This window comes from Lactuca sativa, chromosome 9 (genome assembly GCF_002870075.4).
Source record: "Lactuca sativa cultivar Salinas chromosome 9, Lsat_Salinas_v11, whole genome shotgun sequence".
In the NCBI taxonomy this organism is placed as follows: Eukaryota; Viridiplantae; Streptophyta; class Magnoliopsida; order Asterales; family Asteraceae; genus Lactuca; species Lactuca sativa.
The window spans coordinates 224599777-224671865 of NC_056631.2; the positions used below are offsets into that span (position 1 = coordinate 224599777).

The window sequence follows — 72089 nt, forward strand, 5'->3', positions numbered from 1 at the left end:
GGGTGACAGTTTCAGGAGGACCATATCGCCCACCTGAAACTCCAAGTCCGAACGCCGCTTGTCGGCGTAACTCTTCTGCTGACTCTGAGCAGTCTGGAGCCTGCTCCGGACTTGCTGAATTCGCTCTATGGTCTTGAGTACCACCTCTGTACACCCCATGACTCACTGACCGACCTCACCCCAGCAGACTGGGGTCCTATACTTCCTCCCGTAGAGTATCTCGAAGGGAGGCCGGTCTATACTAGAGTGGTAGTTGTTGTTATACGAAAACTCCGCTAACTGAAGATACGTATCCCAACTGCCACCGAAGTCTAGCACACATGCTCGAAGCGGTTGGTACCTCCTCGAATAATCCATTAATTAAGATTATTCAGAAACCGTTATTGTCTAAAATTGGTCTCACAAACAACACGAATAACGACACAGATAAAGATTGTTCAGGCGGCGAAGAGGAAACAACCAGTAGGAGACGGATGAAAAGTCGTCGGGATCCTCTGCCAAGCGAAGAAATTGGTGCCGTCAGCGATAGACGTGTTCTACCACACACGAGTAGGTCAAATATATTTACTTTATTTCCTTAATTGCAGGATTTCAATTAAATGATTTCCTTAATTAAAAGTACAAAAGGTCCAAAATACCCTTAAATGATTTATTTAATTATTTGTTATTTCTTGAATTCTTATTGGTGCATTTAGACTCACAATAGTTGCTAAAAACATTTGAACCCCTCTCTCTCTCTCTCTCTCTCTCTCTCTCTCTATATATATATATATATATATATATATATATATATATATATATATATATATATATATATATAGGTAAAAGATCAAATGAGAACCCAAGAACCAATTTAAGAACCATTTTTATGCTTAGATCTAGGGGTGTTCGTTTGGATGGATCAGTTTGATCTGATACAATCAAGTGAATCCAAATTGATTTCGGTTTTTAAATGATGGATCCGAATAGTCCAATTTAAATTCAAATCCGATCTGATCCAATTACAATTCGGTTGGATCGGTTTTTATAATTCGGTTTTCAAAAACCGAAACATTTTAAAATAACATATAATTATAATATTACCAACTTTACACAATAAGCAAAAACAAATTATTTGGTTGTGTTTTGAAATTTATAAATAACTACTAAGAACATATATTATAGTTAAATATTTTATAGATAAAAAACTTTTAAGAGAAAATACATATCAATGGTTTTTTATTGGTTGAAATATTTTGAGACTATTTAAAAAAATAAATTACAAAATTAATAAATAACTATAGATATATATTATAAATAGATAAATAATAATTGTTTATTCGTTTTTTTTTTTTACTATTCGGTTCGTATTTTATAAACCAAAACCAATCCGAAATCTAAAAAAATAATTCGGTTTTTTTGAAAACCAATAAAAAAATCTGAATACTAAATCAAATTGTCCAATTGAATAATTTGGTTTTTTCTTAATACTGAACACGAACACGGCCATATAAAATTAACGTCTTGAAACTCACGGTGGCAATATTTGTAATATTAGTTCAATATTTTATACCTTAAATTAAATAAATTGACAACAATGGCAATTTTTGTAATATTGTTCAAACTTAAAGGCATTATTTTCAAATTAAAGGCATTATTTTTTTCCCAAATCAGATTCGATGAAATATCTTGTGATTTGAATACGTAAACCTAATTCTTCTCTCTAGCTAAACCACAACGCCTCCATCTGTTCATGCTCACCGTCAACATAAACGGAAAACCTCTTTGTTGTAATCGTATCGATCTCCTACTTCAGATCTATTAAAAATACCGTTGAGGAATCTGATTACCTCTCTGTCGATTGTTGTGTTGCGTCGATTGTGTTGCAATGTCGCCGGTGGACGTGTTGCACAGGTGTTCGTCGAGGATTCTGAGCTACATCAATTTCTTCAATAAATCTCCAACAATGAATAAATCTATGAAGAAGATGAAGCCTCAAATGATATCAAGGTTGGCTACGAAATAATCAATTATGTTATATGTTTTTATGATGCTTTTAATGTTTATCTTGTTTATAATCATTATAATGATCATGATTGGATGAAATAAATTTATTTATACATTTGGTTATATAATTCATACATTCACAGTTGAATGATGCTTCAGCAAATCATCTTCACAATAGAATAAGTTGCATTTGAAGAAAATCGATAGTATAAATGAATTTTTGAATTGTGAATGATTTTTTTGAAACTATAATTTTAGGAATTGTCCTCATGATTACCGTTGAATTAGTTGAATTTGTAAGATATATAGTAATATAGTAATATAATATAAAATTAAATTATAAATGATGTTCATGAATACAAATTTTTATGATATTCATAGTTGAATTAGATGAAATTTCATAATAGTCGGTTAATTGACAATCTATTCAACTGTGAATGATCTTTCATCAACTCATATCCATAACAATTTATAATCATTATGATGAACACGATAGGATGAAATGAATTTAGTTATATATTTGGTTCTATGATTCATACATTCATAGTTGAATTGAATGATGTTTCAACAACTCATATTCATAGTTGAATAAGTTGCATTTGAAGAAAATTGATAGTATAAATGAAGTTTTAAACTGTGAATGGTTTTCATGAAACTATAATTTTTGAAATTATCCTCCTGAATACAGTTGAATTAGTTGAATTTGTAAGATATTTAGTAAATATAATATAAAATTAAATTATGAATTGTGTTCATGAATAACAAAACTTATGATGTTCACAATTGAATGAATAGTTGTCAATAGCGACCATAGCGGTCGCTATAGCGAATAGCATAGCATAGCGTATAGGTATATGGTCGCTATTGAGTGCTTAGCGACAAATAGCGTGGTAAATAGCGACATTAGGGGTTTTTTTTTTCGTTTTTTTTCTCTCTTTTTTAAGGGATAAATGAGAATAAAAGAGATAAGGGTTGAAGTTTTGAACGTTTTTATCTAGTTTAATGGTTTGTTTCCTTATTTATTGATTATAAATTTATAATAACTATAGTATTTGAACATAATAAATATTTTTAATATTTTTATGCCTATCGCTAAATACGAAATAGCGTTCGCTATTCCATCACTATCGCTACATAGCTTATAGGTAGCTCATCGTTATTTACCGCTATTCGCTATCGATAATTGTGATTGAATGAGAGATGAAATTTCATAATAGTTGGTAAATTAACAAACTATTCAACTGTAAATGATGTTTCGTCAAATCATATTCACACTTGAATAAGTTGCATTGGAAGAAAGTTGATAGTATAAATGAATTTTTAAACTGTGAATAGTTTTCATGAAGCTATAATTTTAGGAATGCTCCTCATGCTCATAGTTAAATTAGTTGAATTTGTAAAATATTTAATAATATAATGTAAAATTAAATTGTAAATTGTGTTTATGAATAAAAAAAACTTATGATTTTCACAGTTGAATCAAATGAAATTTCATAATATTGTTTAATTTATTCAACTATGAATTATGGACGTTTCTTGTTTTGTAAAGTTAATAATGTTATTAATTTGACATTCTCGTCTACTTCTACTATAATAAATGAAAATCATTTTGTCCACATGTTACACTTTCATTAATTTGACCACATGTCATTTTGTGGTTTTTTTCATTTTATCAAATTCCATATAATATTTAAATATAATAATTATAATAAATGTAATAATAAATACTTATCAATTTCATTAATTGACTTTCCTTTTAATTTAAAAAATTTTAAATTAAAATATCATTAGTTTCCTTTTTTATTTATCTAAATTATTTGTTTAAATTTAGAAAAAAAAAACACATTAATTTTAATAATTCAACATTTTTTTAATTTTTTTTATAAATTCAAACTTTTAAATGTTTGGAATTTCATATTTAAATTTTCTTTTAAATTAACCCATGAAATACATGGGTTTTACACCTAGTTAGTCATTATACTAAATATCGTCTTTTTTGAAATTCAATGTTTTTATAAGAACAATAATGGTATTAATTTGACATTCACAATATAATGAATGTCATATTTTTTTCTTGTGAATTTTCATATGCATAGTCTAATTAAAACCGAAGTTGGGGGGATCATCACGGGAGAGATTAATATCTAAGTTATTCAATTAGAATTTATAAGGACAAAATTATCTTTAATGAACCAAATTCATAAAAAAGGCGTGAAAATAATAGGCCTTTCATTTAAAATTGATTTATGGTCCAAGTTTGTTCCTACAACTCCTAACCTTTTATGTTGTGAATGAGGGTCTAAACTATTTTTAAGCTGTAAATACTATGAATGAATGTTTGAAATGTCGTATTAAATTGTGAATTATGATTTTTTGGAATTGCTAGAGTGTAAGAGAACTATTGGTGCTCATATTGGTGCTCATGGATCTGAAGCAAGGAACACTCTCAAATCTAGAAACAAGTTGCATGAAAATGTTTGGTGAAATGCCTTGAAAAGTGTAAATATTATGAATGAGTGGCTAACTAGTCTATTAAGTTGTGAATGGATGTCTAAACTAGTCTTTTAAGCTTTGAATGAGTGTTTGAACTAGAAGTGAGCCTTATTCTTTTGAAATTGTGAAACCACCCGAACCAAACCTTATTTGGTTTTTCAGTTTCAGAATAATTGGTTAGTGGTTCGGTTTGCGGGTTAACAAGAGACTTTAATCTGGTTGGCGGTTTAGCAAATGTTATTCGGCATGCACCCGAAAACCGAATAAGATTTCAAAATTATTTTAATTAATAAAAATATGTATATGTATGCTATATTAGATAAATATTTATTGATTAGCTCATATAACTGCTCTCTTATGAGTTCTCGCTCCCCGTTCCCTGTTGCTTTTTTCCTCCTTTTTTGCAATAGAAGTATCAAGTATGGAACCAAAAATGGTATAAAACCGTTATTTGGATATGGACTCAAATTCAAATAGCTTAGTGGCAGGTTCAAACTGAATTGGATTTGATAGTTTGGATTATTCAATGTATAAACAAAAGTAATTACTGCCCTGTGATACAATATAAAGATCAACCAAAACTAATACTTTTCTCAATAATTTTTGTATTTATAGAAACAACGTACCCCTGACTTTTAATTAATAGAAAATTCACAAGTCTTTTGTTTTTTCAAAAATAAAAATAGTATTATTTGTTTAACCGCCTGATGCTCACCCTAGTCTACCTGAATATTGTGAACGTGTGTCTGATATGTTTTATTACACTGTGAATTATGATTCTTTTTTATTCAGATATGATTTTTGGAGCTTGCTAGAGTATAAGATATCCAATATCTGATGGTGGTGGGAGGAAGGAAGAACGGCGACGGTATTAGGTAAAAATGGTAGATTTGATGGTGGTAGGAAGGAATGATGTCAGTAGTGATGGCGGTGGTTAGTTGTTGGTGGCTTCGTGTGGTAGTTAACGGTGGTGGTAGAATTTGGGTTTATTCAATTACTCTACCAATTAGAGTATAATAAATGTATAAACCTACGAATTAGAGTATAATGAAAATATTAAACTATAAATGAATAAATATATATACTAACAAATATATATACTAGACTTGAAAATCTCATTTATGCCTTTTTTTTCCCAACAAAACATGATTTTAATAAACGAGCGAGATGCATCTATTTTTTTCAAATTGAATGGGAAAGATTAATGGGTTGTAACCTTAGAAGGTTAAAATGATAAAAAAATGTTATTAATTATAAAGTTAAAAATAATGGTTCTTAGAGTTCTTAACTTGGTCCTTATTTGTGTGTGTGTGTGTATATATATATATATATATATATATATATATATATATATATATATATATATATTCAAATAGGGTTGAGATTGGTTAAGAACCCAAAGTTTCCCGAGAATCCGAAAATTAGAAGTGGAGCGTTGGATCAAAAGTAATTCGTTAAGGACATGCTCGTCATCTTACCAATCTCATTTAATGTTTAATTTTTTTGTGTTATTTAACATATTAATATAAATATCTAAAAATTTACATCATAAATCAAATTTTCAGATTTTTTAAAAAATAGTATTTTTGTTTCATTTTTTTTAAATGCAGATTTTTTAATTTTTTTTATAGAAAACATATATTTTTGAAAAAAAATGATTTTTTTTATAAAAAAACTGCAATTTTTTTAAAAGAAAACTGCATTTAAAAAAAACTACAATTTTTTTCAAAAAAAGCTGCAATTTTGTTTTAAAAAAAAACTGTATTTAACAAAAAAATAAAAATTAGGTGCATATATACATATTTTTTCAAATATATATATTCATATTTTTTATACTATAATATTCGTAAGTATATCATAAAAAAACTCATTTTATTTGCCAATCTATAAACACAATATAATAAGTATTTTATTCGATACAAAAAAATATTAAAAACAAAAAAAATGTACAAAATTTCAAAACGTTTTTATGTCTTCGTGTCAATATTTCCATATTTTTCTTCAATTTATCATTTTCACCTCTTCAATATTCACCACAATTTCTTCCAGATCTACAAGAGAAATAAAAACAAAAATTGATTGATGCAAAAACACTCACAAAAATACATATGTGATTAATATATGAATCACAGACGATTCACGTATGAATTACATATGATGTATATGTGAATTACATGTGAATCTCATGTAATTCATATGTGAATTACATGTGAATCTCATGTAAGTCATATGTGAATTACATGTGATTTACATTTGAATCACATGTAATTCATATGTGAATCACATGTAACTCATATGTGATTCATATGTGAATTACATATGAATCACATGTAATTCATATGTGATTTACATGTGAATTATATGTGATTTACATGTGAACTACATGTGATTTACATGTAATTTATATGTGGATCACATGTGATTTACATGTGAATCACATGTAATTCATATGTGAATTACATGTGAATCACATGTAATTCATATGTGAATTACATATGAATCACATGTAATTCATATGTGATTTACATGTGAATTACATGTAATTTATATGTGAATTACATGTGAATCACATGTAATTCATATATGATTTACATGTAATTCATATGTGATTTACATGTAATTCATATGTGAATGACATGCGATTTACATGTGAATTAGATGTAATTCATATGTGAATTACATATAATTCATATGTGAATTACATGTAATTTATATGTGAATCGCATGATTAAAACTAGGTAATTTTGTGAATTTATATTGAAACTAGGGAAAAGCTTACTTTACAAGCCTGATTTGGTGTATCAAATTTTTAGGTTCATGATTTGCAATGTATCCAGTTTGTGGTAATACACTCATTCCAGGTGAATCTTCCGACATTGCCCTTGAAAACACATCAGATAAAAACACTAATTATTTCGAGTTATTCAGATTCAATCTAAAAAGAGTTAGTACTTTAACAAATCTAAGTTCTTCACAGTATCTCATAGAATTAAAAATGGCTACAAAACATACCCGACAAATACAAATAATAATGAACAACAGTTTGCTTCAAGGTTGACATAAAATCCACCATTCAACCTTGCCTCATGTTTTAGTGTGTAAACTTGTTGTACCACAACAACAAACATCTATACATGTGAATTACAAATAAGATGAATAAATAAATATGTTGATAATAATATTAGTAAACCAAGTTAAAATGAAAACTTCATTGAGCAGGCTTATCAATTCAAGCATACACTTTTTTAAGAATAAATCTCATTAAATTAGACCGAGGCATTGGAATCGAACCTATGAGTGGAATTGTCGGAAGTGGAATCGAACCTGTGAGTGGAGTCGCCTGGAGTAGATTCGCTGGCTGGAGTAGCTGCGGGATTCGCAGCTGAAGATAACAGATTTGACTTTTGAAGCTCTATTCACCATCAGCCAAGGAAATCGGCCTTCTAAGGTCGATTAAAGTCGCTAGTTTTGTTTCAGATCGACCTGCTGATCTGCGAGAATACAAGTGGAATCGACGTTCAACAAATTATTAACCATTGAGGTAGATTTTTGCCATAGAAAACATAAATTCAAAGATCACCAAATCAAATATTCATAGATACAAAAAAAACATAATCTGATTAATCAATCATCAAAACTGATGTATTAGCAACGCACCTCTTTCGACGCTCAACTCATACATGAACAATTGCCAGTGTTCCATTTCTTCGATTTCAAATTAGGATCACAAATCTTTTCACTGCAAATGATTAACAGAGAATGAAACATCGGTTGCAAAATCCGTTGTGGCCGATCGTCAATCTCCACTATGTGAGTTATGGATTTGAGCATATTGTGGGATCGATCGAGATTGAGATCGAGCGATCGGTATTTTCTGCCTTCATCATTATTAGAAAACTTATATAAGAAAAAAAGCGTTGATTCCGAATCAATTGTAGATTGTTCAAGATTGCTACGAAAATCAATATCAAAAAGCTAAAGAAGTTATACCTTTGATGTTCATATATCTGGCCCGGGTGATAAAATACAATTCTAGATCTGAACATTGTACAAAAATCGAACTAGAGAAAAGGTGGAAATACAAATCGATCGACGAAGATAAGGCATAGAACAATCATCGGTGACATTGAGAGAATGTGAGAGAGATCAGATATAGATCGACTGTCAGTGACGGTGAGAAGAGGCAGAGTTGGATGTTGATTTCTTTTCCGATTGGGACCGATGGAAGAAAGGGAGAAATCGAGTCAGTAAACGGAGTGGGGAAGGTAAGCCAGTTTCCTTCTCTATCAGTTCTTCGTTGATTTTTTTTCTCGGCCGACGGAGACACCACTTGAGATTTTGGGCAACGATGATGACGAAGGAAGGTGAGAGAGAGCATTAATGGGTTTCGTTGATTGAGAGAGAAAACATAGAGGGCTTTTACTTTTTTACATATCATTTATCAGATCATTAATTTAAGAAATTATAATTATAATTTTGATTCCTAAAATACCCTTTTACTAATATGATTAAGATATCCCCGCATCCTTAATTTTCTATTTATTTACAAACATACCACTAATTGGCCATTTATTTTTTCAATCTAACGGTCCACTTTTAGTTCTCGGGTTCTCGGGAACTTTGAGTTCTCAAATGATCCTCTCTCTCTCTCTCTCTCTCTCTATATATATATATATATATATATATATATATATATATACACACACACACACACACACACATACACACCTTGTGTGCACATTTCATTAAACACCTTGTGTGCACATTGTTTTCAAATTTGGGGTGCTTTACATGTCTAAGATTGTGGAATAGATATGATGCGGTAGTGGAACCACAGCTGGCCACCATGAAATGCTCTGTAAACACTAGATTTATGTCTGAAAATACACCAGACATAACAGATCTCGCCAAATCTGAGAAATCGGTATGTATTTGGCTTTAGATCTGAGATGATGATAACGGTTAGTGACTCTCCCAACGATCTAAGGCGAAGAAGCTCACCGAAAAACAAAAGGCTTAACGAAATCGCATCTAAATGTTAGATCTGACCAGACCTATGTAGATCTCGAATGATTGCAGGTGGTGGCGATTGTCGTTAGTGGTACCGGAAGATTGTGGTTATGGTGCGATAAAGGCGTCAATCCTCGTTGACGACGGATCTGGATGATCCCGGTGAAAATCCAACCAGATCTAGATCTAATCTAAATAAATCATACGATCTGGTAGTTCACGACATGTCGGAGGTTCGAATACATTATGAGGCTTGAAATTCGGCAACCTGGTAGCGGCGGTAGTAGGTCAGATGATAGTGCTAGCTGACAGTGGTTTTCTCAAGAGGAAATCCGCCGTCGGTGGTGGGGTCACCAGAAAAGAAAAAAAAAAAAAGATAGTTCTTAAAAATCTGATGAATGTTTGTTAAGGTTGTGCATTTTTGGAAGTATAACTAATAATTTTGAAAGAAATTGTAGAAGAAATCATAAAGAAATAACAAAAAAATGATTTCAAGAAATTAAGGTTGCGTTTAGTTACGGAAAAACAATTTTCATTTTCCGTTTTTTGTTTTCCCTTTTCGATTTTCGTTTTCCGTTTTCATTTTTCATTGAAAAATTTAGAAAACGCGTTTACTTAAACTTATTCATTTTTCATTTTCAGTTTTGGAAAATTAGAAAACGTGTTTAGATGTGTATTTTTCTATCGGTTTTTATTTTTAGAAAACAGTAGCGGTGGTAGGGTGTGGGTGGGGGCGGTGACGGTAGTGGGTTGGCGGCAGTGGTGGTGATGACAGGCGATGGTGGTGGCGGCGGCAATTGTGTCAGTGGCGGTGAAGGCGGCGACAGCGCTGGTGGTGGTGCTAGTGACAGGTTAGTGGTGGTGGTGGTGATGGTAGGTCGGTGATTGTCGTGGTGGTGTTGGGTTGGTGGGGGTACGAGTGTGTGTTTGTGTGTGTTTGTGGGGGTAGATGTAGGTTTGTGTGTGTGGGTGTGTGTGTCTGTGAGGGTGGGGGTAGGTGTGGGTTTGTGTGTGTATGGGTGGGTATGTGTGTGAGTGTGTTTGTGTGTATGTGGGTGTGTTGGTGGGTATGTATGTGTGGGTGGGTGGGTATGTATGTGTATGTGTATATGTGTGTGTGGGTGGGTATGTATGTATGTGAGTTGGTGTGTGTGTGTGTGGGTGTGTATGTAGGTGTGTGTGTGTGTGTGGGTGGGTGAGTGTGTGTGGGGGTGGGTATGTATGTGTGTGTGTCAGTGGGGAGTGGAATGGGTGTGTGTTTATATTTTAGAAAAATTTTGGAATTAGAAAAATATGGAAAACAATGATTATCATTTCCAAAAAATTTCAACTTCTTTGTAATTTTAGAAAACGGAAAATTTTCATTTTCCATGAAAAATTTAGAAAAATAGACGAACTAAACGTGTTTTCAAAATTCTCATTTTTTTTGAAATTTTTTTCTGAAAAACGACCAATTTTTCCGCAACTAAACACACCCTAAGTTTTTGGATATTAGTTTGTTATGAGAACGAATGTAAAAGAACTACAAAAGAAAAGCTCAAAAATACATACCGTACGATCTCTTTTTCTTTCTGAAAGTGATGATATGCCTATTCACACTAATGGTCCCTATATTATAGTCATATTCACATAGTATACCCTAGACTTAGTTCAAATGTCATATTTTACTACAATTAATTATTAGGTGTGTAATGTTTATATTTTGACATAAATACCATTAATGAAAAGGGTTCTTAGTGTTTTTAAGGTTCTCATTTAAACTTTTATATATATATATATATATATATATATATATATATATATATATATATATATATAGGGTTAGGTTAGTTTGTTTTTACTAACTATTGTGTGCCAGAATGCATAAATCTGGACCAACAGATAGAATTCATCAATGGACATGATTTGAGAGTGTATGATATTACAATGGGGTAGCATTTACCATATAATCATAAATTTTTTAGCAAAAGGGTATTTTGGACAATTAACTACAATTATAAAAGGAAATTTTCGGATATTTATGGATAATTAATTCTCCTAATTTTAAAAATATAAATTTTTTTAATTAATTCAATTTTAATTCTAACATAATTTGTAAACATAACCGATTTTATTCTGTCAGAATATTTTTTTTAGTTAGAATGATGCTCTTTCAGAATTTTATTCTATTAGAATATTATTGAAAAATAACAAAGTTCTTGAATCTGAGGTTGGAAAATAACAACATTCTAATATATTCTTATACATCCAAACTTAAATACAAATTCATACATATTCTTACAGACAAGCTAGTTTATACATTTTAATATAATTATACATATTCTAAAAGAATATTAACAAAAATGAATAAAATTCTTAAAAAATAACAACATTATTAAAATCTGAGTATGTTCGAACTTTATTCGTTCTTCAAGTTATTCCTATTAGGTCTTCAACACATTCTTCCAGCCATTCCTATCACAAATACAACAAAAACTAATAATGGTTAAAAACATGTTGCTTGCAATTAACTATCACTTTATATATTCTGGCAGAATACATAGAATATATTCTGGCAGAATACATAGATTTTATTCTGGCAGAGTATATTCTGACAGAATACCTAGAATACATTCAAAAGTATCGTATTTACTGCTAATATAATTTTAGATTCCAAATACACAATAACAAGGGAGAATAGAAGTTGGAATTCAAAATCACAAAATGAACCAAAATAATACACAAACAAATTACTTACCTTTTTAAACAATTTTCTAGAACAAGATGAGTAGCTTTCACCAATCTATATTGGCATATGATATTAAGCCTTTACTATGTTGATATATGAAATCAAACAAAATTAATTCACTGTGTTGGCATATGAAATCAACCCCATCAGTATATACATAGCATATGGAAGACTACATAGTATACATTCTGGCAGTATATTGCCCATACTTTCTTTGTTTGTGCTCCTTCAATGGTTTAGCTGTAAGTTACAAATCAACAACACAATTACTTACTCAATTTTCATGAGATGAGATAATATAAATTAATTTCATGATCATTCTTTTAATTAGGTCTATTGAAATTATATATCCATATGATGTGAGAATTGAACCAAACAAGATTAGTGCACTTTACACAAACATAAATTGATAATTGAACCAAACATAATTGAAAGGTAAACAACTATTTGAAAAAGTAAAAACAAAACCATTACTCAAAATATAAGAACTATCTAAACTCAATAACAATTCACTTAGGACAATAGAAAAGAGTTTTTAATGGACAAGTGACAAATTACAAAATAAATCTTCATTTAGGCATTTAGTCGAACACTTGGTGTTCAGAAAAAAAAGGACTTGGATAACTAAAATCACTTCCTGAGAAACTTATATTATTATCAACAAATAAATGGTCTAACTGAAATCTATTAGAAGAGTTAAAATATATAATTTAAATTCAACAAAAAAACCGATTAGAACCCAAAAATCGCAAAAACAGAGGCTTTAAACTGGAGAGAAATTGTAAAAGAAAGATGATGTTTTTTTCAACCCATTGAATCGACTTACCAGATGGCCGAAATAGAGGCTACATACGAGATTGAGGGATGGCAGGTGAGCTTGTGTTTCAGCGATTGAAACTTTTTTGGGTTCGATGTCGACTTCTGTGGGAATAGTAATGAAGGGACGATGGTTGTTGAAGAACAAACACCCACGATGAACAATTTTGTATCCTACAAAATCATATTCCAAATCAATTAGAAAGTATTACTTAAAAAAATTGATTTCAAATAATCAATGGATTTCACAGATGAGAAGAGAAGCAATAAAATTGATTTCAACAAATCGATTTTTGCCAAGAAAGAAATCGATTTCAACAACTGATAGAATCTAAAAAAAGAAAATTTTGAGAAAAAAGAAAATCGTTTCATTGGTGTTGGTGGAGAACTCACGACATTGATGGAGGCGGGAGGTGGAAGTATTGGTGGACAGTGATCGGCTGGTTGCGACTTCACCGATGAATGGTGGACGAATCCGATGCAGTGGATGAAGTCGGAGGCGGCTACAACTGTTGAGCAAGTCAGAGACGTGTTCTACCACACACAAGTAAGTCAAATATATTTACCTTATTTCCTTAATTATAGGATTTCAAATAAATGATTTCCATAATTAAAAGTACAAAATGTCCAAAATACCCTTAAATGATTTATTTAATTATTTATTATTTCTTGAATTCTCATTGGTGCATTTAGGCACACAATAGTTGTTAAAAACATTTGAACCTAGCTCTCTCTCTCTCTCTCTATATATATATATATATATATATATATATATATATATATATATATATATATATATATATATATATATATATATATATCATTACCTATATGTCCACGTCGATGAGCTGCTTTCCCTCCTCCAATAAGAAGACTAATGGGCGGCTAATTTTAACGTATGCTATGTTCTTCCGTTGTGCCCTGCATCATCCTTCCGCTAGCTACTTGGCTGACTGCATCACCAATCTCCCTGCTTGTTTACGGTCATCCTTGCATCAGGCTTACACAACAGACTTCAAAGGTAGGTTTACTTAATTGTTTCTATGTCGGTGTTTCCCCCAAAGCTGTTTGCCGCCTGAAGTAACCTTCTTAAGATTAATCGCTCTTTCTTTCTCACGTTTTTCTTTTTGCCACTCTTTCTTCTCCTCCTTTTTCTTTCTTCTTGAGAAGGAACAACCTTAGATTTCCCCACCGCCTCCTCACATTTCCCCCGTAATAACTGATGTTGTTGGTGGACGTCCTGATTCAGCCACTGACGTCTCCTGGTTCAGGTAATCGGTTCTATTTTTTAGTTCTTATTTGTGGCGGAACCGATCAATTGATATTAACTCAATACACCGCTATAACCATTTATTTTTTGTTTTTGGTTTCCTCGGTTTTAAATTTAGGGTTCGAGCTCTAATTTTTACTCATGAAATTGATTTTGGAAATTTGTTTTTCTTTGTATAGGTTTCAAATTAATGGTGAATGATCAATAGAAGATCTCTCTTGGTTTGTTTTTGCTCCTCTTTGTCGCTCCTTGTCTCATACATATCACGTCTTCCCTGTTCTTTCTCTCCTACATATCGCAAGTATGTTTTTGGTTTCTCTACTGGTACTTCTGATTTAACTCTCACTCAGCTACATAAAAATAAATGACAATGATGTAAAGAGGGTTTAATAGAAGGGTAATGATGTAAAAAAAATAGAGGACAATAATTTTGTCTTCACTTTTTGTGGGCTTCGTTGGTTATGAAGGAATTAAAGGGGGTTTTGAATAATAGGAGTATTAAACAACAATTATTCATCATGAAAGCATTTGCACTTCTACTATAAAAACCTCTTAATTTATTAGGTTACAGCATCTACCACAGTACCACACTAAACCTAAATATGTAAGTTATTTATCTCAATAATTATTTATCTTACACCAAGTTCCATGCTTACTCGCTTCTCCAAATTTTATTTCTATAATCCTTAGTAATAAAAATTAGTTTCTGCCATACCCTACCAATAATCAGTTTAAACAAACATCCAAAAACCGCTTAGTTGTTGGTTGTACTTGAATAAAATGAAACTGAATGTGGTTTAAAAATATTGAATGCCATTATATTAACATCCTAAAATAGAAGATAAACCCATTTAGGTTGTTATACCTATAACTTATTTGAATGATACTAACTTGGCTTAATCTCTACAAATTTGATTTGATCAACAATTAGATTTGAGTGATTTCACAATAGTCATAGTACAAAATTTGACATCCGGGTGCATTATTTTTTCTTTTGGATACAGGGGGCTCTTGGGGACAAGATGGTTTTCTAATGTTGCTGAAAAAGCCGTGAATGCTTGAGTTTTTGGTGGCTATAGCATCACCTGGCAATTTCAAGGTGTAGGGTGATCCCTTATAGTCTCATATATGACAAAACTGGTTTGGCAGGCTTGCATAAGTTATCTTCTTAATTAAATATGGCTCTGTTAATCTTACTATTCCATATAGGTACTCTCTTTTTTATATTCTTTGTTATTGTTACTATGTGATTATTAATTATACTTAAAAGAAATTGAAATATAAATCAATTATTGTTTTAATCATTTTACCCTTTTTCAGTAATGCAAATAGGGTCTTGGCTCTCAATGCACATTATTTCCTTGCATATATGTCTACAATTAAAACTTTTATAGGGTAAATTATATTTCTTCTGGGGTTCTGAATCGAACATAGACAAAAATTAGGGATACTATTACCAGGTCCATTCACAATTTTTTAAGGGTTTTGTTGTTATCTACAACATGAGATTTTTGGGTTTTGGTATTGGTCCGACAGCAATGAATAATTACTAAATGTTCAATACACCAAATCCTTTTATGTCATATAGTTGTTTACATATGTAAATTTAAATATGAGAATCGACCTATAGCAAGAACTTAATTTGCAGATTATTTTTTCCATATTTTTGCTCAAGCATGTATCTCCACTATGCTACTTTATCACATCCAAATATGTCCAAGTTTAATTCATTAATTTTCTTTTTCATTGAATATTAACAAAAAAAATAAAGTAAATTTCAAATATTTTGAAAATTTTGTGCATATATAGCTTAGCTATAAAAGAGCTTCCAGAACAGGATCACACGCTAGCTCTATCTAAGGCAAATGTAATTATGATTATTTTATATTAACCTTTTAAAAAATTTGTTTGCGAACGATTTTTATGTAGCACCTGGTTCCTGGTACGTAAATCTTATTTGAGTGTTTTCCATTTTTTAGCCTTGGACTCGACGAGTCATAGGTCCGACTCGTCGAGTAGAGACGGGACCCCGGGACACGTTTAAGTTGGTGACTCGGCGAGTCACCGCTGTTGGATGAAACCCTAAGTTTCAAGGGTTTGCACCCTATTTAAACAACATATCCGCCCCAAGCCAGCCCCTATTCACCCCTCAGAGCTTCCAACCCTCGTTCTAAGCTATTCATAGAGAGTTTGAAGCAATTGTTGTGTGTTCTTGAAGGTTTTGAGGCAAAAGGGAAGTAGATCAAGAGGAAGGGAAGGAATCCAAGCATCTTTGTGCTCTCTAAGTAGTTCCTTTGAGGTATAACCCATTTTCCCTCTGTTTCTATGCTTATTACTTCATTTAAGTCATTCTTGAGCCAATCCCCAAGCTTGTATGTGCAAATTATTTCGTAATAAGTTGATTGACCCTTAGATCTAGGCATGGTTGAGCTCCAGGAGCTCAGATCTGTTGCCTTTATGGACCCTCATTGCATGAAGACCCTAGATCTACCCTTTTGGGTGCATTTTGAACCCTAAAACCCTTGTTGGTGAATATCTACACGTAAAGTTGAAACTTTACGTGTGATTCATGCTCTAGGAACCCAGATCTGTGAATCGCATGGACTGGAATCGAGCAAATCCGTGTAGTTAATGGTTGCATGGCAACGACTCGGCGAGTCGTTCATCTGACTCGGCGAGTCGGTTCGCGAGTCTCCGAGTTTGTCCCCTTTTCGTAGTGTCGAGTGAGCAGTGAGTCACGGGGTGTGACTCAGTGAGTTAGAAGTTGAACTCATCTATGGAGGAACTCGGCGAGTCAATGCCCTGACTCGGCGAGTTCAAGGCAATCTCCTTAGATCAAGAACAGACTCGGCGAGCTGTTCATACAACTCGGAGAGTCGCAGCATAAGTGTTCTTTGGATGAAGATGAACTCGGCGAGCTATTCATACAACTCGGCGAGTCTTAGCATAAGTGTTCATCGGATGAAGATGAACTCGACGAGTTGTTCATACAACTCGGCGAGTAGGATGAAAGACTTAAATAACAGTTTAGAAGGAGAACTCGACGAGTAGAAACGGGATTCAGGACAATTGTTTGGGTAGGGACTCGGCGAGTTGGAAAGCTAACTCGGCGAGTCGGGTCAACTGAAAGTTGACTCTGACTTTGACTTAGGGCATGATCAGGGGTAAAATGGTCATTTTACCCAAAGGACAGTTAGCAGTGTTTGATTGAGTATGTTGTGGGAATTGCAGCCGGAGGATTTCCGGAGCAGCAGCAGCAGCAGTAGACAGTCAGTTCCCGATCAGATCAGCAGCTACTTCGAGGTGAGTTACCTTCTAGTAGCGGTGGGTCTACGGCCACAATGCCGGCCCACCAGTAGGAGTTGTATGTAGATGATTGTCTCTGTGATATTCATCTAGTGATTACTATTATCTGTGTTATGTTTATGTGCTAGTATGATATGATGCTATGTGCTAGTGACAGTAGGGGAGATAGTCCCCGAGGTATCCGGTCGGTAGGGCCGAAGGGGTAGTCATACCCAGCCATGTTAGATAGATTCTGATATTGTGATACATGTTATGTGGTAGTAGTAGAGGGGAAGAATAGTTCCCCAGTATCCGGTCGAGAGGACCGTAGGGGAGGCCAACACCCATATATGCTAGGCAGTATCCGGTCGAGAGGACCGAAGGGGAGGCCAGCACCCAGATATGCTAGGCAATATCTGGTCGAGAGGGCCGAAGGGGTAGGTCGGGCACCCAGATATGCCTGACAATATATGTATGCTATGAGATTATATGGTATGTGGTACAGTGGGGGGAACTCATTAAGCTTTGTGCTTACGTTTCTCAGTTGTTGTTTCAGGTACCTCTTCAGCCAAGGGGAAGGAGCAAGCGCGGTAGCGGCTCGTCACACACACTCCTTGATTCCGCATTTATGAGTTTACCCTGGGATTGATACTCTGATATTTGATTGATCGAATGTTGTGGTTTTCAATTTGGTTTTCGATGTAATATGGTTTAATCAAACAATGTTTTAACTATTAATGCTTTCATGTAATGTTTTATAACGAAATTTTTGGACGTGAAAATTGGGTCGTTACAAGTTGGTATCAGAGCCCTGGTTTGAGGGATTCGGACACACCTTCGGGGGTGTCTGAACTCAAATCGAGGGATTAAAAGATTTTCTAAAAGAAAATGTTTTCTAAAATTTGAGAAAAGAGTTTCGAGAAAGAACGAAGTGTGTGATGTGCGCGACCGGCCGAGCTCAAGTAAGTATTCCCCAAAGTACCCATACAAGTTTATGTTATGTTTATCAGCTTTTGTAGAACAGCATGCTAGAATAGGACTAAGGATCTAGGAGTGATGCCTTATGTGCCTGCTTTATATTTTTCAGTTGTATGAGAATTGCATGCTAGTTATTGAGTAGACAACAAGTAGGATAGCCTGATTAGGTTATGTCTGATAGTATGAGCTTAGCACCTTATGCTAGTACAGTTCCTGTAAGCAGATAGAGTTGATTGAGATTGTTACCCTTGTCTGAATGTTGCTTGCTTCGTGCTATGTGGGATTCTGAATAATGGGAGTTAGCCATTAGGCGAATACGTCACGTCACATGTGATCAGGGTTGAATAATCTTAGAGTGCCAGATTTGATCCTACTGCGCAACTCTTGTTTGAGTCCAACCGTTGTAGGGACGAGTCGGGTACTCGAAGGATTATTTGAGCCTCGTCACATGTAATGGTATTCGGGTAATGGCTAATTGGCATTACAAGGAGGCCTGCAGCAGCTGAGGACTGGATAGAGTAGAACCAGAGATTTCCCTAGGGCAAGCCTAGGATGAGTATAACAGTGATCAACGGTAGTAAAGGGGATCTGGTGGAGTCGAGGCATTCCTTGAAGAAGGTACGGATAGATGTGGAAGGTAGTATGGGCCCGTACTACTGAAAGCAGAGGATCCGTACCCGAACCAAGGAAGGCCAAGATAAGACCAGGGAACTTGTAAGTAGTTGTGATCCCTTAGGAAGTATCAGTATCACTAATGATTGTTGTGATGTATTGCAGTATGGTGGTACTTCGATCGAGGCCGATAGATGGCGGTTCAGGAGAGGGGTCAGGTTCGGGATCAGGTTCCGAGCAGGTAGATGAGGGACTACGCGAGTTCATCGCGTCAGAGATCACCAGGGGTATCCTTGAGTCGACTCCCATTATCTTTGGGTCGATCAAGGAAGGGATCATCAAGTTGATGGAGGACCGCCTCAGGGCGTTCAGGAGCGACATGGCATCTGGCCAGTCGGGATCTCGCACACTGTCCTTTAAGGACTTCAGGGGCAGTGGTGCGCCGGATTTCCACGGGGTGAAAGACCCCATTGCCGCCAGACGATGGATTGCAGACATCGAGTCTGCACAGTTGACTAGCTTCTGCCCCGAGGGGTCGAAGGTGAGGTATGCAGCAGGGTGTTTGCGAGACCGAACTCGGGACTGGTGGGAGTCAGTGGGTGACTCGTTGGGAGCCTCAGCGATCGAGGCCATGACTTGGTCAGATTTTGTGACCAGATTCAGGGTAGAGTTTGCGCCGGCTGTCGAGCTTCAGCAGCTGGCCCGTGAGTTTTTAGACATGAGGCAGACGACTAAGACTGTGGCGGAGATCACCGCCAAGTTCCGGGAGAGGGCTTTGTTGGTGCCCCAGTATGCTGGTGACGAGGATATGAGGAGGACCCATTATCATGATATGCTACGAGCTGACATCCGGGAGCATGTTAGCTTTTCAGCTTGCCCTACCTTGGACTCCATGATTGCCAGGGCAAGGGAGAGGGAGATAGATTTGGAGCACATCCGGAAACGGAAGGCAGAAGAGGGTCAGTCAGGAGGGGCTTCGGGGAAGAATCCCAAGGGATCAGATGTGGGGCCGAAAGGCCAACAGGGGCGGGGACGCTGCAGGAAATGCGGCAAGACGCACGAGGGGACATGCAGGTTGGGATCATCAGGATGCTACAAGTGCGGAAAGTCTGGGCACTTTAGCAGGGATTGCACTGCTCCGGCAGCAGTTATTCAGACATCGGAGTTGCTGTGTTTCCACTACAACCAGAGGGGCCACAAGAAGGCCAATTGCCCCCAGTTGACAGTTTCAGCGCCGGTGAAGGCGCCAACTCCAGAGACCCTGCGGATCACGGATGGCCGACAGGGCAAGGCAGAGGCTCCGGTGGTGAGGAGCCGAGCATTTCAGTTGACTACCGAGGAGGCACGCGTTGCACCCGATGTGGTGACGGGTATGATTCTTTCCCTCTATTTTTATTTTATAATGTTATGATATTGATATGTGCTCGGTGTATATATATATATATATATATATATATATATATATATATATATATATATATACATATATATATATATATATATGTTTTAGGATCGTTCCATGTGAACAGTATCCCAGTTCAGGTGTTATTCGACTCGGGTGTATCCCAATCGTTTGTGTCCCTTGCGCTTAGCAAGAAGTTTCCTGAGTCTTCGGGCATGTTGGATTGCCCTTTGGAGGTAGAGATTGCTGATGATCGATCGGTGCGAGCATCGATGGTGTTTCGGGATTGCGTATTGCGTCTGTTTGAGGAGCGCTACTTAGTAGACCTGGTTCCCATTCCGCTGCGTGGGAACAAGGTGATTATAGGCATGGATTGGTTGAGCCCTAATGGGGCGGTGATAGATTGCGCGCAGCAGCTAGCGCGGGTCTGGACCCTAAGCGGGGGAGAGCTAGTGATTTATGGCGAGAGGCCGCAGTGTGGACCTGCAGTATGTTCAGCAGCGAGGGCGAGACGCTACCTTCAGCAGGGATGCGCAGGATATGTCTCGTACGTGGTGGATACCCTGGAGGCGGGTAAGGCGACAGTGAGCAAGGTTCCGGTGGTGCAAGATTTCGCAGATGTTTTCCCAGAGGAGCTTCCTGGGATACCTCCGGAGCGACAGGTGGAGTTCAGGATTGACCTCGTTCCTGGTGCGGCACCGTATCGGTTGGCTCCTCCCGAGATGCAGGAGTTGTCTACGCAGCTGCAGGAGTTGCTAGACAAGGGATTTATTCGTCCGAGTAGTTCACCCTAAGGAGCCCCGATCCTGTTTGTGAAGAAGAAGGATGGGTCGTACCGGATGTGCATAGACTATCGGGAGCTTAATAAGGTAACGGTGAAGAACCGTTACCCACTCTCGAGGATTGATGATCTCTTTGACCAGCTTCAGGGAGAGTCTTGGTTTTCCAAGATCGATTTGCGTTCGGGATACCATCAGATGAGGGTCAGGGAGGAGGATACGCAGAAGACTGCGTTTCGGACGTGCTATGGCCACTATGAGTTTGTGGTGATGCCGTTTGGGCTCACCAATGCTCCTGGCGCGTTCATGGACCTCATGAACCGCGTATGCAGACCGATGTTGGATCGGTCTGTGATAGTCTTTATTGATGACATCTTGGTTTATTCCAAAACTCAGGAGGAGCATGAGGAGCATCTGAGAGAGGTGTTGGAGACCCTGAGGAGGGAGAGCTTGTATGCCAAGTTCTCCAAGTGTGAGTTTTGGTTGCGCGAGGTGCAATTTCTTGGACACCTTGTCAACCAGAACGGGATTCTGGTCGATCTGGCCAAGGTCGAGGCCATGATGAGATGGGAGGTTTCGAAATCTCCATCTGAGATTCGGAGTTTCCTGGGATTAGCAGGATACTATCGGAGATTTATTCAGGATTTCTCCAAGATAGTCGTACCCCTGACGCGACTGACTAAGAAAGTCGTGGTCTTTCGATGGGGACCCGAGCAGCAGGCTGCATTTGAGACATTGAGATAGAGACTGTGCGAGGCGCCGATCTTATCCCTGCCAAAGGGCGTAGAGGATTTTGTGGTATATTGCGACACGTCCATTTCAGGGATGGGCGCGGTACTGATGCAGAGGGGGCATGTCATTGCCTACGCTTCGAGGCAGCTCAAGCCTCACGAGGTGAACTACCCGACGCATGATTTGGAGTTGGGGGCAGTGGTTTTTGCCCTCAAGATTTGGCGGCATTACCTCTACGAGGTTCGATGTACCATCTACACGGACCACAAGAGTTTGAGGTACCTCATGGATCAGCCAAATCTGAACATGAGGCAACGTCGGTGGTTGGACGTGGTGAAGGATTATGATTGTGAGATCCTTTACCACCCGGGGAAGGCCAACGTGGTGGCCGATGCGCTTAGCCGCAAGGCGGCGCCGATCAGGGATATGTGCATGAGGATGACCGTAGTGACTGCCTTGTTAGAGCAGATTCGGGAGGCCCAACAGGAGGCTATCAAGGAGGAACATTGGAAGAGTGAGCGTGTGGTGGGTCAGGTTTCCTCCTTTGATTATGATAGCCGAGGACTATTGACACTACACCGTAGGGTGTGGGTGCCGTATCACGGAGGCGTGCGCCAGATTTTGATGGAGGAGGCGCACAAGTCCCGATTCTCTATTCATCCTGGGGCGACGAAGATGTATAGGGATCTTCGTCTAGATTATTGGTGACCCTGCATGAAGCGGGATGTGGCATGGTACGTTGAGCGGTGCTTGACCTGCAGGAAGGTCAAGGCCGAACATTAGAGGCCGCATGGCAAGATACAGCCATTGGATATTCCACTGTGGAAATGGGAAGATATCACGATGGATTTTATCATGAAGCTTCCCAAGACCGCGCGTGGAGTGGATTCGATTTGGGTCATCGTGGATCGATTGACCAAGAGTGCTCACTTTATCCCGATTCAGGAGAGTATATCGGCCGAGAAATTGGCCGACATCTATATCAGGGAGATCGTGGCGTGGCACGGGATGCCAGTATCGGTTATCTCGGACAGGGATGTGCGTTTTACTTCCAGATTTTAGAAGAGATTTCATGACGAGTTGGGCACTCATTTGCATTTTAGCACCGCCTTTCACCCGCAGATGGATGGTCAAAGCGAGCGGACCATCCAGACTCTGGAGGATATGTTGCGGGCGTGCGTGCTAGACTTCGGTGGTAGTTGGGATACCTATCTTCCCTTGGCTGAGTTCTCCTACGACAACAGCTACCATGCGAGTATTGACCGTCCCCCATTCGAGATGTTGTACGGTCGGAGGTGCAGGACCCCGATATGCTGGGGTGAAGTTGGCCAGAGAGTCATGGGGAGCACCGAGGTGGTGCTCAAGACGACCGAGAGGATCCAGCAGGTTCGGAGCAGGCTTCAGACTGCTTAGAGTCGACAGAAGAGTTACGCCGACAAGCGTCGATCCGACTTGGAGTTCCAGGTTGGGGATATGGTTCTCCTGAAGGTGTCGCCTTGGAAGGGCGTCATTCGATTTAGGAAGCGGGGCAAGTTGGGCCCGAGGTTTATTGGGTCGTTCAGGGTTGTAGCCCGGGTGGGCAAGGTGGCGTATAGACTGGATCTGCCAGTCGAGCTCAGCCAGATCCACAACACTTTCCATGTTTCTCAGCTACGGAAGTGCCTAGTGGACGACTCAGCAGTAGTGTCGTTAGAGGATATTCAGGTTGATGATAGCCTGAATTACATTGAGCGCCCAGTCGCAATCCTCGACAGGAAGTCGAAGGATTTGAGGAACAAGAGGGTGGAGCTAGTGAAGGTGCAATGGCAGCACCGCAAGGGTTCGGAATGGACTTGGGAGCCGGTGGACGAGATGATGGAGCATTACCCCGAGCTGTTTCAGGATCGAGCAGCAGACTTCGAGGACGAAGTCTAAAATAAGTAGGGGAGATTTGTAGCACCTAGTTCCTGGTACGTAAATCTTATTTGAGTGTTTTCCATTTTTTAGCCTTGGACTCGACGAGTCATAGGTCCAAGTCGTTGAGTAGAGATGGGACCCCGGGACACGTTTAAGTTGGTGACTCGGCGATTCCATATTCCGGACTCGGCGAGTCACCGTTGTTGGATGAAACCCTAAGTTTCAGGGGTTTGCACCCTATTTAAACAACATATCCGCCCCAAGCCAACCCCTATTCACCCCTCAGAGCTTCCAACCCTCGTTCTAAGCTATTCATAGAGAGTTTGAAGCAATTGTTGTGTGTTCTTGAAGGTTTTGAGGCAAAAGGGAAGTAGATCAAGAGTAAGGGAAGGAATCCAAGCATCTTTGTGCTCTCTCAGTAGTTCCTTTGAGGTATAACCCGTTTTCCCTCTGTTTCTATGCTTATTACTTCATTTAAGTCATTCTTGAGCCAATCCCCAAGCTTGTATGTGCAAATTATTTCGTAATAAGCTGATTGACCCTTAGATCTAGGCATGGTTGAGCTCCAGGAGCTCAGATCTGTTGCCTTTATGGACCCTCATTGCATGAAGACCCTAGATCTACCCTTTTGGGTGCATTTTGAACCCTAAAACCCTTATTGGTGAATATCTACACGTAAAGTTGGAAACTTTACGTGTGATTCATGCTCTAGGAACCCAGATCTGTGAATGGAATGGACTGGAATCGAGCAAATTCGTGTAGTTAATGGTTGCATGGCAATGACTCGGCGAGTCGGTTCGCGAGTCTCCAAGTTTGTCCCCTTTTCGTAGTGTCGAGTGAGCAGTGAGTCACGGGGTGTGACTCAGTGAGTTGGAAGTTGAACTCATCTATGGAGGAACTCGGCGATTCAATGCCCTGACTTGGCGAGTTCAAGGCAATCTCCTTAGATCAAGAACAGACTCGGCGAGCTGTTCATACAACTCGGCGAGTCGCAGCATAAGTGTTCTTCGGATGAAGATGAACTCAGCGAGCTGTTCATACAACTCGGCGAGTCTTAGCATAAGTGTTCATCGGATGAAGATGAACTCGACGAGTTGTTCATACAACTCGGCGAGTAGGATGAAAGACTTAAATAACAGTTTAGAAGGAGAACTCGTCGAGTCATCGCCTAACTCGACGAGTAGAAACGGGATTCAGGACAATTGTTTGGGTAGGGACTCGGCGAGTTGGAAAGCTAACTCGGCGAGTCGGGTCAACTGAAAGTTGACTCTGACTTTGACTTAGGGCATGATCAGGGGTAAAATGGTCATTTTACCCAAAGGACAGTTAGCAGTGTTTGATTGAGTATGTTGTGGGAATTGCAGCCGGAGGATTTCCGGAGCAGCAGCAGCAGCAGTAGACAGTCAGTTCCCGATCAGATCAGCAGCTACTTCGAGGTGAGTTACCTTCTAGTAGCGGTGGGTCTACGGCCACAATGCCGGCCCACCAGTAGGAGTTGTATGTAGATGATTGTCTCTGTGATATTCATCTAGTGATTACTATTATCTGTGTTATGTTTATGTGCTAGTATGATATGATGCTATGTGCTAGTGACAGTAGGGGAGATAGTCCCCGAGGTATCCGGTCGGTAGGGCCGAAGGGGTAGTCATACCCAGCCATGTTAGATAGATTCTGATATTGTGATACATGTTATGTGGTAGTAGTAGAGGGGAAGAATAGTTCCCCAGTATCCGGTCGAGAGGACCGTAGGGGAGGCCAACACCCATATATGCTAGGCAGTATCCGGTCGAGAGGACCGAAGGGGAGGCCAGCACCCAGATATGCTAGGCAATATCCGGTCGAGAGGGCCGAAGGGGTAGGTCGGGCACCCAATATGCCTGACAATATATGTATGCTATGAGATTATATGGTATGTGGTACAGTGGGGGGGAACTCATTAAGCTTTGTGCTTACGTTTCTCAGTTGTTGTTTCAGGTACCTCTTTAGCCAAGGGGAAGGAGCAGGCGCGGTAGCGGCTCGTCACACACACTCCTTGATTTCGCATTTATGAGTTTACCCTGGGATTGATACTCTGATATTTGATTGATCGAATGTTGTCGTTTTCAATTTGGTTTTCGATGTGAAATGGTTTAATCAAACAATGTTTTAACTATTAATGCTTTCATGTAATGTTTTATAATGAAATTTTTGGACGTGAAAATTGGGTCGTTACATTTTAAGTTTTAAAAATATTTTATTTACTTGTGTTCTTGAATAATAGAATCTATGGTCTGTGACTCTGTTCTCAAATAATCATGTGCAATAATTTGTGTATTGTTTTTTGGTTCATATTTTAGTTCTTTAGATCTTGTTACTTGTCTTTTGTGCTGAAGGAATGTTGTTTTTTCCTTATCTTTTTATTTCCTTTTATATCTTTTAAGACGAAGCAAATTCATGAAATCACGTATTTCCTTTTAACTGCAAGAAGAAAGGATGCACGCCCCGTGAAAATCAAAAGGAACAAGGATGTGGTCAAGTTTAAAGTCTGTTGGTCAAAGTATCTTTACACTTTATCTAGCTCAACTCTCTTGGATATTCAATTATTTATTAGTTTTATTAATATATTTTAAAAAATAATTTATACAGGTGACGTCAACACTTGGTTAACCAAAAGGACTACTTGTTAATGAGATCAAAGCATGAGCAACTAAAACCATAATTGAAATTATAGAAAACGAGATCAACAAAAAAGATGGAAATTTATCCCTAGAGATTCCAAATGACAAAACAAATAAAGATTAAAGAAGAAAAGTGTTTTTAAGATTCAAGAACAAGAGAGACTAAATGTGCTGAGGAACATAAAACATATCTATAAAGTACATTGCTTTTCTTGCATTCAGCACTTCATTTTTTTCTCAATAGTTTAATAAAAACATCTCTACCTGTATAATTATGTGTCATATGTTTACCATGATTCTTGTTTTTAATGCAGTAATGAGATCCTTTTAGATCGTCTTAAGAGCTCAGTTGCAGTGGTTCTGTATACATATGGAAGACTATAATTCAATAAAAATTAATTTGGTTAATGAAATCTTCAGAAAACAAAAATAAAAGTGTAAGGATGGTATTATTACAAACATATGCATAAATATTCACAAATAACATTATTTGGTGAAGATTGTTTTGAAATTTTAATGTGTATTTTCCCGTGTCATATAGAGGAAAATAATATAAATTTTCTAACATCAAAAGATCTTTAAGTAATTATCATGGATTTTGGTTGCAGTAATTAGTTTAAATGCAGAAATAGCAAACCTTTGGTCCATGTTCCCATTCCTTATAGGTGATAGTTGTTTTGCCTTCATGTCAATTTCGGAGACGACAATTAGAAATCATATGGAGGACCGAGAATAAATAAAAGCATCTACATATATAGGAAGACCTTCATGTGAATCCCATTATTCAAAAAATCTACCATAAGCTTTTATCTCAAGTTCTATAGTCTTGAATATTACATGTATGGCTAAACAGCCATAGGAAGACCTTCAATTTGAATCGCTACATAACATCTAAAATCAAGCAATTAAGAAGTGTTGAATATAGCCACCTAAAACAACAGCAACGCAAGAGCACCTTATATCAGATCCCTATTAGATAATGGGATACTATCATATCTCATTAACAATTTAAAAGAGCATCAACAAAAGAAAATACAATAACCAAAAAGAATTTACCATGGGTAAGAGAAACTAAATGTTGAAAAACTATTGAAATTTGAAATTTGTTTACCTTCTATACTATTTCTTTCTATCAGAAGGATAAGGACACAATGCATATATAGTATGTTCTTGGATCTGGGATAAAACTGAATGGGACTAACTTTATCCTTCATCTACAGGGGAACGTATCGTTCAAGTATAGGGGCTCGCTCGGGGATGCAAATCGATAAGTCCTTTGAAAGATAGGTTTTCCTGGAGATGCTTGAATTGGTGAAGTATTTGGCTACTCAGGTTAGTATATCGAAGGCTATTTGTTAATTTTAGCATATGGTTATACTAATAAACTTGATTTCATGGACTTGAAACATACTTTTAAAAAGAAATAAACTATTTCTTATGTAATATTTCAAATGAATACATGACCATTTTACCATTGCTTCCTATTTGTACAATCTAGGTATTTAACAGCAGACTAATGTTATGCAAGGATATTTAACAATAAGTGCACATGTTCAAAGTATAAATATATGCTTTAAAAATTATAATTATTTACTCCATAAGTAATATGAAACATTCCATTTATAAAGTAGTTATCTTCGATTCTATTATTCTGAGCAACAAAAGAAATTGAACTAAAAAATCAAACTGTCAGTAAAAACGTATTTACCTAAAATCACATAAAAATAGCTTATTGATTAATTCACTAGGGCCGTGATTATCACGGCCCAATATATATATATATATATATATATATATATATATATATATATATATATATATATATATATATATATATATATATATATATATAGCAAAGTGAATGATTTTAAAATTTGTCGAAGCAATCATAAATTTGTCGTTCCTGTTTCACCTTTCACGATTATTGCATTATTAATATTTTTTTACTTTGACTTTTATTTTGGTGGTTTTGAGTTGACAGTGATTTTAATACGGTGTATTTAGAATGCCCCAAATATCATCCATGGTTAACAACGATTGCGAACTCTGTCTCTGCTTCTACTTCTTTTTCTACTTCGGGGGTGTTTGATTTAGCTTTTGAGAGGGCAAAAGTCTTTTTAGGAAAAGTTGCAAAAAGTTAGGTGTACCTAACTTTTCCAAAAATTTCATTTTCCTTATATCAAAAAGTACCTTTTATAAGATCTTTATGTTTTTACCAAACATCTTTGGGCTTTTATCTTTTCCAAAGGTAGCTACTAAACACACAACCCATAAACACTCTATTTTTTAAGTCAAACATTTACTACTAAAAACACACCCTAAATATGGGAAAATGTGTAAAAAGCCAGAAACATTTATGTGAGCATTGTAATTTGTGAATTTTAAATACAATTAATTATTTATTTAAATTATTCTAGCAACGTAACATCCCAATCAACGACCAACCACTACCTTTGCCGCCTACAACAACGGCCGACCACCGCTTAGAAAACATCGGCAGCCTACCGGCAACCACCTATATTAATGTTGGTCCACGGTGTAGAAAAAACAGAAAGATAAAAGAGAGAGTTCGTGACTGTGAGGAAGAAATATCTATAGGAAGAAACAGATGGAGATAGAGACCGAGCAACACTGGTTCAGTGGCAACAATGCTCCGGTGGCGACAGTTCTCTGATGGCGCCGCTATTCCAATCGTCGGCTACTTATTGCCTACCAGATCGAGAGAAAGAAAGAAATACAGATCAGATGAGTTGGTTTGGTTAGGCCAGCGATGAGTGAAGGTAGTTATCCGGTGGCGGCGAAGGTCTAGTCTGATAGTGACGGTGGTCTTTGGTGGCCACAACAACATAGGGAACAACATAGAAAACTCAAAAAATCGAGATTAATGTTATGACAAGGCTCTAGGGTTTTGCGTTAAAAAAAGAGATGAGCTTGGATTGTATAATAGGCTAAAAGATTAGATATTTCTTTTCTTAATCATGTTTTAGAAGATTACGTTTTTTTAATTAAAAGTTAAAAAGTAATTACTATTTATTTATTAGCTAATAAATACATTTGACTAATCATAATAAAAAAAGTAAAGTATTTAGGGGTGTTTATTTAGCCATAAAACAAACACCCCCTTCAACTTCTTATTGATTGATAATTATGTCCACTGCCACCGGCGATGGCAAGCAACCCTCCACCTCCTCCTCCTTAGACTCGTCACAACCATGCCGTCTTTTCAATTTTCCTGAGATTCTCTTAGCAACTGACAACTTCAACGAATCTTTAGTAATCGGGCACGGGGGGTTTGGAAAAGTTTACAAAGGAAACGTTATCAACGGAACAATCGTTGCCGTTGCCGCCGTTAAACGATTGGATTCCATGTCCGCTCAAGGTTCAACAGAGTTCTGGGCAGAAGTTGAGATGCTTTCAACCTTGCGTCACTGTCACCTTGTATCTTTGTTTGGTTACTGTAATCATGAAAAAGAGATGCTGCTGATCTATGAATATATGCCCAATGGAACACTCGAAGACCACCTCCATAAACTTGGTACCCATCTTTCATGGCTTCAACGACTCAAGATCTGCATAGGAGCTGCCCGTGGGTTAGACTACCTCCACACTGGTATGGGGGTTGACTTTGGTGTTATACATCGTGATGTCAAGACGTCAAATATCTTGTTGAGTGAAAACTGGGCAGCTAAAATTTCAGACTTTGGGTTGTCCAAAATTGGTCCAACGAATCAACGATCGACTTATGTGAACACACTTGTTAAAGGCACGTTTGGGTATCTCGATCCTGATTATTTCTTCAATGGAAGGCTCACAAGGAAATCTGACGTGTACGCATTTGGCGTGGTATTGTTGGAAGTGTTGTCTAGGAAGCGTGCAGTGGATGAAAGTCTTGATGAAGAGCAACATAATTTAGCAAGATGGGTTCAAGAATCTATCAAAGAAGGCAATTTGAAGCGTGTAATTGATTACGACATAAGGGGTGAAATATCCCCAAAATGTTTGAAGGGGTTTGTTAGAATTGCAGAGAGATATTTGCATATCAATCCAAAGCAGCGTCCTACCATGGCTGAGGTTGTGGTAAGTCTAGATTTTGTATTGACCTTACAAGAGAAAACCAATAGCTCCTTGAAGGTTGCTAGTAGAACAATATTTGGAAGAATGCTACATATGTTTTTGTTTCCTTTCCCCTCCAATGGTATTTTAAGCTATACTAGTAATACTACTTACAAGCATTATATAGATTCTTTTAATAGCGACTATATATAATGATCTGTTTGTATTCAATTATTTCAGCCAATGATGATTCAAAGGTATTAAGTAATAGCAAGGACAACAATAGAAACCTCGGTGATACTATAGGGGCTTTCAACAAAGATTTCAGAATTCCTATTCCAAGTTTGAAAGTATTCAAGTTTGGTGATTTAGGAAAGGCTACAAGAAATTTTAGTCAAGATTTGCTGTTGGGTATGGGAGGTTTCGGAGAGGTGTTCTTAGGTTGGGTTGACAAGAACACATTGGCCCCATCAACAACAGAAGGTGTTGGAATTCCTGTTGCTGTTAAAAGGTACAGTCAAGGTCTTCCAGAATGGCAGGTAATAGATATACATACATAAGTGTGAATGAAACGATACTAATGAATTTTTTTTTTATGAATGTAACTTAAAAAATTTTGTGACATCAGAGCGTGGTGGCCATTTTAGGAAGGTTGGATCATCCAAATATTATTAATCTTTTGGGATACTGCGATGATAAGGAACACAAATGCTTGCTTGTTTACGAGTACATGCAGAACCGAAATCTTGGCCACTTCTTATTTGGAGGTATAATAATAATAATAATAATAATAATAATAATAATAATAATAATAATAATATGCTTTCTTGACTCCTTCACAAAAAAAAAAAAAGCTATATATTTTTACTCAAAAGTTGAATTTGTAGATGTCTCCACACCACTTTCATGGAGAACACGAGTTATGATAATGATAGGAGTAGCCCGTGGACTTGCTTATATGCATTCCTCAAAAGATCAAGTCATACACCGTGATGTTAAAACCTCTAACATTTTGTTGGATCAGGTACTCACTCTTAAGCTACTTAAGATTTTAGGTTTTGTTTTATTTTAATTGTTATTTTTCCAGGATTTTAATGCCAAAATCGGGGATTTTGGGTTGGCAAGATTTGGTCCTGAAATCCGAAAAATAGATGCTTCTACACGCATTATTATGGGCACATTAGGTTATTTAGATCCAGCGTATCTAAGCAATGGTATGTAACATGTATTAGTATATTTATGGGTACTAATTAGTAATTACTACTATAGTATAAAGAGTAATAAAGTAGAGTTTAATGTTACAACAGGTCATTTGAGTGTGAAGAGTGATGTGTATAGTTTGGGAGTGGTGTTGTTGGAAACCTTAACAGGCCAACAAGCATGGGAAATGAAGCGACACATTCATGATTTTAGTTTGGTAAAATGGGCAACTCCATTCCTAACAGATAGAATGAAGCTAAACAAGATAATGGATGTGCGTCTTGGACAAAATTACCCCTTAGAAGCTGCTTTTGCATGTGCAACATTAGCATTAAGATGTGTAGCTATGGATCGTAAAGACAGGCCTTCAAGTGAAGAAGTTTTTCAGAGCTTGGAACAAATTAATACTATATGGTGAGGACTCATAAATCATTGGCTAGCAAATTAATACATGACATGTGTTCTGTTCTGTGTTGTATGGAGGCAACGCTAAGTTTGTTTCTTCATAGCTACAAGATGCATTCAGCAGCTAATTTTAGGATCAAACCTATGCAAAGGTATTACAATGATGGGCTCAACATGAAGAATTAAAAAGGCCAGAGTCCAACCTTTCACAATCCTAAGGGCAATTTGGGAATTTCATATAGGGGTTACAAATAGCTTTTTCAAAGTTATATATTTGAATCACAACCAAAAAGAACAAGTGAAAGGGTACTTGAAGAACACACTTCAACTTCACTAAATATTGAGGTAATTAGATGAAACGTATTATGATGGTTTTTTTTAATAGATGAATGTCATTACCATATTTTATTTTGTAAACAATGGTGATCTTTTGTGAATATTTATAATCATGTTTGATTCAAGGTACAATGCCTTAATAAGAAAAAGATAAAATACATGGTTGTAATGAATAAGACTCATTACAACTTTTTCATACATAAACTGATAAAAGTACAAAAACACTGGCTAAAGTTTTCAAAATTTGGATTTTAGCTGGTAAAAGGTCATAAACTTGTGTTGTATATTCAAGTTTTCTTCTGAAATCACTCTTTGGTCAAAACATCCATGCACCGGAGTTCCATTTCCATGGACTAGAGTGTTGTTGGAATTCTTAGCATATCATTAGTTCAACTCTTTTTCATGTTTGGTAATTTGTACTTACTATTTTGTTATATCACCATTTTAACAAATATACCATATATATTGGAACCAACTATGCTAGTGTGCTACTAAATTGTTATTTGCAAATTTGACATAAGAAAATTTCATAACCATTTTGTATCATCTATATTCGAATCATTCATGTTTGATGCATGCATGATTACCTAAAGATAGTTTGTTATACTAGTATGTTTTTTTGCACAATATCTAATACCATTTGTATACGTGGGAGTGGGGCACACAATGTTCACTCTGCTGACCCTTGAGATTCCTATTCCTTATTCTTTGCAGAAACATCCTTGTCACTTTTCTCTTTTGGTTCATCACCTTCAGCTTCTTCTTTAGCATGATGCTCTTTTTCTTTTACATTTGAATTTGAACCACCTTCCTCAGCCTGCTGCTTCTTCCCTTTTTCCAATTGATCACCGGATTTACCACCACCAATTTTTAAGCGTCCAAAAGTTTGACTCAAACTAGGTTCTTCACCAGCTGATAGAGAAGTTCTTTTAGAACCCTCTGATAGAGATTTCCTTCTTAGAAAAGTTTGACTCAATCCATGTTGATGTTGCGCCGAAAGAGGTTTTTTTGACTTGGTCTTTTCTGATTCCCCATCATCACCAGATTTGTTCTTACTATGATGATCAGACAAAACCGGCTGCTGCTGCTTTTGCTTTTCTGATTCCCCGGCAACCTGTTGCATGGCGGCTTCTTCAGCTAATTCATTGCGTTCAAAAAACTCACGCCAACAAGGCTCATTAAACTCCCGCCACAATTCCTCTTGTGCTGCAGAACCTTCCGTGGGCTGCATGCATAATTATATTAAAACCTTCATTACTTTATACTATAAATTATAAATTAACAAACTCACCTCGTAGGTTACTGCCCGAATTAATTTGATGGCCTTGCTGACATTCTCACGTGGACCAAATACATTGATCAATCTCTCCCGTTCTGAACCACCAGGAGGGGCACCAGCTTCAATCTGAACATTCATTCCATAATTAATTTTAATATATAATACCCATTAATAATTAATTATATGTCAAGATCAAGATGCGTGTAACAAACCTTTATCCATGCACCAGACTCCATTTCCATCCTCAAGATATTAGTGCCGAAGCTCCCAAGGACACCAATAACCTATATAGACACACAGCTTTAGACAAGTAATCAAACACCAAAATACCCTCCAATTCAGGCTTTTGGGCAGAGCAGATTAAGAGTGCATGTGATGTGAATTGAAATTCAAGATTCCATCCCATGTTGTTGGAAACCTTCCAATTTTCATCCTTACAATGAATTCAATTCTTTTCTTTTAAAAACTGTTTGCTACTATCATTAAGCTTCATTCCTTCAATTTCCTGTCGAAGTGACTAGTAATAACTAATGATAACTTGATTCCATTCTTCCAAAACAAACATTCATTTTACAATTAATTAAAAAAAAAAAAAAGTGTAAGTTAATTATCACCTTGTTGACAGGAATGATGATGTGGTCCCCATAAATGGTTGGCGGCATCAGAATTACTGGATAAGCCAATGTACTATATGTCTACAAAGAATGAACCACATACAAATTAATTAATATGTGGGCAAGTGTAAGTATGCAACTATATATAAACCTAAAATTACAAAAAGTTAAGTTAAGTTAAGTTAAGTGGTATATATCGATCATATATGAGACTAATATATTAATCTTCAAATTAATCTCCTTGGCAAGAGCTGATAACCATGCGTATATAAATTTGAAGTTGGAACAATTAATAGTTAAAATTAATTTACATATCGGAATCTGAATGGGACAAATTAAATATTGCAAACTTTTGTCCCACACACCAACCCAACAAACATATCCTCTGTACAGAATTGAAGCAGAAGACATACATGCATGCATGCATGAATTAATAATGCCATTGGATTCTAGCTGATTTTCATTATGGAAATTAATAATTCAATTAATTATGATCTCACCTTTAGTATGTTATCTAAGATGAGTCCTTCAGCAGAATTAACTTCTTCAACAGTACCCACCAAATCAATATATGAATGACTATGAAGATTGGATTCAGAATCAGCTAAGATCCCAATTGTGGCTTTTGAGGCTTTATGAACTTCACTCATCCCTTCAAAATCTTTCCCAATGAATTTGACTAGCTGAGAAGTAACATATATAGAAAAATTAAGAGCAGGATACAAATTAATTATTTATGTTTATCAGCAAGAGAACAATTAAAACTTATTGAGTTGCATATATGTTATTAATTATTAATTGTGTGGCGTGGTGTCACATATTTACTTCTTTATTACGAATGCGATACACTTTCCTATCAAGTTTCGCCCCTCCAGCAATTGCCTCAGCAAGATGCTGAGCTCTCCGTGCATCATCTTCTGATAATTGACACACAAAAAAAAAGCATTGATTACATTTGATCTTTGATCCAACAAATAAATGAAATAAATCTAGCTAGAGATTATTTTAAAGAAACGTACACATCATACAAAAAGGGTATTTTGGGGGAAAAGAGAGAAAAGATTTGCACCAAGGGAATTAAATTTGAAATATATATATATATATATATATATATATATATATATATATATATATATATATATATATATATATATATATATATATATATATATATATATATATATATATATATATAATCGAGAAAACAAACTAATGACAAAAATCCAAAGGAAAAGGAGAATCGGTGGTGATATTGAATAATCATACATACATATATTCAACTGCTTACCAAAAATTTTCATATAGGTGAGATCATCGGCTGTGGAATCACTATCAGGCTTCAGCAACGCTTTGGGTAACCGCAGATTTGGTTCTTCAATTTTGGCTTTCGGATATTTGTCTCTTGCTGCTGCCTTTGCCTTTTGCTCCATTTTCAATTTGCCTCCTTAATTAATTCAAAACATGAAAAAATCAATATTGTGTTTCTTTTAATTTACAGGTCTCTGTACTACGTATAGTAATTACTAATTAGTAAGTAGGGTTTCAAGTAGAAACAACAAAAGCGGGAAAATCTGTTACAATTGACTTCACATTTGACTTTAATTCATACTTTATACGTACACTTAATCCATATATATATATATATATATATATATATATATATATATATATATATATATATATATATATATATATATATATATATATATATATATATATAATTTATTTACGATAATTAGTCCCTGTATATATATGTCATATATAACAATGTGTAATAGTCGCAATATGATTGGGCAATTTGTGTCCTTTTATGTTGTAAGTTGTAACGAGGACCTATAATTATAATAAAAAATATACATATATATGAGTTTCTTAGTTATTTCAGAATTATTTATATATTAGTTATTATTCAGGTTTCAAAGGAAATGCATTTTATCAAAAAAAAAAAGTATCAAAAAGAAATCTATCGATTGTATCAATGACAAACAAACCTCTTTTCCACTTTTGATTTTTTTTTTTCATGTTTTGCCAAGTTTCTAACATTTTTTCCTTCAAAACTACTTATTTTTATATATTTTACTTCTAAAAACAGTTTCAGGAAGTAATTCTTTTCCTAAAAACCATAAATATTATTCGGTCATACTTTATTTATTATTTAGAATATCCGATATTGTAAAATTAATGATGAGTAGCTAATCCCGTTACATATATATTACTCAGAGATAATTTATACTATTAGGGTAAATTATACTTGGTTTTTGGACCTAAGTAATTTGTGGTAATAATTTTGTTTTGGTTTTTGTCCCAAACCTTTTATATAAATTGATTATGTTGCCTTACATTTGATAATTATTAAACTTTAAATATTTATTTGAAATAAATTACAAATTAATTTAAAAAAAATAACATAAATATATCATCTAATAAATAAAAATTAAAATTCCTAGCTCACCTTTTTCCTTTTCGGATTTTGCTTGCTCAACATCCTCAACCTGTCTCTTCTCCTTTGATCTATAATCACCTTCTTTGTCATCTTCAGTTTTTGCAGAATCATGAGCTTCTTCACGCACATGCTCCGGCTGCTTTTCTTTTTCTATTACAATGGGCCCACCTTCCTCAGCCTGCTTCCCTTCACCGGATTCCTTATCCTTCCCTTCTTTTGTTTGTGTTTGTTTAGATCCCTCGCCACCACCAGATTTCTTAAGTCGTATAATAAGTTTTTTTGACTTCTTTTTTAATGATTCAGCTTCTGCTTCTTTAACATCATGCTCATTCTTTTCTATTTTCGGCTCAATGATACCACCTTCCTCAGCCTGCTTCCCTTTTTCCAGTTCACCGGAATATTCCTTAAGCTTGGCTTCTCCTGCATATATCCAAGTTTCAATTTAAAATGCATTTAATAAAAAAACGTGACAAAAAGAAATTATCGGTTGTATCAATACAATCTCTTCCTCTTACCAAGAAAAGTAATTTGATATTTTTTTCCATTTTTGCAAATTTAAATTTTCATTTTCAAAAAAAATAAAATAATTTACTTTAAGAATCTTGGTTTAGGTGAAATGATTTTACAGGTTTCTGAAGGGCTTCATTTGGCTTTATCAATTTATACAGTTAAGTCCTCTAAGATATAATTTACTTACGTTCGGTCCCTGCACTTGTAATATAGCGATTTGGAGATCAGGTTTCTTTTTCTAATTGAATATGATTGGCCAAATTACTAAAATTTTAAAAGCCATATATATAATTTTAGTATACCATATGCCAGATTACTAGAATTTTCAGGTTATAAATGTATTATGATGACGTACATATGCAAAATTGTTTCTTTAAAGACGTCTAAAGTATTATACGTTTTTTAGAAATCTCTTCAACCTTTCAAGTAACCCTTTTATGAGTTTGTTACTTATTTCGATCAGGTTTATTAACAAATGTGTTGAATCATTTTTGGCCCAATCATTTTTTTTTATCTTAGATTCTTAATTAATCATGTTGCCTTCTTTTGATTATAAATAGTGCTAGTCCTTATTTGATGAATTCTTTTAAAATTCTTTATTTTAAATATACAAATAATATTTGAAATTTATTTCACAAAACATAAAATGATTATCCTCTTATAAATATTAAATTCATTACCTTTTTCACTTTCAGATTCAGGTTCATCGACATGCTCTTTTTCTGTTACACCGGAACCACCTTCCTCCTTCCCTAATATTTTCGATTCATCATGAACAGGTTTGATATGTCCAAAAGTTTGACTCCATTTTGGTATTTTAAACTCTCCTTCTACTGTCTCTTTCGATTTAGATCCCTCTGGTTTCATTCGTAGAAAAGTACTAGTTTGCCGCTTTTCCTTTTTTTCTGATGAATATTCACTCTCTTGGGTAGCTCTTTCTGATATATGACCGGAACCACCTTCCTCAGCCTGCCTCTCCGGTGCACCGGAATATTCCTCAACCTGGGGCTGGGCTTCTTCAGCTAATTCATTACGTTCAAAATACTCACGCCAACAAGGCTCGTTAAACTCCCGCCACAATTCTTCTTGTGCTGCAGAAGCTTCCGTGGGCTGCATGCATAATTATATTAAAACCTTAATTTGTATAATTATATTAATTAATTATAAATTAAGAAGGATGGATTGATCACCTCATAGGTTATTGCACGAATTAATTTGATGGCTTTCATGACATTCTCACGTGGACCAAATACGTTGATTAATTTCTCCTGCTCCGAACCACCTGGAGGGGCACCTGCTTCAATCTGAACATACGCACACGCACGCACTCCATTCCATTATGTTATAAATTATTATTTAATTATTCATATATTGTGTAAATAAAATAATTCATAACAAACCTTTATCCATGCACCACACTCCATTTCCATCCTCAAGATATTTATGCTGTAGGTGCCAAGGACACGACTAACCTATATATATATATAAAAGCAACAATGATTCAGAATACTAAAAGACCAAAATACACCTGCCCCAATTCTGGGTTTTAGACTCTTAGTCCGATTAAGGGCGAGTTTGGTTTGTGGGATCCAATGGAATCGGAATTCAAGATTCCATTACATGGGATGTTTGGTTGACGAATGGATGGAATTCAATTCCGTCGGAGTTGTTTTAGATTCGTATTCGGATTTTTTTAACAGATTTTATTCATTTCAAAAGTTTAAATTAATTTATCACCTTGTTGACAGGAATGATGATGTAGTCCCCATAAATGGTTGGTGGCATCAGAATTACTGGATAAGCGAGGGTACTATATGTCTACAATGAATTAATAAACGAGGCAAGTGTAAGTATATATATATATATATATATATATATATATATATATATATATATATATATATGCAAAATAAAAAACTTTTTTGAATTTGGGAAAATAGTTGAAATGAACATCTTTTCACAGAACAGAAGAAAACCTTTAGGGTGTTATCCAGGATGAGTCCTTCAGCTATATTGACTTCTTCAACAGTACCCACTAAGTCAAGATACGAATGGCTATGAAGATTGGATTCAGCATCAGCTAATATCCCAATTGTGGCTTTTGAGGCTTTGTGAATCTCACTCATCCCTTCAAAATCTTTCCCAGCGAATTTGGCAAGCTGTGAATAGAGAAAGAGAGAACAGGGTATATACAAATTAACAACAAGAAGATGAAATTAACTTGAATTCCATTATTAATTGTGTGGAACTTACTTCTTTATTACGAATCCGATATACTTTCCTATCAAGTTTTCCACCTGCAGCAATTGACTCAGCTAGGTGCTGAGCTCTTTTTGTATCATCTTCTGATAATTGAGACAAAATAGTTGAAATATGCATGTTAGGGTTTGGGAGTTATATATGGAATCATATGAATCTAATCTTCGGAGAGATTATTTTCAAGAAACAGTTCATTTCAACTTGATTATTGATAGAAGATCCAGACAGAATCTAAACAGAGATTATTTCAAGGGAGACTGTTAACATTAACAACAGAAGGTTATTTGGAAAATGGATAGAATTCTGTGAGAAAGATCTGTAGGTATTGGAAGTTATATATGGAATCATATGAATCTAATCATAGAGGTTTATTTCAAGAAATGGTTCACTTCAATTTGATTACTGATACAAGATCCAGACAGATTCTAATTAACAGAGATAATTTCGAGCGAGCCTATTAACACTTAACAACAGAAGCTTATTTGGAAAATAGATAGAATTCTGTGAGAAATATCTGTAGGGAAAGAAGCATCATCAAGAACTATGGAAGTAGGAAATCATTTCAATGGAGACTATATATGAACAACATTGGTTACGTACAGCTTTCTTGGTGACAAAATCAAACGCACAGATCAAATATATCAGATCACTGATATCAAAAACAAGAAGAACTGTTTAAATACAAAGATTAACTTCAAGAAACCGAACCCAGAAGAAATCGCTTGAAAAGTAAACTAGATTCACCAAGAAACCTCACGAGAAATTAGAAAAAAGGAAAAGCGAACAAACATCGACATTCCACCACCTTCTTGAACACGAAAGTTGAAATGCAAATACATAAGAAATGACGGTGACATCATACAGTTTCGTAGATATATGTTCAACTTCTTACCGAAAATTTTCATATAGCAGAGATCATCATTCGGATCACCATCAGGTTTCAGCAACGCTTTGGGTAAGCGCAGATTTGGTTCTTCAATTTTAGCCTTCGGATATTTGTCTCTTGGTTGAATTGGCTCCATTTTCTTGACTCCTGTGAAGGATAGAGAACGAAGAAGACGAAGGGGAGGAAGATCGATCAAATTTGTGTGTTGCGTGAAGTGATTTGCAGGTTTCTGTGAAGGGTTTCAAGCAGATATAAGAAAGCGGGAAAATCCGTTGCAAATGACATGATGATATTTGACGTCAGCAACTCAGCATTATACACTTAACTCCTCTGAGATATAATTTATTTAATATTAGTCCCTGTGTAGTATAACAGTATAACGAATGTGGAGTTCAATTCCGGTTGGTCAATTGAATATAATTGAGCAAATTGCTAAATTAGAGTGTAACTGTGTTAATTTCTGTTCTAAGTTTTTTTTTTTTTTTTTTTTTTTTTTTTTTTTTTTTTTTAATGGTGTTTAAGGACTTATAATTTAAAAAAAAAAACATTTATTTCGGTATCCAACGAGAAATTGAACTCTGTAGGTTATAAATGACAGATTATATTCAAAATTGTTTTTCAAAGAACATTCAAAAGTTTTTTAATTATTTTTAAAGACTTATAAATGATTCACCGGGCAACCGTTCCTTCCTTTGGTTTATGATTTTCTTAATTATTTAAGATTTATTTTTAAAAATACCTTATTTAATATGTTTTTCTTCAAAATATTATTGCAAGAAAATATTTGTCGATTTGAACGTATTTTTAATTTTATAAACATTTCAACTTACATACCGATATCGTTTTGCCTTCATATCATGGGTTCCAAGATACTCAAAATACTTGCAACACTTTCTAGCAACAACTTAGTAGTTCTTGATTATATGTTTCAATATTAATATTTATTTGACAACCAACTATCAAAAATATTCACTTTAATTATTAATGAATTTTATTGTTTACAAAATCCCAATATTATGAAAATTATGAATTACATTAAGACTGTGAACGTAATTGCAATCCTTTGACGTGTTAAAATTCCGGTTTCATTTTGAATTTATATAACTGTTTTTATTAATAAAAAAAGATAAAATTATAAAATTGGTCCATATAGTTTGAAAAAAAAATCCAAAATTAAGAAATTTTATGTGGTTTTGATCGAAATGACTATTTTCTCAATTTAATTTCTTTTTTTATTTTTCATATTTATTTTAATACTTAAATAATAAAAATAAAACACAAAACTTAAACAAGTCTCTCTCTCATAAACAAAAACAAACACACACATGAATACAAAAACCGACAAAGGAAAAATGAAATTACATAAACAATTTCCACTTTCAACCAATTCTGTTATAGTTTACTTGAAAATACTATCTTTTATTAAAATCTTCCATAACTCGAAAAAACATGACTCAAGATAAGCTTTCAGGCTTCTGTTTCGGACTACCTTGTTTACTATAACCTGCAATAGCTCTGTAGCCTACAATCGTCACCGTTACCGTCCCCATTATCAACATCACCATCGCAACATGTTCAAGATAAGTTACCAGTACCCAATTATCTTATTGCTAAAATTATTGATCATGTTGAAAATCGATCTACAAAAGAAACTCAAACCACCACCCTAACAACACCAACCATTGCAATCAAAAGTTCGTTAACTCCGTCTTAAAGGTCGTTGTCATTCAGACCACCCAATCCTACCCAACCCTTATTACTGGCGAAAACTAGCTCTTAACGCTCATCCCCATCTCGTCCAGACTCCAAATTTTAAGATCCTTCCCTTTGTCGACATCTAAACTATATGATACCCCATAAATCAAAAGTTCAATAATAATTACACACGAAAAAAAAAGTTCCAGTGGATTCATATGAAGTTGCTTAGAGTGTTTATGTTACCACCGATGAAAAATCCAAGGAGATGCTAGAAACAAAAGGAGAACAAACCAAATACATGAGTTTATATTCAATGGAAGAAAAATCTCCAAAACCAAAACAAAAAAATCGCAACACATGTTCCCATACACATAACATCCGTGAATCCTTCTTTATCTTCGGCTCCAATCGAAGGACCTGGTGGGCCCCGCCACCACTCGGCAGACGAGATGAATAAATAGAATTCTCGTTACTACCATGCTTACATCGAATCAAAATAGAACTCTCATCACCACCACCGAATCATTTCAGATTAAAAAAATAACAATCCATTCAGCAAAAACATCATCATCTTCATTTAATCTAAGCATCAATTGTGAATAACCAATAAATCCATATTTAATTGAAATAAACAACCATACTCTAAGAGCAGAAGACGAATAACGTGATAAATGATGAGTAAGAACATTATAATCTGTCGCCATTAGATACAAGAACATAAATCCTTTATGATAAACCAATAAACATCATCTAGGATTTTTTTTTCAAAAGAGTTCAAGGAGCTAAAAAACTATTAGTTTTAGTACTTCACAGAGGCATCATACTATGGAAACAACATATTATGTTGTTTTACACTGAAAAAAGTTGCATCTATTTATTTATACCATTGTCTCCATCATATTCCTAATAATTAAATGATTTATACATGTGGGAAAGTGATGCTTCTAGACAGAGGCACACTATGTTATGTACCAACCTTGATTTACCTAGAAGCAAGAGATAAACCCTTGAGACAAATGATTGACCCCTTTGATTTATTTCCAAGATTGAGTCCAACTTCCCAATTGGAAACTCCGATGACATAAGTAGAATAACAGAATCATCGCGATTTTGAACAAGATAAAACCTCTGGTCGCAGACCCTCTATAGTCCAGTTGAGCTCATTGATGTATTAAATTGCATATTCAACCACTGATGTTTGACTTGCATTAATCGTTATCAGATACTATGGCTTTTGGTGCAATCATGAAACCAACAAATGGGAAAATAGGAGGGATACATGAAGAAGAAGAAAAGGTGGCAGCCTAGAGAATAAGATGTGCAACTGTGACTGATCTAGAGCTCATTTTTTTCAATTGTCAAAAAGTTATATCCAATCAACATATCTATGTGGACATACTCACGTTTATAACACTAGTGAAACCGGGGAATAAGGAGTGCACTAGTATACAAGAAAAAAACATTAATGATTAAATAAGATAAAAACTTATAGTTCCATAGGTAATAGTAACAATAACATTAACCCTTAATTTAACATTCTTGATGTTTATTCCTTGCTGTATACATATCACGAAGGCTTCGTGGTAGCCATGTGGACATGCATCACAAGCGTGCATACACCTCGTGTGCCTTGTAGTGCCACCTTCGTCTTCCATACCATATTTCACCACAACCAATCACTTTTTTTCTTCTCTATTGCAACCCTCTTATCGTCTTTCCTCTTCACCATAATAATATACTAGCACCATATATAGTTTTATGGCGGCGGTGTTGTTGGCCAAGAAGCTCTTCACCATTTTGGCATGGGGATGGTCTTAGTGAACAAAAGGTCATGTAACATCCAGATTTTTAGGGGTATTATCGTGTAGTTTGATCTTGTGATTAAAGAAGAGACTCGACGAGTTGAGGGTCCAACTCGCCGAGTCGAGCCGGGTTTTTCCCGTGGACTTAATGGGTGGACTCGATGAGTCAGAGGAGGGACTCGCCGAGTAAGCGCTGATAAGAGAAACCCTAATTTCCGGGGTTTGTGACCTATTTAAAGGCACTTATGGCCTCATTTGCGGCCACCCTTTCCCTGGAAGCAAACCCTAAAGGTCATTTGAGCTAGAAAGTGAGAAAGAAGCTATCTTGGGATTTTTAGTGCATCATTTGAGAATAAGAGAAGGAGATCAAGCAAGGATCAAGAGGGGGAAAGTTGGATCCAGTGATAGATCGTCCAGAGATTCTGAGGAAGGTAAAAGTCTGCACCTTTCTCATTATTGTTGGTTAGATCTCATGTGTTTGGAGTTTTAGGGCTTTTACCACCTTTGGTTTGGGGCTTTGAGTAAAACGGATTAGCTAGAAGCCTAGTTCTCAGATCTGGACCTTATGAGGTCCCAAGAGTCCAAAGGTCCCAACTTTATTCATCCATATGAGGGTTGTTGTGCTTAACACCTTAAGAAGGGCTTGTTTTGGCATTTTGAGGCATTTATGCCATGCATGAACGCAAAGGTCGAGACTTTATGTGTCTCTGTTGTCTTAAAAGGCTAGATCTAGGGTTTGGGATGAGAGATCTGACTTTGGACGTCTGAATGAGGAATCAGACCGAGGGGACTCGTCGAGTCCATGAGTTGACTCGACGAGTCAGTCAGGGTTTGTCCCGATAAGCTTGAGCATGCGATAGCTCGACGAGTTGAGGGTCAACTCGACGAGCTAAGCTGGACCTTCACGAGACTTCTAAGGATGTGAGTGGACTCGACGAGTCGGGTCAAACATGGATTGTTGACATGAGATTGATTTCTGTTGACTATGGGGGTTGGTCAACATAAGTAAGGGAGACCATGGGGGGGTAAAATGGTCTTTTACCCAACTCAAGAGTTAGAGAGAGAGGAATAGCCCTCATTTATTAGGGTCGTGTTAAGAGTATTGATTGAGATATTGATCTTTTGTGCTAGGCGGAGGCAAGTTCGAGTTTCGAGTGCGAGGGTATTTACTTGCTGCTTGTCAGGTGAGTCTTCTCACTATACTTTACCTAGAATGGTAATTAGAGTTATGTGACAGAGTATTTGTATGCTATTTTATGTGATGTGATGCACTGCATTATTTCTATGTGATTTATGCTGTGTGTGTGTTTCAGAGTATACAAAGTTATGACCGAAAAGTCCACAAAGTTAGGACCAGAGGGTCCACATAGTTAGGACCAGAGGGTCCACAGAGTTAGGACCAGAGGTTCCATAGAGTTAGAGCCTCGAGTGGTTAATATGTGTTTTATGTGGTATTTTGGGGAACTCACTAAGCTTCGTGCTTATAGTGTTATGTGTTATGTGTTTAAGGTTTTCATATTAGCGGGACGACATTGGCTTGATTGTACACACCAGAGGAAGAGTTATGTTTTAAGGATCCTGGATTATTAATTATTCAAATATGGAGTTATGTTTTGAAAATTTAACAAATGAGATTGTTTTACAAGTGTTATGAAAAGTATTCATTTTAAAAATGAAAAATTTGCTTTAAACTTTCACGTCGTTACAGGTGACAAAAATAAAAACATTACTGACAAATTATAGGGTATATACAATATGGTCTTATTGAACATACGAAGACAGAGCTAAAACATTAATGGCAAATTTTATCATTATTTTTGTTAGGGAAAAACCTACAAAAACCCTATGTATTATATTCCAATGCTTAAAAAAACCCTTATATAATTATTTGGTGCGAGTTAACCATTATGCTTTCTAACTTTGATTGTTTTTATGCTTTGTGACCGGTTATCCTGGTGACACAACGTTTGTGGTGGTTTGAAGGTACGGTGGTGAATGAGGTAGTGATCAATGTGGTTTTTTGTTCTTGTTCTTGTTCTTGGCAATAACAGTAAGTGTTTATAGTGGGTAAAATAGAGGTATAAGGTGATGAGGTTTATGAGGAAGATTATGAATAGCACTGGGTGTTACGTGTTCTTCATGCAGGAGGTTTTAATATGGTTTGATGGAAGTGGTTTACATGTTCACGGTGATAATAGGTGAAGTCTATGTGGGTTTGAAGTAATATAAGGTGTAAGTGTAATTGTGATTATATTCCTGTAAACCTTCTCCCGTAAGGTGGTGGTGATGAGGTTTTATGAAGAAGATAATGAATAGTACTGGGTGTTATATGTGTTCTTCATTATTTATTCATCATCCTCTTCGTCCGTAGCTGCAACAAGAAAAACAAAAGAAAGATAACCGAACACCCTCCTTTCTCCGTTTACACCACCTCCTCTACACCGTGACCACCCCAAATACCCCTGTTTCACTTCAAGCCAAGACCACCTCAACCACCTCCGAAAACAAAATTGGTTGCATCTCCTTTCAAGAACCTAAGAAGATCCCTCTGTTAAATCAAATCAAGAGGAAAAGAAAAAGGTTATAAGTTTTTTTGTTGCTACCTCTCTGAACCACCACATCACCTCTCTGCTGCCATTGTGAATTAAAAAGAAAAAAGAAGAGGAAAATAAATCTGAACAGTAAAGAAAAACCAAACCAGGAACCAACAACTTACACCTTCTGTTTACCTGTTTAACCTGCAACAACATAAAAAGGAAAGAAACATTTACTTGTTGTTTTCGTCCTTTTTGTTCCAAACACCACCACCATCAAGACTTGTTGCTGCTCTTCGTTTTTGTTCCAAACATCACAACCATTGAGACTTGTTGCTGCTCTTCATTTTTTTTGTTCAAAACATCATCACTATCAAGACCTTAAGCCACTTGCTGCTTCGTTTTCAATTTCCAGCATCCACCATCAAGATTGAAAGAAGAAGAATCAACACTGTTCATTGTCCCCATCGAGAACGTGCAACAAGACAAAAAGTTCTCGTTTTTTTTATTAAACTCGAGAAACACCATTACTTGTTTTTGCTTCTGCTTAAATCCGAAAAACCAAGAACCCAACTATATTTCCAGAACCATCGACACCACAACTACAAGAAACATCTCCAATAATCACCTTCAACCATCACCACGAAACCAACAATCGGTTAACCACCGTCACCTACTTGAAACATCACATGTGAAACCCGAGAACCAAATCAAAAACATAATTGAAATATAAATCAAAATCAAAATTAAAGAAGTGTTGGGCTAAAGAGGGTCTTATTTACATCAATGAATTTTGTTGTAGGTTAAAAAGGGGGCCGATTTACTAAAGGGAAATCCATGTTGATTGCTGAGAACATGTAACGAAGGGTTTCCGGATAAAGAAGGTATTTTAAACGGCTTTGGAAATAATAATGGTTATTTTGTACAAAAAAAAAACATTATATAGGGGTTATTTTAAGTATTAGGGTATAATACATAGGTTTTTTTGAGTTTTTCCCTTTTAGTTAAAACATATGGTGATTATTTAATACTATTTTAGTAATTGCATTTCAATTTTCAACCAACCTGATGTTTTTTGGTGTTAAAAAACCAATCAAAACTAATATAATTTTTGAAGATCGATCGGAGTAAAACTAATATAATTTTAGTAATTGCATTTAGAGGTCGTATTGGAACGGCATTAAAACGGTGGAACGGCGGTCGCTAGCAAATCAAACGCATCGACGTTACAACATACGGCCGCTCCCAGTATCGCTACACCAACAACATCACCAAATGGACGAAACCCTAGTTACATCATCCGAACCACCACCATCTGACGGGGATCCAATGGATGTTGTAACCGAACCTCATAACCCTAATGATAACCAGTCTGCCTCAAGTTCCGATTCCGACTCGGAGTCGGACGACGAAGCTCAAGCTGCTCTCGAATTACAAACCCTAGAAACGGAGCTCTCGACAAACCCAGCCAACTACGATGCTCATGTTCAAGTATGTCTGATTATTTTTACTTGTTTGGAGTTATGTGTTGAAACTGAGTGTAGTTATTACGTATTGTTCTAATGTATGGTGTGTATATGTAGTATATAAAGGCTTTGAGGAAACAAGGCGATATTGATAAGCTGCGGCTAGCAAGGGAGGCCATGAGTGAGTTGTTCCCGCTAACTCCTGCAATGTGGCAGCAATGGGCAAATGACGAAATTTCACTCACCTTGACTTCTGGGTAGGCTATTGTTTCCTCTTCTTTGTACCAACTTTTATTTTCATTCAAGAAGAAGAGGATGTCGGATGATTAGAATGAGGATTCGTTGTCGTGTGCAGGAACCATAGGCACATTCAAAACCTTATGAACACCATCAGAAAATAGAACTTGTGACTGGTTATAATTTGTTGTACATAATGCAGGAATGAGGGGGCAATTCCAACTGTTGAGAAGCTATATGAGCGTGGAGTATCTGATTACTTGGTAAGCTCCACACATTTTTAAATTTTTGTTTCAGTGCCCTTCTTAATGTTACATTCATGGCTATGAAATTTGTCTTTTGAGTTTTGACTATGCTGATTTTCATCTTCAGTGGTGAATTGTCATTCATCAAAACTGAAACGATTGATTGCTTTCTGCAGTCCGTTTCTCTGTGGTATGACTACCTGAGTTTCATTCAAAAATATGATTCTTCTGTCCGTGAATGTTCACCCAGTGGAATCTCAAAGGCAAGGGATCTATTTGAACGAGCTCTTACTGCATGTGGATTGCATGTTACTGAAGGCTGTAAAATATGGGAAGCATACAGAAGTTATGAGGAAATGATCCTAGATGGCATGGATAAGACAGACTCTGAGGTATGAACATCATTCAACTGTTCTTGCTCTTCTTTAGCACATTGAATGCTTTACAGTTTTTGATCTTTTGTTTGTTTCACAGTTGAGGGAAAAGCAGGTTCAAAGGATTCGAAGTATATATCATCGCCAGTTGTCAATTACTCATTCGGACTTAAAGTCAACTCTTTTGACCTACAAGACATGGGAGTCTAAACATGGGAATAATCTTGATGTCAGTAGCAGCAATACAGATGGATTGTCCCCTCAAGTTGCTTCCACATATCAGAAGGCTTTAGAGATGTTGACTTTACGTGCTGACTTTGAAGAAAAGATAGTAAAAAGTGATGAGACTGATACTGAGCGCCTTCAAAGCTTTATGGTGCACAGTTTTGACTTAGTTATCACTGATATTGTTACCCTAAACCCTAATGATATTTTTTTTGTTACTGCAGGCTTATCTGAAATTTGAACAGTCATCTGGAGATCCTATTCGATTTAAAAGCATATATGAACCTCGAGTTAAAAGCTTATATGAACGTGCAATAACCGAATTTCCTATATCCAGTGATCTCTGGATTGATTACACTAACTACCTTAATAAGACCCTAAAGGTTTTAGTTAATATATTCTTGTTTTTGTGGTTTAAAATTTTTACACTCTAAACTATAATGATACTATATATTTTTTTAATTACCAGGCAGATAAAACTTTGAGGGATATTTATGATAGGGCTACAAGGAATTGTCCATGGGTTGGAGAGCTATGGGTTCGATACATGCTATACCTTGAAAGATGTCATGGTTCTGAGAAAGAGCTTTCTGATGTATGTTTCTGTTTGTTCTTTTCTCTTAGTGAAGTGCTAACTGGAAAGATGTTTATGATTTTTCTTCAATCGAATCAGTGGAATTATCACTAAATTTGATTTTTCACCCAATCCAGGTTTTTGAAAGATCTTTGCAATGCACGTTTTCTACCATAGATGAGGTATCAACATACTTGTCAGCTTTTTTAATCCTTGTATAATCATTTAATATGAAGGGTATACTATCATAAACATGGCTATGTAGATCGTGTTTGTGTGTTTATTGTATTTGTCAAAATAGAGTTGAGATGTGATCATGAATGGTGGTGAATTACAATTAACAAGTGGATTTTATTTTCAGTATGTAGACATATTTCTCACAAGAGTTGATGGATTGAGGAGGAGAATCACGTTTGCCAAGGAACTGGATAATGGCTTGGATTTTGTCTTGATAAGGGATACTTTTCAGGTTTGTCGCTATATACTGTGAAAATCAGCTTCATTTACATGACTCAGGTCTACAGATTCATAGTTAGTTACTCTATCATCTTTGTATCAAGAAAATGTATCTTATTGCCTTTCTTTAGGATGTATATATATACATAATACATGACTCAGGAACATAGTTTTGCTGTTATGTAGGAGAAATCTGATGTGAACACCACTACTTGAGAGGTAAGGGAATGTTAGAATAAAATGTACTTTAAGAGGCCAGGTGTCATTATAGAAGCAGATTGACTGTTAGTAGAACAGAAAAATATTATGTTGAGGTGCTGCTATATGTGTATGCTGCAATAGTACTAGGGATGCATGAAAGTTGAAGACTGATTTTTGTGGTTTGTATTACATTCAACTGAAGTATTTAGCAAATACTGGAAAATTATTTTTCGTATGCAACTATTGAGTTATTATTTTGTAAACAACTAAACAGAAAAATATGTGATTTTTAACTACTTACAACTCGTTTAATAGTATTACATAATTCATATAATTAAATAATATAATATTTAATCTGTCTTATATTAAAAACCTCAAGTTCAAAAGTATACTAGTTAAGGGTCTTATCATCCAAAAACTGATGAAAAAGAAACAACTGATAATAAATCAACAAGATAATAGTATTTGATTAAAAGTTTTCAACAAAAGCAATGATTAAATTTGGTTTATTCACCCGAAAAGCATTAGAAAAAAAGACAATAACACCTTAAAGGGCATTTTGGGAAAACAATTTGGGCTGAATAGGGACGAGTATGCCTTGGTGGCTTATTGATTTAGTCAGTGGTTTAAGACTTAAGAGCCAAACAAACAAACAAACATCACCTTTATTTTTGATTACTTTGTTGCAAACAAATAGAAGATGAGATGCTTTTAAGAGATCCAAAAACATACAAAATGACTTAGCTACCTGACTTTTGCCTTTTTATTTACTCTTTTTACTTCAGCAAGTTGCATATACGACTATTTGTTTTACTGTTTACATGAATTATGTTATTGGTTGTAAGCTTATGATAGTTTTATGTTGTATTTCTATTTCAGAGGGCATCTGATTATTTGTCACCACAGTTAAAGAACAGCAACACATACAGTTTGTTGCAAATACATAGCTACTGGGCCCGTTTGGAGTCTAGTATTGGGAAAGATATAACTGCAGCCCGTGGAGTATGGGAGAGTTTGCTTAAAAACAGGTTCAAAGATATATATATATATATATATATATATATATATATATATATATATATATATATATATATATATATATATATATACTGTTATCAACTTTTGTTTGTAAAAGAGTTCAATCAGAACAAGAACATTTAGGGCTTAGAAGTACATTGTGCTATTCTGTATTTTCCAAGTAGAAAGTTTTTGTGTTGTTAATGGTGTTTCTGGGAACTTGTATTCTACAGTGGATCTATGATAGAAGCATGGAAAGGGTATATATCAATGGAAACTGAGATGGCCCACATAAAGGAAGCTAGATCTCTGTATAAGCGATGCTATACTATGAGATTTCCTGGGACAGGCTCTGAGGTACACTTCTCCAATCCAACATATAATATCAATAACAATCTCTTTTACACATAATATCATCACCATACTTTTATTAATTACCAAAAATAGCAACCTACTTCCATTTTTGTTTTTTTATTTATTGATATTCCTTTCAGGACATATGCAAGTCATGGATTCTGTTTGAGAGGGAATTTGGTAGTTTGGAAGATTTTGATCATGCTTCACAAAAGGTACACTTTGTTTTTATTCTAATTTCAATATTCTTCTTTACTTGTACTTGTATTATTCTACATATGACCTTGGTATTAATTATATCAGGTGACTCCTAGACTACAGGAGCTACAGCTGTATAAGTTACAGCAAGAAACAGATGAGGTAGAGGATCCTCCTACGAGAAATAGACGTGAAAAAAGAAAGGCGGCTGCTTCAGCTGCTGCATCCAATGAACATCCGCCAGCTAAGCGTCAAAAGGATAAAGCAAATAAAGTGGAAAAATCTGTTACCCAAAAAGACAAAGACATGGCTCATGGTGAAAATGAACCTAAAATCAAAAACCCAACACCTGAGAAACCCAAGCTATACACTGACAAATGCACTGCCTTTGTTTCAAATCTCAACCCCAAGGCAAATTTAAAATTTCTGCTTACAAAATCTCTATGAATGAAATGTTGTTTGTTATAAAGGGCTAATTGTGACATTTTGCAGGCAAATGAAGAGGAGCTTCGTGGTTTCTTCAGTGATGTTGGTGGTGCTGGAGAGATTCGAATATTGAAGGACAAGCTCACTAAAAAATCAAGGGTTTGGATTTTTTTTTTTTAAAATTTATGTTGTATTTATTTTTTGAATATATTTTTTTGTTGTATAAATAAAATAAAGGGATTAGCATATGTGGACTTCTGTGATGATGCACACCTTGAGGCAGCTGTGGCTAAGAATAAACAGACGTTTCTTGGGAAGAAGTTGACCATTGTGCGTTCGGATCCTAAAGGCAAAAGAAAAGTGTCTTTTGGGGATGATAGGAATTCAACAAAACAAGGTCACTCTCTTTTACAAACAAAAATACCTAAATGCCCTCCTCATTTTTATTTAAAATAATTATTTTTAATGGCAGGGCGTGGCGGTGATGATACAAATTCCGGTGAGCATGGGCACAAGAAAGTTGAGCTCAAGGGAAAAAACACTTTTGCTGTTCCTAGAAACGTGAGACCGCTAGGGTGGTCTTTCGGCAACGAACCACCATCAGCTGCCACCTCCACCACAGAAGGTGGAGACGAGAAGCCGAAATCAAACCAAGAGTTGCGAGACATGCTCTTAAACAAAAAATGAATGGTGAATTTACGTTTTTGTTCCCTAGTTTATTAGAATTTGTTTAAAAAGAAGGGGAATCAGGAATGAAATGATTATGATTTGACATGAAGAAGCGTTGTCGTTTAATCAAAGGTGGTTATAAAAAAAGGAATAGGAATTGTTTTGAGATTTGGAATTTAGTAACGAGTTGTTGATTCCTTCCGAAGATATTATACGTCTTGTCTTGTCATGGCATCAGGTTTTCATGTCAATTAATCCCTGAAAAGTTTCCTTCTTTATTTTGGCCATACTCTGTCTTTCTTTCCAACTTTTTCTTGTTGGAGCATCTCTCTTTAATATCCTCATTTATACATATAACTTATTATTATTATTTTTTATTTTACTATTACAATAGCTTACATAAACCATGTTGATTCAATCACTTGTCTTTGTCGGGTATATAACTGTATAAGATATTTCACTAATTAATCTATCTTATTAAATACAAATACAAAATGTATTATGTAGAAAAACATTTCTCAACCAAATTAAAATGACATCAGACCATGTGGTGTGGATTGTGTCGGGTATAGCTTCCAAAATTGAAACTACATAACATTTCTCAACTAAATTAAAATGACGTCAGACCGCAGAAGGTGAAAGAATATCCGTTTTATTATTTTATAAGAAAAATTGAATTCTCCCTACTCATAAAAAATGCATATGGAATCTATTAAACATACTTTTTAATCTTCTCCTAATTTTGATATTTGTCATGATCGGTAGCGAATAAAACGGAAGGATATCGATTTTCAACTGGAAGCTATACCCTATATATTGGAGTCAAAACGGTGGGATGAGTTTACCAACTTTTTGATGGATGTATATTTATCATTTATCAAGAAAACATCTCAAAAGATTAATTTAGACGATCAAGTGTAAATGATAGCCCCATATTAGTTTTGTAAAGATTTGATGATGACTTCCTTATATCAGTAGTACACATAATATTTAGATTAGTTGTACCAGAGTTTTTGTAAGCTTTTATTTTATGCATTTGTGAACTTAGATCTTCACATTTGTTTGTAATTCTAATCCTGTTATTACGAATCACTCTTGGTATATTATTTTATTCACACAAGTGGATTAAATCAGGTTTATAATCAGGCTATATGTGGTGTGCTGCTAAGGTACCATGCCTTACATTGATGTGACACCTTCATAACATATAATAACATACCCATCCCCATATGTTAAACTTAGTTCTTCACATTTGTTTGTAATTCTAATCCCGTTCTTATGAATTACTCCTGGTATATGATTTTACTCACCCTAGTGGATTGTGTCGGGTTTATAATTAGACTATGTGGTGTGGTGCTAATACACATGCATGTGACACCCTCGTCTATCTATATCATACTATACTATAAATGAAACATTTTTTCCTTTCACCATGTCAATTTGAAACTCTCAGTTCTTTATATTTCTATATAATTTACTTAATATATTAACTTAAATATGTTTTTAGTTAGAAACATTATCATAAATAAAATACTTTTTGAATTATCAAATATGATATACTAAATTTGTTGATTTCAATATAATGTTAAATACATAACTTAAATTAATTTATTAAATAAATTTAAAAATACAGTGTAAAAATTAAAACCTAAACTAAAATATCAAATAAAGTTGTAAAAATTCAACGTATATTTTTTTAAAATAGTTAAAGGGAAAATATTAAATACGATAAATATAAAAATCTTAAATCTAAAAGTTGAATTAATAAAAGATGTCCAAAAACTATTTTTTATAATAACTACAACTCAATTAAATTATTTTTAAATTAATTTTTAATAATAATTAAAAATAACATAAAGTTGTAAATTAAATTATGTTACATTACAAACAGTGGTTGATAATTTAAATAATTTAGGAATCATTTTTTCTTTTATCAAATCATTTTGAAACTCTTAACTCTATATATTTCTGTATAATATATTTATCATATCATATCATCATTATCATCATATCATACATCATACATACTTATAAAACTAGTATTTTTCTTTGAATCTCATGCATTTGAAACCCTCATAAAAATTTGCCAACACCTCATGCATTTGAAACCCCCACACTCTTTCACCTTCAATGTAATGAATCTCATTCATTTGAAACTTCCAAGACTATTCAACTTATAGGATTTAATTTGACTTTTGAAATTCCCTTCACACAAGTGTAGTTAGCCTATAAATACTTACTTCTATAGAAACAAATATCCTAATCCAAAACAAAATACTTCTTTTGTCTAATTAGTGATCCTTTGTTCTCTATTTTAGTGTAAATGAAAGTCTTATGTTGTCAATAGAATATTGAAGTTCAATAATCTATAATAAGCAAGGTATGCATTTGTAACAACTCAAATTTTTCAAGCAAATTTTTCATTTTTAAAACATAATTGTTTCCATTAAAATCAAGGCATAAATAGTTTAATTATTCAGTCAATACAATTATTCAATATCCCAAGATCATAAAAACAATCCCCAGTGTGTATCGATCATGCCGGCGCCTTCCCACGGTCCTCGCTAGTACCTGAAATACATACACAACAACTGTAAGCATAAATGCTTAGTGAGTTCCCCCAATATACACTTACGCACATACGCCTTTCCAGGCCCTGACCTTCCGGTCCTCATTACAACGCCTTCCGGCCCATAACATAATCGCCTTCCGGCCCATAACATATTGCCTTCCGGCCCACATATCATACATAGCACATATAACAATTAACTTACCACCTATAGCATACATATCACATAACATATCCGACCTTCCGGTCACACAGTCAAACCCTTCCGGGTACAGTATAGTGAGAAGACTCACCTCGTATAAGCTGAAAGCTAGCAACTCCTGAAATGACTCGTGCACAACCGACGAGCTACAACCTCCCTATAACATTACATAACTCATTAATACTTATCTCTTCTAAGTGTGACTATCCCTAAGAAGTCAGACTTAGGTCAACTCTGGTCAACGGTCAACGGTCAACTCGACCGGACTCGGCGAGTACCATGGCGACTCGGCGAGTCTAGACGTCCTCCATCCTTCTGGGATTCCTCATCTACTCGTCGAGTATCCTCCTCGACCCGACGAGTTACTCCTGGGAAAATCGCGGGGCCACCCCGACTCCACTCGCCGAGTCTGATGAACAACTCGGCGAGTCCCAGTAAACCTTCAAGCTACTCGCCGAGTCTGAAGAACAACTCGGCGAGTCCATGCCATGCAGACGAGTAACTGCTCCCTGAGATAGGTCTCGTCCCGAAATACACATGCATGGGACCTTCTGGACCTCTAAGGGTCCTACTACAAGATTATAATCGTGGGGTAACAAGGCACTACTTCATCAAATCACTAAATGGGTTCTATAAACCCTAATTTCATAAATACATCAATATAGCAGAGCATATACGAATTCTTACCTGGATGATGTATTCCCTGTATTCCCAATCCTCAGAATGTGACCCCTTGCTGCTCTTTTAGCCAATCCTTCCTCTTCCTTGCACCACTACTCTTCTATAACCAACAATGGCCTAAGATCCTTGCTCCAGCTGCACTAAATCGATTTAGGGTTCTTCTCAGAAGGTTAAAACGAACAATGACGGCCAATGGGTCCCTTTTATACGTCCCAAACCTGAACGGTTAGGGTTTCCGCTAAACAGCGTCGACTCGCCGAGTCCATACCTGGACTCGTCGAGTCCAGTCGCGATCCCGCGACCAAGTCTGCGATCCTACTCGGCGAGTCTAGGCTCCAACTCGCCGAGTCCCCCCCTTAAATCACCCCAAAAACATAATTTTAATAATACCTGAGATTCGGGCTGTTACAGCATTTTGTGTTTTGTAACGCCTTTTTCGGGTATTGGTTGGAAATTTGCCAACTGGGGAGGTTATATGCATGGACTCGGCGAGTTGGGAGTCCAACTCGTCGAGTAGGGTCGTGTATCATGGACGCGGGTTGGAAGAGACTCGGCGAGTTGGAAAGCCCAACTCGGCGAGTCAGGGCTGTTTAAGGAAAATCCTAATTTTAGGGTTTCCCCCCTATATAAACATCATTAACAGCCTCCATAGCCTCCCATTTGCACCCTAGAAACTGTTCACAGCCGCAAACCCTCTTGTAAGAGAAGTGAGAGCCTTGATGAGATAAATTGGTGAATCTTGGGAAGGATTTCAAGTTGAAGGAAGAAGGATCAAGGGAGAAACATCAGATCCAACATCTACTTCGTTTTCGGCACTTTACTGAGGTATTAATTTGTCATATTAAGCCTTGAAGTCTTAGATCTCCATTTGGATGATTATGGTCATTATTGGGGGAAAATGGAATCAAGCTTGGATCTGGACCTATCACAGTGATATGGTTCCATATCTGTACCTTCTTAGGTCCCAAATAGCATAAAGTTGCATCTTTTATTAACTTATCCCCTCTCCACGCATGAAAACTGTTGAGTCCGTTTGTGTTGCGTCTTGGGCCTTAAGTTTTGTATCCGGATTGGGCCTGTCCATTCGTGTTTATCTAGATTAGCTAATAGGGTTTTACTATAAATATGCATGCATGTATGCATGATATGTAGTTGATTTTTTACATTTAATATTGTAACCCTAAACACCTCTACAGTCGAAGTTCTTTATCGAGCTCTTCTGAGGTGTTAAAGCATTAATCATTCGACATATTCAACACCATTCTCGTGCTCTTTATTACGTTCTTGTTTATTAACTTGCATAGAATCATACGATCCTAATAGAACTTTGTTCTAACAATTGGTATCAGAGCAGGAGATTGTGTGATCAATACACATTCATTTTGTATTCAGAATACTTTAGGGTTTCCGCTTCTATCGTATAAATAGAAGCTGTCTTCTTTATATCGATGGTAACTCTGTTTCTGATAAAACCGTAATCTCAAGTTTACAGGTTTGATTCTAGTAGCTCACCATGTCTCACGAAGATTCGCAAACAAACCCCATCAACATCTCAAATAGCATTGGATCAACAACCAGAATACCCATACTCTACACTCATGACTATAAAGTATGGGCACATCACTTCGAAGACTGCGTAGTTGGTTCTGAAGACAATGGCTATCTCATCTGGGAAGCTGTAACAGCTCGGATTCCCAGGTATTATTTTATTCTTCTAAATTTTGGTGTTTTGTGAGGAGACTCGGCGAATTGGAGCTCAAACTCGCCGAGTATGATCGCGGTTTGGGAAAGGGTTCGCGTCCGGACTCGGCGAGTCCAAAAGGTGGACTCGGCGAGTCCACGCTGTTTAATGAAACCCTAAATTTCAGGGTATGAGACCTATTTAAAGGGGCTTATGGCCGTCATTTGCGGCCACCAACCCCAGAGAGAACCCTAAAAGAGTCCTTGAGCGTTTTGTGAGAGAGAAGAGGAAGATCCTTGATTATTTGTGGGTGATTTTGCATATAGAAGAGGATCAAGGAAAGAGGAGACCAAAGGAGGTGCTAATCCAGTGATTCCTGAGTCCAGAGACTTCATTTGAGGTAACCATTCGTTCCTTTCTCAGCCCTTGGTGTAAATCTTAGAGTTATGGCTTCTTTGTGGAATGATTCATGGAGTAATTGGCCTCTTCTTGTGTTGATGCTTTGGATCTGGACCCAAAGAGGTCTAGAGACTCTTTTCCCCCAAGCTTTATGAGTGTTAATGGAGGCCATGAGCTTAGAATAGCATCGTAGAGACCATATCATCAAATAAGGCCTTTGGACCTTTTCATGAGCACCAAGATTGTAACTTTACGTGATGAATGTGCTTGGAAGGACTGGATCTATGAGTTACTGGAACGGATCTGACCTCAGGAGTGAGTTTGAGTTCATGCATGGCTTAGACTCGCCGAGTCCGAAGAACAGACTCGGCGAGTAGCATGAAGATTGTCCATAACCACTCAACGAGTGGTCTTGCCGAGTTAAGGGGTTGAGTCAGTGAGTCAGGGAGAGTCAGAGAGGATTGACAGGTGGACTGAGTCAAGCTAGAACTCGCCGAGTTGTTCTTGAGACTCGGCGAGTTGAGTCGTGGTGGCCCCACGATTCATGCCAGGTGGAACTCGTCGAGTCAGGGAAGTACTCGACGTGTCAAGGGAGGATTCTAGGGAGTCAGTGAACACGTATAGACTCGCCGAGTCGCTCTAGTGCACTCGCCGAGTCCGGTCAAAGTTGACCGTTGACCGTTGACCAGAGTTGACCAATGTTGACTTGATAGGGAGTCAACCTTAGTTGTGAAAGTGTTAATTAGAGATATATTGTGTTATAGGAGGATTATAGCTCGGGGAATCGAGCGCGAGTGATTTCCGGGATTTGCAAGTTATCGAGATACGCGAGGTGAGTCTTCTCACTATACTTTACCTTGAGTAGGTAATCAGAGTTATGTGACAGAGTATTTGTATGTTATATGTATGTTATGTGTTGTACTACATTATTTTCTATGTGATTTATGCTGTGCATGTTTATAGAGTTGGAACCGGAAGGTTCCCAGAGTTAGAACCGGAGGGTTCACAGAGTAGGGTCTACGGACCCACAAAGTTATAGCCTCGAGTGGCTAATATGTGTTATGCGTGGTATTTTGGAGAACTCACTAAGCTTTGTGCTTACAGTGTTGGTGTTATTTGTTTCAGGTACTAGTGATGACCGTGGGAAGGCGCCGGCTTGATCAGTACACACACATGGGATTTTTATGTTATGTGATCTTGGGATTCTTGTATGACATGGATTGGAGTTTCAAACATTGATGTTTTTATGAAAATTAAATGAATATGTTTTTATATTATGCGAAAAATTATTTTGAAATTCACGGTCTAACAGAAGCTATCACGCTTGGGCCATTTGTTCACTCAGGAACGAACACTACTGTCAAGTCCCAAAAGGAGTACAACAAGCTGGTGGCGGACATAGACAAGATGCCGCAGGACGAGAAAGACAAATTGCTTTGTAATGTAAAGGCTACGAGGATGATCAGATTCGCCTTGCAATCTGACACCTTTCGGTTGGTTGGTTCATGCACAACAGCCAAGGAAATCTGGGATAGATTGAAAGAGCTCTATTCGACCGATGAAGATTTGGAACACTCCATACAAACCTTGCTGCTGTCTTAATTTGGAGGTTTCGAACAGAAACCAGAGGAAAAACTCATACAGACTTTCGATTGGTTCAATCATCTCCTGAGTAAGATGATCAAGCATGGAATAAAGAGGAAATTGATCGAGCAGAAAGTAACTTTTATGAATGGGCTGAGACCAGAATGGATGGCCGTTGTATCAACTGTGAAAGCACATGAACAGTTCAAATCCTACTCTCTAGCGAAATTGGTGGGAATACTTAAGTCCCATGAAAGCGTGGTAACCAAAGAAGCGAAAGTAGTTTCTGGTATGGGATATCTGGCTCTTGTCTGAAAAGGAAAAAGTATCCTAGAAGATGAGGAAGAGACTGATATGTCTGAGTGTGATCTGACCAGCGAAGAATAAGCTTTGATGATATCCAATCCGAAGAAGTTTGCAAGAAGAAAATTTCCTGTCAACAAGAACCGAAACTGGCGGGGAAATTACAGATATGAGAAGGTTAAAGATGAAGCAAAGAACTCCTCTCAAAAGGATGATGAAAAGAAGGAGAGCAAGCTTGCAGGAGACTCTGGATACGACTGCAATTACTGTCACGACAAGAACCATTTTACCAAAGATTGCTTGTTAAGGAAAATGGCTAAGAAGAGAGAGAAGGTGAAGATGATGAGGCGTGCTATATGCGCAAGTTAGAAGAAATCAAGAAGAAGAAGGCGACTAACAGCTCAATGAATGCCTTGATTGTACAGGAGAATACTGGGGAAGATGAGTTCGGTGGCATAGAAGTGTGGTCAACTGACTCTGAAGATGAAGAGGTTAGAAGGCCCACTCATGGAAAGGCTTATGTGGCAAAGGAAGAAGGTTCGTCTGGAAAGTGTTTAATTGTCACTGCTGGTCCATCAACCGAAAGTGCGGATAAGGAACCGAACCTGACCGAGAACAAGTGTTTTGCAGCCAAGCCAGTGAGTGAGAAGATCAACAACTGCGATCGGCTGATCAAAAAGGTACAATCTATTCTTGAATCTCTTAAAATTCCAAAAACAGATTATGAAGAAGAATTAACTGAATTAAACTTTAAATTTTCTAACCTAAGTAGTAGCCTCATGCAAACTCGCTTAGCGAATTCTAACCTAACTGACCAACTCAGTAGGGTGTCTTCAAAAAGTGAAGAATGAAGAATGTGGATTGAGCTGAAGGAAGCGGAGTTAGTTAGAGCTAGGGACAAAAGTATTTATTTGCAAAGAGACAATTTAAAGTTTTTAAAACAAAGAAATGTTTTCTGTTTAATTGCTAAGCGTTTATATACTAATATAGCTCAATTGCATTTAAGTTGTGAGATAGGAAAGAAAATTCATAAGATGATTTTGCCATTTCTTGAATTTAAGGAAGACGAGGTAATAGCAGAATGTGAATCAAAAGTATCATCCGAAGAGACGTCCATGTCATACAAAATTGGTCTGGACAAAATAGAAACCTTCATTGATTCAAAGGAACACAAATGTATGTTAAAAGACATTTTAGATGAAAATGATAAGTTGAAAATTAAGTCGGAAACAATTCACTCATTTGACCAATCAAATGCCAAACTAGCTTCTGAAAATAAAATAAACTTAGAAAATACGTCTGAATTTGATGAAGAAAGTGAGATGAGTGAGATATCTGTCGATGATGTAGTTGATTGCTCTGAGTTTATGAAGAGCGAAACTGAGAATGAGAAACCATTAATCTCAGAAAATTCGGTGGAATTTGCTCGTCTAGCAAAGGATAAGGAGAAGAAACTCAAAGAAAAAGCTGTGGTTTTTCAAAAGGTTCAAACTGTGCCGAATCAGGTATATGCAGCTAAAGGAGTTACACCTAGACAAACAGCAGAACTAAGAGTCTTGGTGGAAAAAGACAATGCAGAAGGGTGTGAAGATTTCTTCTGGTCTGCTCCCATAGATAATGCAGACGAAACAGTAGGCTTATCTGAGCAGACCTCTTGGAGAGTTAAAGGAAGATACGCAGCTGAACCCTTAAATAAACCCTCAAGTTCTGACAAACCAAGCATGAGTGGAACCAAACATATTCCTATAGAACCAAAAGAAGAACCGAAAGCTCAAGTCAAAACAACCGAAACTCAAAGAGACAAGCAAAAGGCAAGCTTCAACATGCACAAATCACAGAAGGAACTGGTTGAGCAAAAATGCTTAAGAAATCAAAGATATGCAAAGAATCTAAATGAGCGAAAGAGTTACTGGAATTCGCAAAATTTCAACTATGTTCCTCCCAATAAAATCTCAAAGGACAAGGGAAAGGAAATAGTAAAAGAAAATTTCAGCCCAAGTTCTTACTATTCCAAGTCTAAGAACCGAAAGTCATGTTTCAGTCCGCAGACTGGTTTCGGTCCTAAGTCAAGTTTCGGTCCTCCTACTAGTTCTAAACATAGTTTCTGTCCTCAGTCAAATTTCTGTTACAACAAACCTCAAAGTAAAGCAAATTTCAAGATAAATATCAAGGGAAAAGGAAAGCTAACTTTTGATTCTAGGATCCATAATAAGTAATCACCAGCTAATCCTAGGTGCCACATGTCATCAAAAAAACTAACCAACGAATTCAAATTTAAACAAGATAAAACCAAAATTAAGGTATATACAATTAAAAGAAAAGATCAAACCACTCTTATTAAACAAACTTATTTGGTTGTTATTTCTGCTGTAATTCCTTTTTCTATGAAAGACTCACCAGGACCCAAGAAACTTTGGGTTCCTAAATCTGCTTAAATTTGTAGGTAATCAGTGACGAGCAGTTCGATGATGAATGGTACATAGATAGTGGCTGCTCGCGTCACATGACAGGAAGGAAGGAAGAGCTGAGGGAGTTTTGGTCCCTAAAAGATGGTGGATATGTAAAGTATAGAAACAATTCTTATGGAACAATCAAGGGATATGACATGATAACCAATGGAGACTTCTTAATTAGGAAAGTGGCGTATGTAGAAGGATTGAAACACAACCTCATCAACGTGTCACAATTAGTTGTGGGCACAGGTTTGAAGGTATCATTTGATGATGAAGGGTCTGAGATAATTGAAAAACAATCCAAGAAGGTTCTGCTGAAATCTGAACGTAAGGGAGCAATGTACCTTCTGAATCTAAATCCAATTCGAGGTACACCATCTATTTGTCTGCTGTCAAAGGCGAATACTGATGAAAGCTGGTTATGGTATCGACGCCTATCGCATCTGAACTTCAAAGATATCAACAAATTGTTGCTTGGTGACCACGTTCGAGGTCTCCTTCTTCTCAAGTTCGATAAGGAGAATCTATGTGCTGCATGTGAGATGGGCAAATAGAGCAGAAAGAGCCACCCTACACGCATAAATACGAAGATAGTTGAAACACTTGAACTATTGCACCTTGACTTGTGTGGACCTTCGGCTATCGAGAGTATCGGTGGTAGTAAGTACATTCTTGTCATTGTAGATGATTTTTCACGCTTCACCTGGGTTTTCTTTCTTAAACAGAAATCAGATGCAACCCCTCAGTTGAAGACATTTATCAAAAAAGTGGAAGTACAAGTGAGGAAGACGGTGAGGAACATCAGAAGTGACAATGGTCTGGAATTCAAAAACAAGGATTTTGAGGACTTTCTGACTGATAAGGGGATAACTCACAACTTTTTGGCCCCTCATACACCACAACAGAATGGGATTGTTGAAAGACGAAACCGTTCTCTATGTGAAGCAACCAAAACAATGCTTAGTTTCGCCTCACTACCATTATACTTCTGGGCTGATGCAATTACCACTGCTTGCTACACTCAGAATCGATCCTTGCTCAACAAAAGATTCTCAATCACTCCGTATGAGATCTTAAATACTAGGAAGCCTAATGTCAAATTTTTCCACATATTCGGTTTAAGGTGATTTATTTTCAACTCTAAAGAGAACCGAAATAAGTTTGATGTTAGAGCCGATGAGGGAATATTTCTGGGTTATTCTCTGTCATCAAAAGCATACAGAGTGTTGAATAAATGCTCCAAAAGAATTGAAGAGACTTATTATGTCACATTTGATGACAATTATATGAAAAAGGTTCGGAGGACTGAAGGTGACCTTGGTGACATATTCCCAGAATCTTGACAAATCTCGGTTCCAATATCCAACTTGTTCGAGGAATACATTCGACTGTTTGATGAACCAAAGAAAGCGATTCATTCATAGGCGAAAGCAACAGATAACAAAATCGATAATCTCAAAAAGGTCATAGACAAAGCTACCAAAGAGATGGAAAGTGAATCTAAAGGTGCTACGTCATCAACTGGCTCTCCAAACAAAGATTTAAGGTTCAAGGGGGAAAGCTCCACAGCACCAAAGACAACCGAAGTCTCTGTTGAGGGGGAGAATCCTATTCCCTCCCCAACACATAAAGGTCTAGATGAAGGGGAAAGTACTGATCCAAAACCAACAAGTAGTAGTTCAATAGAGGGGGAGAAACCAAATTCCACAGGAACTGCAAACTCTAATGCTGACAAAGATTACACTTCGACAGTCGAGGGGGAGAAAGAGAAAGAGAATGCAACTGACGAAGGCGAAGATGATCAATCAAAATTTGAAGAAGAGGTGGAAGCTGAATTGAATCCAGAAGATGATCCAAACTATCCTCCGTTAGTAAAATGGACAAAGGACCATCCCAAGGCACATATCATTGGTGAATCTTCTGAAAAAGTTCTTACTCGTTCTCAACTGAAAGTGAAACAAACTGCATTATTCTCTAAAGTTGAATTTTGTATGTTTACCTCGTTTATTTCCAAAATTGAGCCGAAAACTGTAAATGCTGCACTTGATCATTCTGATTGGGTTTAGGCAATGCATGATGAGCTCCATGAGTTCGAACGCAACCGAGTTTGGAGGTTGATTCCTACACCAAAAGATGCTTCTGTAGTTGGCTTGAAATGGGTGTTTAGAAATAAATTAGACAAAGAAGGAAACATCATTCGCAACAAGGCTCGGTTGGTGGTGAAAGGATACTGCCAAGAGGAAGGGATAGATTATGAGGAAACCTTCGCTCCAGTAGCTAGGTTGGAATCAGTTAGAATCTTCTTGGCATATGCTGCTCATAAAAACTTTGAAGTTTTCCAAATAGATGTCAAATGCACTTTCTTGAATGGAGAATTAGAAGAAACAGTCTATGTTGAGCAACCGCCGGGTTTTGTGAACGAAAAATACCCTGATCATTACTATGTGCTAGATAAAGCTGTCTATGGATTAAAGCAAGCACCGAGGGCCTGGTATGAAACACTAACTCACTTTTTGAAAATGTCAAAATTTAAGCAAGGTTTGGTTGACCCAACCTTCTTTCCTAAGAAGGAAGGCGAACATCTGGTGATTGTTCAGATTTATGTTGATGATATCATCTTCGGCTCCACGAATCCTAGCTTAACAGCTGAATTCAGGAAGTTGATGGAGACTAAATTTGAAATGAGCGCAATGGGTCCAATTAATTTTTTCCTTGGTTTAAATATTAGACAGGGACCAGAAGGTATATTCATCAACCAGGAGGCCTATACAAAGAACTTACTGACGAAATTCGGAATGCAGGGTGATTCAAAAGCGAAGGTTCCTATGGCATTTGGCACTAAGTTAACTCCATCTCTGGAAAAACCAGCTGTGGACATAACACTGTATCGTCAAGTGATAGGGTCCCTTATGTATCTAACAACTAGTAGACCAGACATTATGTTTTCTGTTTGTTATTGTGCCAGGTTTCAAGCCAATCCAAGAGAACCTCACATGGTGGCAGTAAATAATATTTTTCGTTATCTGAAGCGAACCTCATCTCTCGGTCTCTGGTATCCAGCAAGATCTAGATTCTTCATTCAAGCCTTTTCTGATGCTGATCTAGGAGGATGTGGACTGGACAGAAAGAGCACCATAGGTGGATGCCAATTTCTTGACGGGAAACTTGTTAGCTGACAGTCCAAGAAACAAACCTGTGTTTCACTATCCACAACCGAAGCTGAGTATATAGCTGCAGCATCTTGCACTTCACAAGTGGTATGGATTCAAAGTCAACTAAGAGACTATGGGCTAAGTATGAAGAAGATCCCTCTCTATTGCGACTCCGAAAGTGCAATTAGGATTTGTCACAATCCAGTGCAACATTCAAAAACCAAGCACATTGCACTTAGATATCATTTCATCAATGATCATGTAGAAGATGGGAATGTGGAAGTACACTTTGTTCGATTTGCTGATCAACTGGCTGACATCTTTACTAAAGCCTTACCTGAAGCTACCTTTAACAAAATTTTACAAGGCCTAGGCATAATGGAAGGAGAGTCGTTACCAAATCCTCAAATCTCTCACTAAAAATTAGACAAGAGAAATGGAGCGAACACTCGATCTATTTCGGCTCCATAATTTTCGGGAACTGAAATGAACTGAACGCTCGGTCTATTTCGATTCTGGAATTTTAGGGAACCGAAATGAACTGACCGCTCGGTCTATCTCGGCTCCGTAATTTTCGGGAACCGAAATGAACCGAACGCTCGGTCTATTTCGGCTCTAAGATTTTAAGGAACCGAAATGAACCGAACGCTCGGTCTATTTCGCTTCACTCATCTAAGATCAGGTTTTAGTTGTATATCCTGTACATTCTTTTCTTTCTTCCTTAATTCGATTCAAATTTAATTATTTTTTATCTTTTTGTTTTTATTGTTTTTCAGAAAATTCCAAAAATCCAAAAATATTTTATCTTTCTGTTTTTATTCTTTTTCATAAAATTTCAAAAATCCAAAAATATTTTATCTTTCTATTTTTATTCTTTTTCAGAAAATTTCAAAAATCCAAAAATATTTTATCTTTCTGTTTTTATTCTTTTTCAGAATATTCCAAAACTTCAAAAATATTTTTTTTTGTTTTGTTTGTTTCGTTTGTTTGTTTGTTTGGTTTGTGTGGTGTGTTTCTTTGTTCTTCTTAGGTGATAAAAGTACCAATACAACAGAATGTGGATCTAAGGCAGGTATATTTCATTTCAATACGAACTAGTTAAGGGTCCCTAGAAGCATGCTGCTGCATGTTGACCTAAGTCTCTACGACTTTGAGCAAGCCTTAATGATTCGATCTATACCTATCGTTTCTTCCCAATCAGGCTGATCACATCTACTCGGTCTAGAGCTACCTTACTCTTCTCATATGAGATAAGAGTTTTTCTGCTTTGTCACGTCTATCTAGCAAAAGGTACTTTCGGTTCTATAGCCAGCACCCTTATATTCTCCATCTACTTTCGGTTCACCATTGTAACCCTTGAGACTCTCGGTCCTTACCACCGAGGTTTATGGTTACACAACATCTGTGTTTGTGATCTTAGATACATATACCATGTGCTGAGTGAATGTGACATCCCCAAAAATCTCGGCCAGAAAAGACCGATTTTCATTTATGCTTTTAAAATAATTTCAGAGTAAATCCTTTTGATTTGAAAGAGTTGCGGAATTTGTTCCCAAAAACAAAACATGATAAAACAATGTTTACCAAAGCATTTCATAAAAGAAATGTATTTTCATTATATAATCAAAACTCGAGGTGTCATGTTCCGATACAGACCAATGAGCATAAACGATAACATTACAAGTCATTCGACAAACATATACATGTACAGACTTGTAAACAAAACAACTTGATGGTTCATCCATCTTATGCCCTCGCGCCACTTCCTGTAGTACAATTAAAACTGAGTGGGTCAGGCTTGGGAGCCTGGTGAGCATATAGGGTTTTCAACCCACAATAAATAATTATATTTAATTTCCACCAACCAACAATAACCCAATTACCCATTCCCGTTATTCTCACTTTATGTCCCTAAAACAACTAACATAAAGGACCTAGTCTAAGAATATTTCATCGGGGCGACAACACATGCTTCGGGGGTTCCTCAGCAATATAAGTCAAATAAGGCAACCATGAGGGGAATGGAGTACAGCGAATGAACACCCAAGTTCATTAACACCTACATGTGGCGAACCTGCTAATGTTTCCACAAGACTGTCTAGAAAAGTCCGTGGTCGTCATCTAAACTCCGCTAGATGACTAAATCAAACAACAACGAGGCATCTCATCTGTTTATTACACACCAACTATCTACCCATGTTCTACCCAACATATTAGTAGATAAAAATATACATTTTTATACATAGTTTAAAAACCTGTATAGCATGCTTTAATCAATACATATTTCACATAACAGATGAGACACACACACACATAACACATATTTCATAGAGAAATAATCAGATCTATAAGATAGAAGAAAGTGAATACACATTCACACATATAAACAACAATATACTTAATACACTCAAACCATACTTGTATTATTATCGTGTTTATGAAAGGTAGTATACACTCACTTGATCAGAAGGTGATCGGACAGCACTACGACTTGCAGAAGTAGTAATCCTCAGCAGATCTGGAAGATCTTCACAAAAAATCGAACTTCTCGCGGGCAGAGCTTCGGCTCGGGAACCGCACTTCTCGGGATCTTCGGGATCTCGGGACTTGCCTCGGGGCTCGAGAATAATACCGGGGCTTCGGGGTATTTCTGGCACGCAAATCGATGCAAAACGGGAGAGAGAAGAGAGAAAATAGCAAAAGAACTCGGCTTCCCTCGCATCCTATTTATAGGAGGCTGGAGCCTCGGAGTACGCGGGGCGTACAGGTCCGAAATCGTCACTGTTTACGTATCCGAAGTGCTCGAGTGCGAGTGTCGACATTCCTCGGTGTACGCGGGACGTACACGAGTATGCGGGGCGTACTTCGGATCAGATCGGTGACTCCTTCGGATAATCATCCGAATCAAAGATTAAATTTAAATACAAATTATTTAATAAACTTCGGAAATTCATATCTTCTTCATACGAACTCCGTTTTCGACGTTCTTTATATCCACGCGAAGGTGAGACTACGGTCTACAACTTTCGTTTAGACTTCGTCGGGTAATTTTAACTTTATTTTTATTATTTATTTTTAATAGGCCGAGACAGAAAAACTTCGTTATAAATTCATAACTTCTTCGTTTGACGTCCGTTCTCGCCTAACTTTTTATCGCTTCGATACCAACAACGAGACCTTCGATCCTTGTTTAGATTGCTTCGGCTAAAAACCGCTCGATCTCAAATCGAGTATTTCAGGCTACACGTCGCTAAGTCGAAACTTCAATAAATCATAACTTCCTCATACGAAGTCAGATTTGGGCGTTCTATATATATTCGGAAACCTCGTTTCAACTACTACAACATTATCCAAAGATATCCAGTTTATTTTACACTTAAATTTTGACGCTTATTTTTATTCTTAATTAATCAACCCACATAATTAAGCAATTAAGCACAAAACACATAATACTCAAATAATACACTTCTATTATTTCAAAACGGGTTACAAAGGTTAACTTAGACTATTACATCGCTAAAAATGGCAAGCTCGGAAACACAGGCGTTACAGTGAAACCCATTATCCAACACCAATAATGAATTGACGGTGAATTAATTATTCAAGAACATACTGGTTACCTAATGAAATCTCTTTTTATTTTTGCGTGGTCTTTTATGAAATTGTCTAACACCAAGGCTTTTCTTCCCCAAAAGACCCAGTTTATTTTGTTTTTGAGATTTCTATTACTTTATTTGTCACTCAAACTTATATCCCACCTACTTGTTTAACAGACCACATCGGTCTCACAAGTACTTCTTCCAACGTTCGGTCTTATGTTAAGACTCGAAATTCGGTTAAAGATAAGCTACCCTAAGCCTTATAATTAAAAGAAGCCTTTCAATGTTTATTAACAAACAGTTGATCATATTTTTCGGGAAACCACCCAAGCACTTCAAGTCTCTCTTGACTTTGAAGGAAGTGATTCTTGCCCGGAATCCCTTGCTTTCTGTCTTATGATGAGATATCACTCACATCCCATACACATTTGCTTTATTTCTTTATCTTTGTCACACTAATGCACGATAATTTCAATTTTCCCACATCCTGGTTACTGATTGGTTTGAATTTTGTTTTCTCTATTGGAGACAAACAAGGGGTTATCATGGAATTTCAAACGACGATTGAAGATAAGCTTTAGGCGCGTAACGGTCTCTATACCCATGCATGCTGACGTATACCTGGGAGTAACCACACTGTCACATCGCGCTTTTTCAGGCGACGTTTCAGAGATCACGTCATTATCATCATGATTTTTCTCTCTCCTGGAAATGGTATATAAAGGGTTTCCCGTTTTATTTGTCTTTTACCAGCAACAAATTCTCTCAAACTTACAAGACAAGTATACACTGTTCATCTTCCTTCTTCGATCAACAATGGCGACTTCTTCATTCGTTCATGATCAGACTGCTTCATCAACATTTCTTTCAGTCAAAGCCAATCAAAATATGATCATCGAACTTAATCCGTTTTTGTATGATGCATATATGTTGCAAGTAGTAGAATGTTTGAAGTACTCACCGCTGGTGTTAGCCCTAACACAGGTTGAAGCCGTCCCAATGTCGCTCTTGTCTCAAGTTTATTCCACTGCAACATATGACAAAAACAAAGAACGCATCTACTTTGTCATCCACGATAAGAAGGCATCTGTTTCGAAGGTGAAGTTTTGTTCGATTTTGAATATTGCTGTCGATTCCTCAGTTATCTCGTCAAATTTTATTACGACGACTCAACTGTTCTCAATGCTTTATGAGATGGGGTATACCGATGTGCTAACCACCATTACCAAAGTCAAGAAGTCATGTTTACCGTCTCAATGGAATGGATTGCTCACTCTACTCATTAAGGGTCTAGCAGAACAAAGTGGTGGTTCAGACGACACCAACAAGGGTTTCCTTACCCTTCTTTATGGACTTTACAACGGGATCAATCTTGATTATGGGTCAATAATCTGGTCTTAGGTGGTGTAGAGCCTCAACACATCAACGAGGCATTCTGAAGTATCTTGTGGAAGATTTTGGACTCTTATTACGAGGAAAGCGATCAATTCTTTGGAGATTCTAGTTATGAAGGACGCTCTACTTGCCTCTATCGCTACCTTCCACATAAAGAAGATCATTCTTTCAGATCCACTTAATTTTCCTCACAATGGATCAATTCCTGAGTCCATGTATAGGGGTGTTACAGACCGAAGCAATGTTATGGCTAAATATCAGAAACTTCCTCCCATTGGACCGAGAGTTCTTTCTCTAGAACAGCAGGCTGCTCTGGATGCAGTGGACACGCCTAACAACCAAGGGAAGAGAATCTCCAAGAAAGAACCCACTGAGGAAGGAAAGTCTATGTCCTCCAAGTCCACGAAACACAAGACTGGTGAAGGGGATTCTTCTCAACAAAAGAAAAAGAAGATAAAGAAGATGGCACGAAGGTCTTAGATTCCCACTCCTCCACGCTCAGAACATGACGATGACAATGAAGAAGAGGAAAGTCATCATGACTCCCCAAGGGGGAACACTCCTCCCCGTTCACCTACTCCAACCGAATCTTCCAATCACAACAGAGTTCCAACACCACCTTAATCACCGAAACAGACCATCCCTATCTCTGTTCCTATTATTACTCCACCAGCCACAGATCAAGAAACAACTTTACCGCCACCACCTCCCATTACTTCCATTCCTATTTCCACAGCTCCTCTATCATCTCCAATCCTTACAGAATCCACAACCCCTACCATTCCTAACCCCACAGTGAATGTCAACGTATCTAATATGGGGGCAACTACTGTAACAAAAACTCCTGTCATTTCTAAATGTAAGTCCCTAATTTGCCTGTGTATCAATCAGATCCGTTTGATGGTGCGGAATCCCAATCAAACGGATGATGCCAGATCACAATAAGAAGAGAAGGAGAAGAAGAAT

The 72089-nt window shown here is 36.6% G+C and overlaps 3 protein-coding genes and 2 long non-coding RNA genes across 10 annotated transcripts; 4 read left to right on the top strand and 1 right to left on the bottom strand.

Annotated features, from left to right (window-relative positions):
• The first annotated feature begins 1649 nt into the window (after nt 1–1649).
• LOC111905930 (uncharacterized) lies at nt 1650–5575 on the top strand. Its single transcript, XR_002855064.3, has 2 exons — nt 1650–1989; nt 5272–5575. It is a non-coding gene; the product is annotated as an uncharacterized LOC111905930 (long non-coding RNA).
• An 8312-nt stretch (nt 5576–13887) lies between these two features.
• LOC111905939 (uncharacterized) lies at nt 13888–18513 on the top strand. Of its 2 annotated transcripts, XR_008226367.1 has the most exons (6): nt 13888–14054; nt 14204–14304; nt 14483–14604; nt 15308–16602; nt 17535–17606; nt 18145–18512. It is a non-coding gene; the product is annotated as an uncharacterized LOC111905939 (long non-coding RNA). The 2 variants fall into 2 exon arrangements; XR_008226368.1 differs by lacking the exon at nt 17535–17606 and having other exon boundaries at nt 18145–18513.
• An 11240-nt stretch (nt 18514–29753) lies between these two features.
• LOC111905929 (probable LRR receptor-like serine/threonine-protein kinase At1g56130) lies at nt 29754–32763 on the top strand. Its single transcript, XM_023901662.3, has 6 exons — nt 29754–30839; nt 30938–31236; nt 31326–31464; nt 31585–31721; nt 31785–31911; nt 32005–32763. The coding sequence occupies exons 1-6, from the start codon at nt 29792–29794 to the stop codon at nt 32313–32315; spliced, it is 2061 nt and encodes a 686-aa protein (XP_023757430.1). The 5' UTR covers nt 29754–29791; the 3' UTR covers nt 32316–32763.
• A 532-nt stretch (nt 32764–33295) lies between these two features.
• LOC111905938 (uncharacterized) lies at nt 33296–39154 on the bottom strand. The gene is made up of 11 exons (XM_052767174.1): nt 38885–39154; nt 38675–38788; nt 38165–38594; nt 36984–37394; nt 35820–35975; nt 35357–35448; nt 35032–35214; nt 34532–34612; nt 34130–34201; nt 33930–34043; nt 33296–33863 (listed from the first exon to the last, which is right to left on the bottom strand). The coding sequence occupies exons 1-11, from the start codon at nt 38912–38914 to the stop codon at nt 33333–33335; spliced, it is 2214 nt and encodes a 737-aa protein (XP_052623134.1). The 5' UTR covers nt 38915–39154; the 3' UTR covers nt 33296–33332.
• Nucleotides 39155–47820: 8666 nt separating this feature from the next.
• On the top strand, nt 47821–53271 carry LOC111905928 (uncharacterized). 5 transcript variants are annotated; one of them, XM_023901657.2, is made up of 16 exons: nt 47821–48154; nt 48247–48386; nt 48569–48629; nt 48788–49003; nt 49086–49361; nt 49435–49593; nt 49680–49805; nt 49922–49966; nt 50146–50253; nt 51321–51469; nt 51692–51815; nt 51953–52027; nt 52116–52421; nt 52503–52595; nt 52674–52833; nt 52909–53271. In XM_023901657.2, exons 1-16 carry the CDS (start codon nt 47939–47941, stop codon nt 53121–53123), a joined length of 2469 nt encoding a protein of 822 aa, XP_023757425.1. In that variant the 5' UTR covers nt 47821–47938; the 3' UTR covers nt 53124–53271. The 5 variants fall into 5 exon arrangements, with proteins under 5 accessions (XP_023757425.1, XP_023757427.1, XP_042754544.1 ...); XM_023901659.2 differs by lacking the exon at nt 47821–48154 and having other exon boundaries at nt 48485–48629; nt 48739–49003; XM_042898610.1 differs by lacking the exon at nt 47821–48154 and having other exon boundaries at nt 48485–48629; nt 48862–49003.
• Nucleotides 53272–72089: the final 18818 nt, after the last annotated feature.

Excerpts from the sequence above, each read along its gene's own strand:
- LOC111905938 (XM_052767174.1), bottom strand. The coding sequence starts at position 38,914 with ATGGAAATGGAGTGTGGTGCATGGATAAAG. Across the intron at positions 35,449-35,819 it reads CACCTATATGAAAATTTTTG|AAGATGATGCACGGAGAGCT; the intron begins GTAAGCAGTTGA and ends GTCAATTATCAG. Across the intron at positions 34,044-34,129 it reads AGTCTGGTGCATGGATAAAG|ATTGAAGCTGGTGCCCCTCC; the intron begins GTTTGTTACACG and ends ATGAATGTTCAG.
- LOC111905929 (XM_023901662.3), top strand. The coding sequence starts at position 29,792 with ATGTCCACTGCCACCGGCGATGGCAAGCAACCCTCCACCTCCTCCTCC. Across the intron at positions 30,840-30,937 it reads GTTTCCTTTCCCCTCCAATG|CCAATGATGATTCAAAGGTA; the intron begins GTATTTTAAGCT and ends CAATTATTTCAG. Across the intron at positions 31,237-31,325 it reads AAGGTCTTCCAGAATGGCAG|AGCGTGGTGGCCATTTTAGG; the intron begins GTAATAGATATA and ends TTGTGACATCAG.
- LOC111905928 (XM_023901657.2), top strand. The coding sequence starts at position 47,939 with ATGGACGAAACCCTAGTTACATCATCCGAACCACCACCATCTGACGGG. Across the intron at positions 49,004-49,085 it reads TGGATAAGACAGACTCTGAG|TTGAGGGAAAAGCAGGTTCA; the intron begins GTATGAACATCA and ends TTTGTTTCACAG. Across the intron at positions 49,594-49,679 it reads ACCTTAATAAGACCCTAAAG|GCAGATAAAACTTTGAGGGA; the intron begins GTTTTAGTTAAT and ends TTTAATTACCAG.